This window comes from Sinocyclocheilus rhinocerous, unplaced genomic scaffold (assembly GCF_001515625.1).
Source record: "Sinocyclocheilus rhinocerous isolate Xijiao unplaced genomic scaffold, SAMN03320098_v1.1 scaffold148, whole genome shotgun sequence".
Lineage (NCBI taxonomy): Eukaryota > Metazoa > Chordata > Actinopteri > Cypriniformes > Cyprinidae > Sinocyclocheilus > Sinocyclocheilus rhinocerous.
Genome location: NW_015653472.1, coordinates 1,094,933 through 1,167,021, shown reverse-complemented (window position 1 = coordinate 1,167,021; position 72,089 = coordinate 1,094,933). Strand labels below are relative to the sequence as shown.

The 72,089-nt window shown below is 37.1% G+C and overlaps 3 protein-coding genes across 7 annotated transcripts in view; 1 reads left to right on the top strand and 2 right to left on the bottom strand.

The window, feature by feature from the left end:
• Window positions 1–20,900: 20,900 nt before the first annotated feature.
• Window positions 20,901–22,554, top strand: LOC107716082 (RING finger protein 223-like). Of its 2 annotated transcripts, none has more exons than XM_016522404.1 (2): window positions 20,901–20,936; window positions 21,299–22,554. In XM_016522404.1, exon 2 carries the CDS (start codon window positions 21,343–21,345, stop codon window positions 21,985–21,987), a length of 645 nt encoding a protein of 214 aa, XP_016377890.1. In that variant the 5' UTR covers window positions 20,901–20,936; window positions 21,299–21,342; the 3' UTR covers window positions 21,988–22,554. The 2 variants fall into 2 exon arrangements, with proteins under 2 accessions (XP_016377890.1, XP_016377889.1); XM_016522403.1 differs by having other exon boundaries at window positions 20,914–20,945.
• A 1,756-nt stretch (window positions 22,555–24,310) lies between these two features.
• LOC107716115 (tyrosine-protein phosphatase non-receptor type 11-like) lies at window positions 24,311–51,443 on the bottom strand. Of its 4 annotated transcripts, none has more exons than XM_016522446.1 (16): window positions 51,212–51,443; window positions 39,591–39,713; window positions 32,961–33,155; window positions 31,799–31,991; window positions 31,598–31,714; window positions 30,655–30,768; window positions 30,187–30,283; window positions 29,973–30,052; window positions 29,663–29,818; window positions 29,120–29,251; window positions 28,749–28,903; window positions 28,511–28,578; window positions 28,273–28,424; window positions 27,557–27,657; window positions 27,067–27,186; window positions 24,311–25,807 (listed from the first exon to the last, which is right to left on the bottom strand). In XM_016522446.1, exons 1-15 carry the CDS (start codon window positions 51,223–51,225, stop codon window positions 27,105–27,107), a joined length of 1,779 nt encoding a protein of 592 aa, XP_016377932.1. In that variant the 5' UTR covers window positions 51,226–51,443; the 3' UTR covers window positions 24,311–25,807; window positions 27,067–27,104. The 4 variants fall into 4 exon arrangements, with proteins under 4 accessions (XP_016377932.1, XP_016377931.1, XP_016377930.1 ...); XM_016522445.1 differs by lacking the exon at window positions 51,212–51,443 and adding an exon at window positions 50,408–50,570; XM_016522444.1 differs by lacking the exon at window positions 51,212–51,443 and adding an exon at window positions 44,471–44,727.
• Window positions 51,444–54,629: 3,186 nt separating this feature from the next.
• Window positions 54,630–72,089, bottom strand: part of LOC107716114 (agrin-like) — a 296,454-nt gene continuing 278,994 nt past the window's right edge. Inside the window, 8 exon segments of the mRNA XM_016522443.1 lie at window positions 54,630–57,110; window positions 58,962–59,065; window positions 60,610–60,834; window positions 65,861–65,948; window positions 66,422–66,605; window positions 67,100–67,216; window positions 71,643–71,754; window positions 71,930–72,089. The exon segment at window positions 71,930–72,089 is cut by the window's right edge and continues 5 nt beyond it. Of these exon segments, the coding sequence (XP_016377929.1) occupies window positions 56,953–57,110; window positions 58,962–59,065; window positions 60,610–60,834; window positions 65,861–65,948; window positions 66,422–66,605; window positions 67,100–67,216; window positions 71,643–71,754; window positions 71,930–72,089 (1,148 nt within the window). The 3' untranslated portion in view covers window positions 54,630–56,952.

The window sequence follows — 72,089 nt, the reverse complement described above, 5'->3', positions numbered from 1 at the left end:
GTAAAGTTCTTTTTGACATGTTTACAGTCATTTTAGGGGTTTAAGTGCAAACTATCATGATGGCAAGATGTAAAATTTTATATAACTTCACACAGAAAAGTAAATAATTTTTTCACAGTTAAATCACGGTAGCATGCATACTGTTAATGTCTTGTGTGGCTATATTTTCGAAACAGTGAGTATTTTAATGTTAACAGATAGGACCTGTTTAAAGCATCTCACTGAAATTTCTGCAAAATACCAGTCTTTACATGACCTTCGAATTTTCCTCAACATTATATAAATTCCTTTGTGCAAAGGAACCTGAGGTTACCGTTATGCTTTGGGGTACATTAACCTATGGTGCTCATGCTGTGATGTGAGTTCGAGTCTGGCTTGTGTCATTTGTCTATCCTGCCTATCCTTCTCATTGCACTTCATGACTTTTTTTTAAATAAATAATAAAAGGCAAAAATAAAACAAGGTGGCATGAATAATACTGATGAAAAAGCGCAGTGCTGTACAGTGATTGTGTATTTTACCAGTCCATATCGATCAACACCTGTTGTATGTTTTCATCTCTTTGTGTCTTTCTCTCTATTTGCTTTGCTTTTGTTTTTTGGTCAGGCCGACTCCTGTGTAATTATAGAGTTGTGTGTGTTGTCTTAGCAGGATATGAGAGCTTAGCCCAGATGGGTCAATGCAAAGACTTGTTCACTAAATCTATTCTTTTCTTACATTTGAAACACAGTACATAATGGAAACCTGCTATGAAAATAAAACCTACCAAAATGTCACAAATCGTTGTCTACAATTTGAGTGTAACTTCCCTTCCTGCATCTTGAAAAGCATCTTCACCTGTGGAAATTCGCAGGGGATAGAGGTTTGAGGGGAGACATAAACGAATAAGCAACCACAGTCTTGCTCTGACTTGCCACGCATTACCTTCATTGGGTAATTGGCCTCCGGGGGATTGGTGGTGTAGTGCGTGTGTGTCACTGAGTCTGTCTGCGTGTCCCCAAGTAGAAGTTGCCATAGGTGAAGGAAAAAGAGTCAGACCTACCAATTAAGGGTGCACCGTTTCACCACAACACGCTAGTTAACGCACCAAACTGGTTGCTGGTTGACCACTCATTCCCAAAATGACAAATGGACTACAAATATTTCAGGAAAAAAAAGAGCATGAAATTTTATCATTAATGTCAGCATTAGTTTATTCAACCAGTACAACTCTCACACACAAACAGCCTTTATGTTGGAGCATGTACATCGTTATGATGCACTGACACAAGAAGACTGCAGTCAAAGTGTTTGAGGCAAAAGCAAAGTTCTGAAGGAAGTTTGTTTGGAAAACGAGGCTGGCTGTTGTCCCACAGGTCTCTTCTTCCATTGTTTCGGCTAAAAGCCGCGTCTGCTCAGCTTATATGCACACACTGCATTGTCAGGCTGTGTGTGCTTTTCAGGAGACGATGCTACAAACAGCCATTACAACAACTCCTACTATTACACACCTGCTGGCACAATCATTTTAAGACAGTGTTTGCTTATTACATTATTACAGAACTTAGTGGACAACATTAGAGCCCATTCTACTCATTGATCCTGCATGTGTGTCATTTATAAGGGGATAAATCGAACTTCAGGGTTCATGCTAAGTTAATGTCAATGTCACAAACATCCATTCTCCTTTACGCTTTATTTCAACTTGAAAAGAGCTTGTGAAATCTGTGCAGGCACAGATGGAAGAGCAACAGAAGGGCTGATAATGATGCAAGACCTGTTTGTGAGACCATCTTTCCCACAGGGAGCTGTGATCATGGGAAGACAGACTCATCCACAGGCCCCTCTGGACCTGTTACCATGGAGGACGCTGGATGTACAGGCCACAGTTATGTTTTATCAATCCTATCCAGATCAAAAGAGGCTCACAGACATATCAAAGTTGTGGAATAAAATGGCAATGAAAAGTTGATTTAGAAGGATATCAAGTACAAGAAATTGTGGAAACATAAGAGGACATCATTAATCCACAGTAAGGCAGGTGTCTGAGACAGTTTCCAAATGAACGTGATGAATATCTTGTTCTCAAAACCCCTTAGATATTTTCAGGAGTATGTGAAATGCCTTTATCATTTTTCTGACTGGCACTTTGTGAACAGAATCCATATGACATCACAAAAGGTGATCTTTTTAATCAGGGTCTGATCTCAGAGCGTGGAAGGAAATCCCAAGAGGTGATGCTGCTTTCCCCTGGCTGATATCAATATTCAAAGCAGCAGTGAGAGACAACTCCTGACACATGGATTCTCATTATAGACAGATGGTGAATCAAATTTTCCCACAATTTTCTGATGTCATTTAGATCAGCCTCCTAATCTGTTGTATAAGTGACCTTTATAATGAATCTCGGCATGAATTCATCAATTAGTCATTTATGAATCAAATAACATGGCAGGGTAGTGTCTTTGACTCATGTGTATGTGATGAATGTAACATACAAAATCAATCCAAGGCAAACTTGATTTACATATAACAACTGTATAGCTGAAGCATGCCTCAAAAAGAATACCGGATGAGTCATTTTCATGTGTAGGAAATTTATACAGCTCAACCAGCCCTTTATCGCCCGTGATTAAGACAGTTCAAAGAGCAGGGTACCGATGGGCCCAATTAAAAGTGATTTATAGAAAGAAACTTTGAAAATTTAGAGGAAATGGGTGAGCTACCAATTAGCATGGATGTCTCTGAACTTGAGCAGTCCACACAGAAATAGCTTTAGCAAATGAAAGATGAACGCTGCTGCAGTGCTTGTTTTACTAATTAACTGAAAACGAGATGGAATAAGTGCAATGTACTTTTGTCCAGCAGTAAGTTGTAATTTATGAATTTCTCTCTCCCCTCTCTCTATATATATTTGGGCTGTTGATTTAACGAGTTAAATCTAATAAATTAGTTAAAAAAAAAATTAGTTAAGAAAAATAACACGTTAAAATTTCAACGCAATTAACGCACCTGCCCCACACTGCCCCACGTATGTCATCTTGCATTTGATAAGGTGTGTTCGGCTTGAAGCAGCGCTGTGCAGATCTATCAGTGTTTGATGTCAAAGTACCACAAGATCGATTTGAAAGCAGGCAGAGCCATCTGCTCATTTCTTCATACACTGATCGGTCTGCGCAGCGCCATTTCAAGCCAAACACACCTATAGGCTACAGTTTATTGGTGACGAACAGGATGCAGGGCAACAACTCATATTTACATCCTAAGATATATGCTATATCACACGAGCAACGAGTGCAGTATCACAAGTGCTATTTTTGTCCTGAATAGCACAAGTGCAAATGTGCAAATTCATGAAGAAATTACTTAATTCCTGAATGAATCAGCTGTTTGAACGAATCAAATCAATTTTCTGCCACCAACTGGCAGTTTCAGTTTCTTATTTAGAGATTTCATTAAAAAATAATTTCATAGATTTACATATTAATAAAAAAATCTGAAAAAAAAAAATGTCATATTAATAAATTAAATGGATAGTTCACTCAAAAAAAATCAAAATGAAAAAAGAAAATGAAAAAAAGAAAAAAATTCTAAAGCTACTTTTTGTAATATCCATTTCATGCTTTTCTCATGTAACAATAATGGCTTTAAATGATCTTTTGTGGGTCATTTCTCGGCCAAATTTGATGTGCGATTAATATGCGATTAATTATATTAATTAATCACGGCATTGTGTAATTAATTTGAATAAAAAATTTTAATCGACTGACAGCGGTATTGAGGGTGGAAGAGAGCACTGGTTATTCACTCCCCCCACCGGACCTGAGACTCGAACCTGCAACCTTGGGGTTACAAGTCAGACTCTCAAACCATTAGGCCATGACTGCCCTTTTTTTAAAAATATATACACACACACACACACTTACACTGAACAAAATTATAAACGCAACACTTTTGTTTTTGCCCCCATTTTTCATGAGCTGAACTCAAAGATCTAAGACTTTTTCTATGTACACAAAAGGTCTATTTCTCTCAAATATTGTTCACAAATCTGTCTAAATCTGTGTTAGTGAGCACTTCTCCTTTGCCGAGATAATCCATCCACCTCACAGGTGTGGCATATCAAGATGCTGATTAGACAGCATGATTATTGCACAGGTGTGCCTTAGGCTCACATTTTAGAGTGGCCTTTTATTGTGGGCAGCTTAAGGCACACCTGTGCAATAATCATTCTGTCTAATCAGCATCTTGATATGCCACACCCGTGAGGTGTATGGATTTTCTCGGCAAAGGAGAAGTGCTCACTATCACTTAGTTAGACAGATTTGTGAACAATATTTGAGAGAAATAGGCCTTTTGTGTACATAGAAAAAGTCTTAGATCTTTGAGTTCAGCTCATGAAAAATGGGGGCAAAAACAAAAGTGTTGCGTTTATAATTTTGTTCAGTGTATATATAAAACATAAATATTACAAATACACAGAAAACAGAAAACAACAAGCAAAGATTCTGAGTGCTTCTCATGCTGTTCTTGAGTATATTTTCCAAACGGCAGACTTTATCTATGTTAGCCTGCTTCAACATCATGCAAATCATTTTTTGTAAATGGTGAGGAATCAAAGTCCAATGCTCAAAGCACTATCTGACACTATTCTCCAAATACTGTCTCTACGGGAGAGCTACACTGCAGCGCATTTGTCGATGTTAATAACACAGCACTATCAGAGGGCTGGGTAGTTTTATTGCTGCACAAATACAGCCCAGCAGGTCAGTCTGTCAATAAAGAGTCTGCTTATGCAACAAAAAGCAAAAGAGAGAGAAATTCAAGCTTCTTCCGAACCTTTAAAGCTTAGACATTTAAAAAAACTAATTCTCTTGATTTATAAATATCTGGAGTTTTTTTGTGATTTATAAATAAACAATCTAATCTCCAAATAATGCAGTATGATCGAAACAATCCACAATGAAGTTATTGGTTAATCAGTGTTTCATTGGAATGTTTTGCATACAATTTTATGGCTGAATGTAATGGAACCAAACCACAAGGGTTGAGACTGTGTTCTTAATGACATGGTAATATTACACTAATATATAACTAATATATAACACTATAACATATATGACACTAATCAAATGTAATCTTCATTCTTCACTAACAACACAGCAAATTCCTGTTGAACAACCCTGCCATGACCAACTATTCAAGGTAAGCCTACGTGCTGTTGACATAGCTTTTAAGCTCTCCATATGAACAAGCAGCTGTATGTGGATGTCTCACACCCCACAATGTGCAGAACCAGCAACATCCCTACGAGAGAAAAAGTTTGCTGGCAATGATTCCCCCATACTACCAAAGAAGTGATCAGATCAAAGAAGTGCTACTATCACATTTTATCAAGTTTCATTTGCTGAATGTAACACTTATGGCATGGCTCTGGTATGCTGGGATTGCACGGACTGTGGCATTACAGAAAATAAACATACAAGGGCATCTGCAATAAAAGAGAGAGATGGCTAGATGTCTGTGCAATGAAATAAATATTTTGTATGAACAATAAGGGAAAGCATCCTAAATGCAGAGAGATATGATGTAGACAAGAGACTGAAAGGCCATTCTGGACCAGTTTCATCAACACATGTGAGCGAAAACAACATGACCTGTTCAGATGCAAAGCACAAGCAGGTGCAAGTTCTCAAGGTGTAAGGATATTGAAACAGTATCGTAAAATTCCAGTTTACGGCTATGAAGAACTACATGAATTTCCGTAAAGCAGTAGAATGAATTTTTACATATACATATATACAATATTTTTGCTGTTCCACTAGCTTTTATTAATTCTATTTTATAAAAACTAATAAATATTACAATGCAAATCCAAATGTAAAACCTTTAAAATGACATACCATTTTTCTCCATTAAATTTCCATCCTACTTCAGGATCAAATGTTTTTAATATTTTTCAAACATATACATAAATAATGAGATAATATTAGAGATCATAATTTTATGCATTTAATCATTTAAGATTCACACTCATTTACATATAGTTTATAAAAAGGTTGCTAATACGTTAATAGTCCTCATTAAACAAAAATGCAAAACAAAAAGCAGCACAATAAAGAAGATGACCATGGACAGCAATATTGACAGCCAAAGGAGGAAGCAATAACAAATTAAGCACCTTGAGAACTTCCTTAATCTTAACCCCAGGTGACCTACCTCAGAAGCAGTCCTCTGACACAAGGCCTTTCAAGCTCGGATCGTTAGCCTCATGATATTTGACCACAACGTACTACTAAAATACATACATCAAAATTCAGAAACCAATATGGTGACTGCTCTGAACTTCCTGAACCTCTTAGCAACCGTTTTCCAGTCAGCTAACCTATCTACTATTTGTACAAGAGGGTGTACTGCATGTGCGCCGCGGACTCAAGCGGGGGGGAAATCATGTTGGGCGTCTAGGATGGCTGGTTTGAAGAATGCACTAGTGTTATCACCGGAGGTTATGCAAGAATAGTTTGGTGGAAACCTTTGCCTGGTACAGTGTGAGGAAGACGGGTATCAAATACTCAGATGAAAGAGGCAGAGCAGATTTAGAGCCTTTTTGTTTCCGTGTGTTCAAAGGAAGCAGCTGCTGACTGCACAGGGCTTAGGTCCTATTCATCTGTAGGGTGAGACAGACGCAGTATCCTGAGGCACAAAAACACACACACACACACCACACACAAATACACACTTCAAAGTCTATAGAGACATACACTGCTGCGGTGTGGTAGACTCCGCTCCATAACTCTGTCATTAGCTTAACACACAAGGCTCAGAGAAGCCCTGAGCTCGCCCAAAGTCTGTATCAAATCAGCATTTATCAGGCTGAGTATCCTTATGAATCTGAAGTAAAACCTATTTTGATTTAAATATCTCACTATAAATCAATTTTTCATCACTGGAAATAGACATTGATCCCAATATATGTCTTTAAAAAAGGAAGAAACGTCGAGAAATCAATGACAAAGTAAACACTGGGGTCATATGTCAACAGGTGACATGCAAGACTCCCGCCCAGAGGCAGCCGCCCATCCCCCAACTGCATTTCCCATTCGCTTGTTAAAATTCAAATATGCCCTCGGACGTGTATGTGTGTGTGTCTTCCTGATGCATAAGCCCCCACAAAGCTTCAGTTACCATTTGCATCACAAGCAAATCACTACTGTGTGGTCATTTAGTATAGAGAGAAATGCCCTTATTTCACCAATAATCTGCATAAAACCATTAGTGTAGTCAAAGTTAAACACATGCTGTGGGCTAAAAGAATGGAGAATAAGATTAAATGTCTAGTTATTTATTTTTTTCTTTCTAAGTATGTGACTTTCAGTACCTCCCAAAAATGCACATCAGTACTCAAGGTTAGACAGGAAATGAGGTCAGAAAGTGAAAGGCTTAGGCAAACTTTACGAGTAGTAGAGCTTGCACTTTTATTTTCCTATTCAAAAACATTTGCATGGGTTGTCTAAGCGCATGGTGTATGGTCTAAGCGCTCTGTGCCTGGCTGGTGCTTTTCTGACACCCTGTGTGTAACCAAACCAACATGCAAAGCTCGCTCCAACAGAACAGAGCACTATAGCTCCATGTACAGGAGTGTACTTGCACTAATAACCAAGGTCATAATATTTGTACCACCTGCTCATGACCGTTTGGCTATCCTGCCATTACTACAACCCTGACTATTAGATGGTAGAGCAGTTTGCAATACAGTACCATAATGATTTATCATAGGAGAGAAAATAAAAATAAAATGGAAAATAATATTACTATGAGTAGTAATATTAATACTATGAATTAAAAATAATTAAATATATTTGTATTATTATTATAATTAGTAAATTATATAAATAACATACTGTAAGAGGGTCCATGATAAAAAAGAAAAAAATAGTTTTAAACATGAGACTTTTTAGACATGATTTTTTAGAATATGTATTTTTTGTATTCATATTAGTTTCATGTTTTTGAAAAATGTGTATGCCATTTTCAAGAAACGTTGAATGATTCATCAACCATAAAGTAAAAAAGTAATAGCATATGTCCTTAGACCTTGAATAAATATGAATGTTTATATATATATATATATGTATATATATAGTTTACTTATTAGTTGTCTTTTCACACAGTAAATATAACTATGTTTCTAGGTTCAAAATGACTTTTCATTCAGAAATTTAAAACACCATGGAAGAGGGGTATTCTGACTGCATGCATGAATTACCTTTGTGTATTTTTTGGCATTATTTTTACCTGCTGAACAGACCTACAACCTAATTGAGAAACACTGGTATTGAGTTATATGTTCAATATAGAGTTATATATTCATTCTACTCACACTGCCAATATGTACAGGGTCTGTGAGGCAGACAACAATAGAAATTAAAGGCAAAGCCGACCACAGATTGCTCTGCGCTTCTGCTTGTTTCCCCGAATGGCTCCTAATCTACAGACTCATTTAGAGCGTGATTATTAGTGGACCGATTTAACGAGGCCCATCTGCATCAGTACAACGGGACAGATGGTCCATAGGAGCACATCTCAATTATAGTGTACACTAAGGTAAAGAAAACACCTACCACAAAATCCATATGACATTGAACAGGTGTTTGTGCAGTCGAGGGAACTTTCTGCCTTATGTGAACGGCAATAAGCTTCAGTCCCACGTTACTTCAGGGATAAAATGCATCCCCCACAAATTCGCATTTTTTTTTTAACATTCAACAAAATGACATAAGTGGCACTCAGCACAGTACGTGGAAACAATAGAGTGACTTATCAGGGGAGACCAGCAGAAGATAAAATACTAGGCACCTGTCCTAGGAGTCAATCCCATAAGGGCTTTGAGACAGTGAGAGTCATTGCATCAGTCGGTTCTGCGCTATGGAAACCAGGCCTCTCTGGCTCGCTCTATTGAGCAAAGCACACACACAAACACAAGTGTTCGCACGGAACCACAGACTACTATACAACACCATTAAACCATGTTAAACTGGAATTATTAGAGGGGAGCTGACATGACATCTCAGCAGTGACAGCACTAACCTGCAGTGTGAGATGTTAAGCTTTGTTTAAAACTATTTTATAATTACTAGGCATAAACTAATAATCTCATATTAAGAGACTACATACATTTCTTATGAAACTTTTTGGTTACACTGCAGGACTACATAAGATAACTTCAAAAACAGCTTAAACGTTATTAGAAAGGTGACACAAATTCAAACATAGTTTAATAACTAAATCACAGAATCAACAGCTATTATCCCAGAAGCAAATGTTCATTCAAATGTTTCGGAGGCATTTGGATTTTAATGCAATTTACAACAAAATTCTATCTTTGGTCATCAATTTGGCGGATTAGACATTTTTTGTATAAAGCCTATGGCAGAAATCACTCATTCACATGTCTACATTTGGCCAGTTTAATAGGCTATAAGTCGCATCTTCTGCAGATAATTTGCTCTACACTATAAATACTGCCATTCATCCACCCTCATGTGGCCTGAAACTCATGACTTTTATTCAGTGGAACAAAATGTCAAAAAGGCTCATTTCCATACAATAAAAATGCAGGGTGATCTGTCAAGTTTATTAATATCCCTGATAGATAGGACATGTAGATTTGAACATACAATCATAAATAAATAGTTCATGATCATATACCTATTATATATATACACACACATTTTTGTTCTTTAGCTTTTCAATGCTATGCACCTAATAGAATCATAGCCTATTGCTGAATTATATAAATTCTCTGCCTCAGATCGTAACAGTGGTAATGGTAGACTTATATAGAGGTTATATTAACTACAGTATCTGTCACAACAGAGTGTTTTACATCACCCTAACTCACAAGCAGATCACATTTGAAAACAATCCTGGAACTTTATGGCCAGTCGAACTACGTGGGTGACAATACCAATTTATCTCTGGTCTCATTCATCAAGTGCTGCTGCAGGGTTCGTGTTTGTTCGTTTATTTTACTCTAATGCTAAATAAGATTTGTGTATACATATCAACACTTTGAATGCTGTGACTCACAAAACCGAGGGCTGGTACAGGCATCAGATGACATCTTGGTTTACTGTACCAGAGTGTCTATGACTTTTTCAGATGGGGGTGAATCAGCGAGAACGACACGACAACGCCATCAGCCTGTTCCAGCTCCTCGTGCCCTTGTCATTACTCAGCAACAGCGCCTCCTTCCGGAATATATTGACATAACAGCTAATAGAGCCACGTACTGTAAGCACTTCAGTTGCATTGACTTTTAGTATCTGCATGTCACTGAGTAAACTCCGTATTCCACATAACAAATATATATTTTGAATTAAAAGTATTCAGATTTACTGCTTTCTTATTAATAGACGCTGAAATTGTACATACATAGGCTACCCACATTCTTGCTTGAAAACACTAAAGTGGGGTTTACTTTTTATGTAGGCTATTTATATTTATGAATGTAAAATTGCCAAGTATGTTTATGCAGGAAAAAAAGAGGAAACCTATGGAATCTATTATTAATTGATTTCGTTGACTTTGTTAAGAAAAAAAAAGAAAAAAAAAATGAGGGTGTGAACACACTTAGGGTTCATATACCAAAACCTTACTCCTAAATGTAAGATGCAATAAGACGCAAAAGTGGGACAATGTTTTTAATCGTCTTTGCTGCAGTTGAAATGCTACAAATTTTAGAGCAGTGTTCTTGTATGTAAAATGATAAAAGCATAAACTCTATTAACTAACTAAAACTAATAAATTATTATTATTATTATTTTAAAACATTACATACACTGTGTAAGGTGGTCTATAGCCTTAATCAGTTTGATCAAGTTCTATCAGGTCACATGTAAAACAAGACATGTTTTTGCGATAAGTAAACTTTATAAAGTAATAAATAATGACGCGACTTATGTTTTGTCGACGTCCCATCCTATACTGATCCTAGAACTAGAAAAGCGCTGTAGACTTCTGTTGCTATGGTTATCTGCTCGGCTGAAACCTACTGTACTTCTGTTCGTGAGTGTCTGTAGCACATTCCTATTGTTAATATGATTGTGCTTACAGAAATGTTGTTTAAAAACGGTGTTGAAGCATATACTTTTATATATACTTTTACCCTTTGATATATTTGATGTTCTGATATTTAAATGGAAATCAATCATGAAACGAATGTGTCACACTTCACCTGATGTGCCATATGTTAAAGCGTGTAAATCTTTATATTAATAATTTGAAAGATAAAGTAATCAGAGAAATACTCTTTCAGGACAAGTGGGCGAACGTGAGAGCTGAATTGTAATGCAACCTCTCAAATAACAATATGACCGCTGGATAGGGCCCTATAGAAACGAAATATTAGTTTCCAGTAGACTGCTTCACTACAATAACCCGAGTGCTACAGCCAAATCAAAGTTATTAATATATTTCAATGGCACAGTGCTGTATTAGTACTTGACTTCATAAAAGGTCTATGACCGACAGAGGGCGCTCTGAGTGTTAGTGTTTCTACAGGTGAGAAGGCCATCTGTCTGCTGACCTGTGGACGATGATTAATTTTTGTACTATTTGTTTATCCTTTACATGTTTGGCCTCTTGTCATATACTAATTTGAGTAAATATAAAATATTTACATGGCAGGTGAGTGTATGATAGCGATGCTAAACTAATTTGCAGAGCCCTGGATTGCTTTTTTCAGAGATGATTGAAGGTCACCTGCACTCAAACCGGTTCATCTGGTTTTCATAAGCCTGGCTTGACTGTAGCACTAGCCATTGAGAGATCTTGTGAAAACTGAACACGAAAGAAAAAAAAAAAAGCATGTAAATAATGTTCTAATACTGGTGGTAGAGCCACTGCTTAAACGATAGATATTTCCATCTCACCATGATGAGTTATGAAGCATTTTGAGCCAAAATGATTTGGTCTAGGAACAATCACTCATTGGTCTCAAGTAGTTTTCCTAAATCTTAATCCTTCCTGGCAACCAAAACCTCCCTCTCCTGCCATACAGAGCCAAAAGAAGACCTCACTGTTCAAATAACAGCGGACACAAACATTTTCACTCTATTAGGCCTAAAAGTTTCTTAGAGAGAGCAGTTCTCAACTAACAAAAAAAAAAAAGGTATTCTAAGAATGATACGCTAATGTTCCCATTAAGTTATGAAAACGATATTTCTGAATGTGCTCTGAAAGTTCACAACATCCAGTTTTTAACATGTGTTTGAAAACATTAAGGGAATGTTCTATTTTATCATTTCATTATCAAACATGATGGAAACGTTACTTCTGAATGTTCTCTGAAACAAATAGTGAGTAACGTTTAAAAAACATTAGGCAAACACCCAACTAAAACATTTCAGTAAAAAAAAAGACCAAATAACATTGAATGAAAGTTCTATAATGTTGCTGGAAGAATGTTTTGTTCATAACTTTGACAGAACCTTGCCAGAAGTTCTGTGAATGTTCCCTGTTAGCTGGATTGTGAGCACTGCTTAGCTGCACTAGAGGTACATTTATGAAATTTAACATGAATTAAAGATTGCGAAAGATGTGTGCACAGCCCATCCCCAAAGTCTTGATTATTAACCAGAATGTTTTATTAATTTTTATTTTTATTAAGTGACTTTCTGACTCAACCAGGGTTATGAGCAAAAATTACACAAAAAGTGACATTCTGTAAATTCATCATGTATTTCAAATGTGCAACTGAATTAAAATGTACTGTGAAGGTTGAGAGTATAGGGAGCCTAAAACATACAAAACTATATATACATATATACACAATTATACCTGTGTGATTCAATAGGTAAAGAGGCATCAATTGGAGGGTTTAAACCCAAAACTGTTTGGTTACTATAGGTCAGATATTTCAGGTTAAACCACCCCTTAACAAGCCATACCTGTATTTGTGGTGTCTGTCCCTGTGCAGGTATAACTACCAGACCAGTTTGTGGGGAATTTTTCAAAAACTGTCAAAACTGTACCTGTATGTGATAATGCTGGAATTCATGTGCAACTGAACATGCAAAAAAATAATGATTTTACAATTTGAATTCTGCTACACTCAGAAAGTGCTTTAGCATGTTTTGAACATCATGTTTACGTTAGAGCCATGGTAATAGTGAACCAGAAATGCATATATGACCATTTTTGTTTATATAGTTTGCTTAAATACTGTAATTTTAACTGTGACAGACCAAAGTGAAGTCAAATAGTACTTTACCAATAATAAGAAAAAAAGAGTCGCTGTCATGAATCCTTATCCAAAATAAACAAACAACAAATAAATAGATAAATAGATTAAAAGATAAAAAGATTGTGATTGTTACAGTTAGAACTATAATACATAATAAATAATTATTCTAGGTTTTAATATTTATAAACAGTGTTGGGCAAGTTACTTCCAAAATGTAATACATTATATATTACTAGTTACTGTCTTTTGAAAGTAATTAGTTACATTACAATATTACTGTCTCTGAATTGTAATGCGTTACACTACTTTTGAGTTACTTTCTGGTGCTGTTTTGCGGTGTTGGTAAATTCACCACTTAATTTTGAGTTAAAATATGTTGCTGTAACTTGCGTTACTGAGATTGTAACGAGTAATAATATTACCCAAATTTGATTAGTAATGCGTTATATTACTGCGTTACAGCAAAAAGTAATATACTACTGTAATATTATTACTTTTGTAATGCGTTACTCCCAACACTGTTTATAAATAATGAATACTCCTTCTTTGTTGTTTTAGATTTGTGCCAGAAATGGATACCTTCTACTTACTCCTTTGAAAGCAACATCCTGGCGGCAGGGTGTTGCTTGAATTTGACTTTTCGGCTTTTACCTCAGAACAGTATACAGAAAAGTTACAGAACAGTAACTTTGGGTGTAAAGCTGGATAATGCTGAAAACGCTCCAGGTGCACATGTGGAAATGGAGTGTCATAACAGAGTGGTGCAGGTATGACCTAAGAAGCCGGAAGACTAATTTGCTGCTGGTTCCTTCGAGATTTTCCTATGGGGTTTTATAATGGGGTTTATTTATGAGTAAAATAAAGTCTGTGGTAAACATAACTTGACAATACTTTGACGTTTTGTTCTACAACATAAACTGCACACACTCACACCCCAAATTGACTTTTCTAGTTACTTAGTATAAACATACGTTTTCAAAAATAAACATAAAATTCATATTTTCGGTATAGCTGTGTGCAGTTTGCATTGTAGAACAAAAGGTCAAAATCTCGAAGGAACCGGAGGCGAATTTGTCTTCCGGGTTCTGATGTCATACCTGCACCACTCTATACACACCAAAACAACCACTTTGATGTTTGTAGACCAAGAATATTTTATTTTAAAATAAAAATTACATTAATTAGTGAACAACATACTTATAGACTAGAAGTAAAAAGAAGTTTATGGCTTAATTTGCCATGAGATACACTAGACTTAGGCCAAAGTGCATATGACAAAACGTGATGATTTCCAGCTTGCGTATTATAAAACAAAAAACTTTGACCCTGAACTATTTTTTATGAAAGTGTTTTGATAACATCCAATTAAACATTTCATTTTTGTTTTTTCCAGTGAAGTGCAATTCAATCCAAATCATCAATAAAATCAAATGAGCTCTAAAAGGGTCACAGCAGTCCTTGTCCTCACACATCTCTAGTTAATAGATATTACACTGCTGGTCCTCTGCTGTCAGAATATCAAGGGCATCTTAACGGAAATCTAGATTGGTGTCCATAACTAACCTAGTGAAAAATAAATATACTAAAATGTATATACATTAATTTCATGCTAAGTACACTCCAAATACATTTACATATTTATGTACTTAATACAAATAATTGTACTTTTAGTATACTAAACTGGTGTACTTAAAGTCTGCTAAACTGGAACAACTAATTTTGTAATTAATGCACTTTAATTGTGTGGAAGTGGTCCAACTAAAGATATACTGAAGTATATTTGATTGTGCTAAAGTGGAACTATTGCAAGTATACTTCAGGTACATCTTGCATTTAAAGATCGATATTATTCAAAGATCATACAATCCTCATCAAAAGTAACATTAGAACATGTTTTAGGCTTAATATTAAGAAATGTGCAGTACTCCAAATAAGGTTTAATTATAATTTTTTATATCAGTAAGTCTATATATATGTTAGTAAATATGTTGATAGATTTGCACTATACTTAGTATGAAATTAATGTATTTTAAATATATTACTTTTTTACTAGGGTATGTGGAGTTTATGTGGTATTGTAGGGCAGGGGGACAGCCGTTAGTTTTATTACTCCAGTAAAGACTCGGGTCAGAATCTGTTTCAGTAAACATCATGCACACACACACACACACACACACACTCCCCCTCGACTCTGAAGCTGTTGAGCCACATGCTGTTTTTGGTTGGACGCATAGTCACATGCATGACAAAGCAACAAGTACCTCAACCTTCTGCAGCAGTAATGTATTCTTTTGTGTGGTTGACAAAGGTGAACATGTGGTCCATAAATAATTTTCTCCATATTATCAGATTGGCCTACTATATTATCATGTGGATCAGTGGATCACAAGACATGCCAAACATGCACCTCTGACTCACTGAAGCACATTTGGAGAACAGAGGGCTTAACTTTGGACCCCAGGGGAAATATTTAACAAGTGTAATTCATTTTGGTAATTAATTGTGAAATGAATTACTACGAGGAAAGGATCATTTATCCTCATTAGAGTAAGAAGGGGTTTTCCCAAAGTTTTTCTACTCATAAAAGAAAAAGTGCACTAAATGTTAACAACCATCATTACCTATTTAGCTGTAGATTGCTATATTTAGACTATTTTTAGATTCACATCTAGGTAACTACATCTTATCTCATCATTCAGTATCATGATAGTAAATCAGGGGCAAATAAATTCAGAAATGATAAAAAAAAAAAAAAAGAAATAGCATTCATATTTTAACACACAATCCACATAAATCCACAATAATCCACAAACTGAATTTAAAACACGTTTAGAGGGATGGTTTCAGTTGACTAAAGATTTAAATAGCAGCATGTTACTGCAAACTATTCTGAGAAAGAATATTACTTTCTTGCATTATAAGGTGTTCATGTTACTCACCACTGATTTAAAGTCAGCTCTAGAGTCAGAACTGCCTTTATTTAGCCTCATCAGTGTTTCACAGGTAATTGGGCAAGCATTGTTGTGTGATCATGTGAGACCATCAGAGAAGTATCGGTCATGCATTCTCCACATTCCTGTGGAATGAGATGCAGAGGAATGACAAGAGTCCGAAAGTGGAGCACTTGATATTGACTATTGGGGATTAGGTTATATTAGATGAACAGATTACCATCCGTTTGACTCACTCTAAGTACTTTGTTGTCGTTGTCTGTTTACTTCCTACAGGTTGACTCACAAATAAAGGGTATTCATGTATTGAATATTCTTTTAGAGATGATCTCTATGTGATTGGCTTTGATTATTGTCATCTCATTTTTTAAATTATTGTCAACTGTCTGGCTTCCGTATTGTGTAAACTAAATTTATTGAATTCCTGACTAAACATGATCTTAACCAGTTCTTTTTGCCATGAACAGATACTGTGTTGTGCTTAAGCTGCTCTATAACCAGTACAAGAAAGTCAGCAGTTGCAGGTATCCCTGACAATTCGCATAACATCTTATAATGTCATAAAATCAGATGTAAGCAAACAGCTCAGTTTAATGATGCGTTATCAATTTTTCCATCTTATCCTTATAACAATGTAACCAAAACTAGAGTGGCAAATCACAGTAAAAGTAAATGGTAGCCTACCTCATGATTTTATTGTTGCCATTGTTTGTTTGTCTAATGCTAACCAGTAACAAACTTTTTTTAAAGACGTTTAAAGACTCAAATAAAGAAGCCCTAGCTTAATTCATGCATATAATATCTTACAGATCAGTTATACATATAATAATAATGACAATAACCCTCATTCAAAAATGAGATGCTAATTAGATATACACAGAAAACCATTCAAGTGTTAGCCTTCTCTAAGGCTATAATGTTTGCTTTGGCACTGTTTTTGTAGCTTTATCATGTGCACAAGACTGTACCGACATTTAAAAGATATTGACATCTTCAGACAACTTTCTGAAGGCATGTGTACTGACTATGGTAGTTTCAAGTGTGAAGATAAAATGTTAGTGAAATGCCCAATTGTAAGTAAGTGTTGGTATTTTCTGAAATTCCAGGAAGTAATAATACTACACTCTAAAAAATGCTGGGTTAAATATAATCCAGCGTTGGGTTAAAAAGGGACAAACCCAGATATTGGGTTGTTTTGACCCAGCGGTTGGGTTGTTTTGAACCCAACCGCTAGGTCAAAACAACCCAATAGCTGGGTTTGTCCCTTTTTAACCCAGCGCTGGGTTATATTTAACCCAGAATTTTTTAGAGTGTAACCAATCAGATTATATAAAAGTATGCAACATGCTGGGAAACGATTGGGGAAGATTGAACAACAGAGAAAGAAAAAAAGAGGATGGGCAAATGAAGAGAATGGAAATGTTATACTATGAATATGCTTTCCTTCATCCCAACCCTCCGCCTCCCCCGTCTCTGGCACTCCCTCAAGGCCATGTTATTGTTCCTGCCTATCAGTGTCATTTCCATAGCGAGTGCTGAAAGAGAGTGGATAAATTGAGGCAGGTGAGAGTGGACACGAAGAGTGGACACGAGACACTGAGAAGGAGCGCGACAGGCACCGGCAGCCCACCTGCATTCAGCTCCACTTTTAACAGACTCCTAAGAGGAGGACATTACATTATCAAAAGGATTGCTGACAGCTCCAGAGCTGATAATGCATTTGTGTCCTTAGGGAGGCAAAGTGATGAGAAGATAAAAGAGGAATCATTGGAACAAGGATAACACTAGAGCTCAAGTTATCAGAACAGGTAAGAACATGTACAATATTGTCTGCCACATGTGGCGGTACTTCGGCTGATATACAGAAGGGCAGCCGTTTGGAAATAGAACTGAAGTGAAGAAAAACTGGATGGGTTACTCAATGCCCCAAGGGACGTTAACTTTAACTGCCTATATTGTGTGATTCTAATCTTGTTTGAGAAGACTGGAGAATAACATAGAGTAAGATATACAATATTGGAGAGTAAAGTGAAGTTACTGCAAGTCAAAGTGGAGCACACAAAGTGTTCTCAGAGGTCTGATAAAACTTTTAGAGTTTACATTCCACATATGCATAACAATACAATACTAATAAAAAAAATCTGATCATAAAACCAGACTAAAAAAAGAAAGAAAAAAAAATAGGTTGAGAAAATAAAACACTAAAAAATAAAAATAAATAAGAAAAATAAAATTGCTTTAAATACTACAAGGGAATTTAAGAATCTCAACATTATAATGTACATTATGGAAAATGGATATTTATTTTGATTTTTGCTCAAAACAGTGTAATTCTTATTAAATTATTAGCGTTTTTAAAGTGCATGAACAATTACATATCCAATATAGACTAATAAAGATCAATTTTAAAAATTACATATTAAAATTAGACTAATAACTAATAAGGTAGCAATAAATTGTACTTAGTTTAAGGATTTTAAGACAAAGTACAATGCGCATACCAATGGATAAAATATGCATTTAGAATTTGAAATTCTCAGGGTATTTTCATTGTTGATGTCAAAACAGTCATGCACACAAATTGCCCAAACTAAATAAACTGACAGAATGCTGGTGAAGCCATTTATATGCAAATGAAATTAGGGAGACCAAAATCTAGGGGTCAACAGGGCTTCACCTAAACCGTTTATGACCTTTCCCAGATAAAAGCACATAATCTGTGCATTAGCTAACTGCAGTTTTGTCCTTGGGCTTCAACCTAGACATTATATCAAAGTAGTGGAGCTACTTTCAAACCCTTCCCTAATGGTTCTTGTTATCAAACGGGATCTGTAGATTTGAGAGCGTCATGTGAAAGTTCAAGCATCGGGGCCCGTTGCACACAGGGAAGGAGAATCAGGTCAAGAACATTGTCAACCCTTAGTGTGTTTGCCTGGGGAACAACAGAGGCGATTGAGTCAATGAATAACAAAGAACTCGTGCACTAATGGTGGTCAAACAGTTTTACGTTGAGGTGTAGGTCATGAAAGGAGATAGACAGAAATGACTCGGACCGCAGGTGTTCTTGAGGCCATGGTTTTTAGTCTGGGGGTTTTACACAGTGCTGAGAGACTGGCTGCCTGGGCACCGGCCTGTTCTCCAGGAATGCCAAAGCCAGACCAATATAATGGAGAACAAACAGGAGCATTGTGCAGTGCAAGGATGGAGAAAGAAACACACACATGCACACACATACACATAGGTCTGCCCTGCAGGACTTGTGAACAGGCCATCTGCTCTCAACCAAACCCCCACCTGAACCTGTGCAGGTACAAAACCACTTAAAAGAAGGGCTAGATTAGATGCACATATTATTTAGCTCAGGATGGGCTGTGCAAAATACTTCACTGTATTATACAATGTAGTGAGCTTTAGAGTCACCTTGTTGATAAAATTCTTCTCAGCTCCAAATGCCAGGACCAGTGGAGCGATGACTTTTAGAGAGCCTTATTGTGCTGAAAGGGTTTCTGAAGGACAGTAGTGCTGACGTTGGCAGAACAAGGACAACAAAGCAGTCTGTGTATTACCAACATTGTAAGCACGGGTGTTTCATGCGGTCTTGTCCTTTACTAAACTTCTGTACATCCTTAAAAATAGATCATAATTAGAACCAAAACCTTTTTACAACTTAATGCCACAGAACCTTATAAACTTTTTATTCTCTAGTTATTCTGAAAACCAAGAACTTTTGGACACTATAAATGAGCGAAGACATGGGGCCTCATTTATAAAATACTGCGTAGAAAGAATCCTAAATTTGATTTTACGATCATTTCTCAAAGTGCGTACGTGTGATTCATAGAACGAACGTACGCACAGAAAACGTGTCTAATGTCTAATGTCTAAATGTCTAATTAATGTCCTTGACTTATAAAAGAGCACCTGACAATGTCCAAATCTTTTACAAGCGGCAAGAAGGACTTATATTTTCAAAAACCTGTAGCACTCGGGCAAACAAAAGTGCGTACGTCTGCTCAGACCCTGACGTGGCGCTAAGCTCTTTTCTACGTCAAAGACCGTTTTTATAAATATGAACGTTGCCGTGGATTTTTGCGTGCGCACACTCTACGATCAAATCTGTGCGTACGCACGTTTTATAAATGAGGCCCATGGTTCTTAATAAGAAGTTCTTAAAACCATCATTTTTCTTTGTGAAGCACATTTTATTAACCTAAAGAAACTCTTTCCACAATAACCTTGTTCAACAACAAAGGTTCTTCATAGTACCATTGATGCACGTAAAGAACCTTTATTTTTAGTGTATACAGAGAAAAATGGTTCTTTGCTGAACCTAAAGTTAAGCAAAGAACCACTGAAAAACCTTTTTAAGAACTTTTTATTGTATACATCTTTAGAAAACACCATGTACCGGTGCATCAACCCAGAAACCAATATATTTATCTGAAAAACTATCAAGAACTGTAATCTCCAAAGCAGTAAAAAAAAAAATTAAATGCTTCAAAGAACCATTGAAAAAAAAAAAACTTTAATAGTGTATGGTCTAAAGCAGGGGTGTCAAACTCAATTCCTGGAGGGCCGGAGCCCTGCAGAGTTTAGATTCAACCCTAATTAAACACACCTGATCCAACTAATCAAGTCCTTCAGCCTTATTTGAAGGCTGACATATGACACGGCATATGTGTTGCAGCAGGTTTGGAACAAAACTCTGCAGGGCTCCGGCCCTCCAGGAACTGAGTTTGACACCCCTGGTCTAAAGCAAGGTAACGCAGGTGGGCAAATGGTTTGAAACAAAACAATGCAATACAATTTGTAACAGTGAATGCACAGAAACAAGTTCTTTGTAGAACTGATGACCAACTCAAAGTAACAGTTAATTTGTTTAAAGGGCATCATACAAAGGCATGATGATGACTTTGAATCTATCTTCTTGCTTGGGTTTCTTGTTCAGTGTACCATTTCTGTTTGCACTGTAATGTCCATATAAATGTGTATTTATTCTCAGTGCTGTCCACATGCATCATAAATCACCTGGCGGTAAATGTAAGCTGTGCCCTAGTTTTGGTTTAGAGCCTATGGAATGAACCTAGAGGTGATTTTGAGAGGTTTGTCTCGCTTGTTCCAGTGAATCCTCACGAGTAAGAGAGTGGAAGACCATATTCCAGTGAGATGGAGCCGAACCCTGCGGTGTGGCACACCCAGGTGGTCCCGCTGGAAACAGACCTGGAGAGGGTGAGCTCTCATCCTGAGTGCTCCATCTGCTTCAACACCTACGACAACGTCTTCAAAACGCCAAAACAGTTGGACTGCACTCACACCTTCTGCCTCGAGTGCCTTTCCCGCATTATGACCACCTCCATGGACCCCCAAAACTCTAAAATCTCCTGCCCCTTCTGCCGCCAGCCCACTACCATCCCAAAAAAGGGGCCTCCGGCTTTGACCACCAGCCAGGAGGTGCTGTGTAGTCTGCCCGTCCACCAGCAGCAAGAGGAGCAGGTGTGGCTGGACGGGGAGAGGCTGTGCTACCAGCGGCCAATAGACATTCCAGGTGTGCCAGCGTTCTGCATCTGTGTCGATATTGGGGCCAGTGGACAAAGCACTGTATCTTCTTCCCAAACTCGACCGCGACTTGGGCTTCTGGAACGACTGATGGATTGGAAGCGTTTGCTGCTATTTATATTCCTCATGGTGCTGCTGTTGGGGATTGTTCTGTGGCCCCTGCAGTGCATCGTCACGACGGGCTCAATGCGTTGTGCGTCCCAGAACTTGCAGATGTCTACTACCACACCTTCTACTACCACAGTCAACGTATAAGTAAGATAGACATGTCTCGATTGTTACTGGACTTGCTAAATCAAGATGACCGGTGTGAGTTTACAGTACATCCATACCTCCTTGCAAAGCCTGCTGGGTGCTCAAGGAGTTAAGGCAAGCAGCAGGACTGTGGTAAAGACTGAAGAGCTGTATCGGAATCATTATGTCACCTTACAGCACGTGGACAAGTGTGACAAAACTGATTGATGGCTAAATGTCTGCTTGCATTGATCAAAACAACATTTTTGCAAAAACAATACAAAGTATTGTCACAATTTTGGTGCAGTTTTTCGGGCAAAAAAGGTCCATTGTCAGTAGTGTAATGATGTGAAATGCAAGTCACAGCAGCTTTCTGTTGGTCAACATGGCAAATCTGCATTACCAACATGAACATGAGTGAAATCTGTTTTGAGAACTTTTTCCAGATGATTGCACAGATTTCTATTGAAATGACTGGACTTGAGAACAGTACATTTGGCTGCTGCTTAATCCAAAGAAAGCAGAATGTTTTTTACTTGTACATTCATGTATATATTTTTTATTTGATTGTATTACAGCCCATGAAGTGTATTTTGTTTACAAAAAATAAAGAACTGTTGCTGTAAACCACACAAGGAAGTTCAAGGAATGGTGTCATGGAATGTTTTTCAGTTTTAATAGGTACAATAATGATAAACAGATTCACATGGCCCTAATTTATCACTTCCTGCTCTGGGACGGTTAAACAAACACGCCTCAAAGAATAACCGTCTGAAACATAAGCCCTGCGGTGACTGGTCCTGTGAACACGCTCACACCCACGTAAACTGATCCACTGTGTGTGTTTTGTATATGGATGATTTACCAGTTTCCTACTTCCAGGTGTTTTTTTATTAAAATAAACTAATGTTAAGATGTTCATTATTAAACCATGAAGAGAGAAGGAAACTATGAAGCGGGAAGGAAATAAAATATGGGTCAACAACTGTTTGTTTGGAGCAAGGTGAAATGAGTCAAAGACAATTAGTTGAAAGTTCCCAGTGTATGCTTTATTATGCAATAACTAGTCCTGTATTGTCATTTGAAATGCAAGTCTTTACATCAGTTGTATCTTTCAGGGCAGAAGGCATTTTAGGCTGAACCAGTGCAAGAGGGAACACAGTCTTTATCACACAAGGACAATCAGCACGACATGATTCAGATCAAACCTACTGGTCACCAACAGAGATAAAAAAACCCACCAACATAGTATTCAAGTAAATTTAAAGAGAAGTCTTTGAAATTGTGATAATGCAAGCAGAAAGCTTTGTAACTGTTGATGTTTTGTATAATAGTAATAATAATAATAATGTTAACATCATCCTAAAATAATATGCAAAACGGTTGTGAATATTTCCATCACTGTATTAACAAACAAATAAAATGTACAATTTACAACAAATCAACTGACCAAAAAAAAAGAAAAAAAGAAAAGAAAAAGAATTATGTGTAACGCAGAACACCACACTGATGGCATATGAACAAAAAAATAGTCCGAACAAAAGGACATTCTGACAGCCATAGACACTACCTTGCAGCAGTTCAAACTGAATTTCAAGTCTTAATATGTCATTACATTTTTGACCCTTTACCCATTTTCACAGAGTTTAAAATAAAACAAATTTAAACAGCAGACAAACAGCTTCCAAGCTTTCAGATGCCAGTAGTACATTGCTGTCACACGATCAGGTACATAAATCACAAATTCATTCAATCAGTCAGTCATTCCATGGATAATGATTATCATATGCAGTGGCATTGCTTTTACTTTCTGGACCGTCTAACAAACTGGTACTTTAGTATAAAACCCAAACATTTCATCCATTTAAGTGCAAAAGAAGCAGACCCAGGCCTCCCTCTGAACATGTCCGGTAGCCCTTCAGATCATGACATCACAGTCTTTCACAGTCACATGCTGATTAATCACATACATTATGTCCTGCTTTATCTAAGCCAAGATGTATACTATTCAAAAGTTTTTTGTCTGTAAGATTTTTTACTGTTTTTGACAGAAGTCTCTAATAATTTATTCCTGTGCAGGCAAAGCAGCCATTACTCCAGTTTTCAGTATTACATGATTTTTGTTTTATTATCATCAAATGTTAAAAAAGGTTGTGCTGCTTAATTTTTTTGTGGAAAACATGATACTTTTTTTTTTTCAGGATTCTTTGATGGATACAAAAAAAAAAAGAAGCATTTATTTAAAATAGAACATTTTTTAAATATTATAAAAGTCTTTATTTTCACTTTTGATAAATTAATGGATCCTTGCTAAATAAAAGTATTAGTTTCTTAAAAAAAAAAAAAAAATCTTACTGACCCCCAACCCTTACTGACCTGGTAACGTATATATAACATCTTATGACATCACTGCTGACCTCACCTAATAATAGCTACGTGTGGATTACGGCCATGTTTTAAATGACTTTTTTCGCCCTACACAAATCTATTTCTTTAATCTTAGCTGCAGGCCATCTGGCCTGCCTCCTTTTTAGTTAAAGTCTCCACCGAAATGCATCCTGACGTACCCCCTCCCTTGTAGAGGTTTAGTAACACCACGTTTTTCATTTTACGTTTTTTTTTTTTCATTTGAAGGCCTCCTCAGTGCAATCATCACAACCCGCTCTTTACATAAAGAGCTTTATCGGGCCATTTATAACACCGCAATACACACATACCCTGTTTATATGTGATAAAAGAGCTTAATGTGTCTCTTAGGAGGAAAATGTGGAATAATATAGTCAAAAATACGAGAAATGCATTATATAAAAAAATGCCAGGCCTAGATTTCATAATCACATTCACAAATATCACAAGAAAAGATACAATTGCTCTAAAGGAATCATAGTTGCAAACAAAATGACTATTAACAAACAAACAAAACCCTACCTAATAAAGGCTCACCTGATGTTTTCAGAACAAGAAAGCCGACGCATAGAGGGAGGAGCACGTTGATGAAGAGGCAGCCTGATTGGTTGATAAGCCTTTGATTGACAGTAGCACTTGACTCCCTCCAACTGTTCATTAGCCTGGAGGTAAAGCTCAATAAAAAAGCATCAAAGCAGAAGCTTTTATGAATATGATGTACAGGCTGCTAATTGGCACATACTGTATAGATTCTACCACACTGTACCAAATCAGCCCATTTAAAACACCTACTTACATAAGGTATCCAAATCATTGGTCGAACTTTATTTTGACCAATCACCTCTCATATGCTCTGAATGTAAAGAAAAGGGGGGATTCTTGACGCTGGGCGTTGTACTTCTCTTCTTCTTATATCACCGTGCCACGAGCATCACTCAGCGGAGCGCAAATAACCGCTGCATCTGAGATATATATCAAAGGTCTTTGGTTACAGTAGATGACATCCAGTAGACAAAGCAAGGTCTGGAAACAGCCGTAGACAGCATGGAAATAGCGTAGCTTCATCCAAAGTTACGTCACTGAGTGTAAATATTAATATTTCATGTATATTTCACACATATACAAACCATCATGTAGCTTAGTGCAGTGTAGAGAGGCTTGTTAGACTAGAAGTGGGGAGAGAAAGCACCAAGTCACGCGTCCTTAGCGGGAACAATTTCAGCTGCTGCTTAGGCACTTGGTTTTGGAGTGTGAGTTTCTTAGACGTAGTCAGTCAGGAAATGAAGAGAGGAGCTGTTGGAGATTTCGGTGGAATCTCTAGCCGAGCAGCTGGGCGGCTTCGCCTCAGTGTAGGTGCTGCTGGTGCCCCCCTCCCCCCAGTGCTGTAATCCAGTGTCACTCCATGATCAGGTGCTTCTACACAGCACCTCTGGAACTGCAAAGCAAAGGAAGAGAACATTTAGGGATGCATTCTTTAAACAATTGTGCCACTTTCACACATACTTCTTGGTTCTTTTGCAAATGGTCAAATCTGATGCATTAGTTCAGGCAGTGGAGTCATTATCTGGAGTATCTACTGTACACTGGTTGCTATAGTAATGATGTAGGCGTCAGCAAGATGCCAAATGACTTTCTTTTACAAAGGCTGAGTATCAAGCTGTCAGTATAGAAAGAGGAGGAAAAATTGACATTTTATGGACACATCCCTTTGAGCCTTCCGACAAATTCTGCAAGACAAAATTGAATATTTTAACTATGGTCCGAAAAATAAAAAAAAGGTTTAATTGAAATCCAAACCACATACTCTATGGATATGATTTGGAAATGTTTTTGCTATTCAGTCTACCAATAACTAACTAGATTTCAGTCAGATATGCCTACACAGATAACTTTAATATAATACATAATTCCCAATCCTATGAATTATGAGACTTTAAAGACCAAAGTAAAAATCTATGAAATTAAAACTTATAATAGTCATCATCAGTCATTAAAAAGTAATGGCTGCATTTATTTGATCAAAAATACAGCAAAAACAGTAATAATGTGAAAAATGACAATTTAAAAGAACTGATTTTTATTTAAATTAAATGTATATTTTAAAATGTCACATATTCCTGTGATGGCAATGCAAAATTTTCAGCAGCCATTACTCCAATCTTCAGTGTCACACGATGCTTCAGAAATCGTTCTAACATGCGGATTTAGTGCTCAAGAAACATTTATTATTATTAGGATTTGTTTGATGAATAGAAAGTTCAAAAGAACAGAAAATCTATGAATTTTTTTTAAACAAACAAAAAAAGAAAAACAAGAAATGATTATTATTTATAATAAAATGCATTGCTTTACTATTATTTTGCTATATTTTACAGATTGTATTTTATGCATTTATTCGTTTATAAAGTAAGTATTTAGAAAGCATACTAACCTTTGAAAACATCAGTAGTTGTGTGTATTCTTTGAAGTATGGTGTTATTTTCAAGGCCATTTGGCATACAGTGCTGTTCTGTAAGATTATACTTTTTCTGATGGTGGGCTGCAACAAAGACACAACTCTCACCCCCATCTGTTCCTTACCGTCTTTCTCTCTACTTCAACAGCCTTGATGCAAGTGTGTGTGTGTGTGTGTGTGCATGTTAGCATGGCTGCAGCAATGTGAAGCACTGTGAGAGCGAGGGTGGAAAAACATACTCGCAGAGTTCCTGAGACGGCATCCCACATACAGTATCTTATCTCCTGGTATTGCTGCTGGTGGAGCCCTTTGGATCTTTGATGTTCAAATTCTCATAAACACCAGAGTCATCGTTCATTCTGTGGAAGAGTTGAAAAGATGCGTGTTACTGAAATAAAGAGGACTGAAATTACACCTATTCGATTATAGGGGTCAAAACGGATGTTCCAAAATCGAAACTGACACTGTTACAAACACATTTTATGACTTGATGTACTGTATGTAGTTGCATATTGTGTTTATTGTTCTAGAACAACTGACTCAGAGCAGCGTCAGAACCCTTTTGATGGAAAATGATTCACTTAGCAATAAATACATTTAGAATTGAGGAAGTGTAGGAGATAGTACAGTTTACCAAAAGAAACTCATTAACTGTTTTCCCGTAACAACACTGTGTGGGCCATTTTTCAAAGTGTGTGTTTGCGTGCACAACAGGAAATCAGCACTTACACAGATGAAGAGCAAGACGAGCTCATGTTTGGCTTGGCTCTGGCATTTGACATCTGTGGGTACTTGATGTTAGAGTACTCTCTCTCCTTTGTTTTATTCCTCTGCAAAAGAAAAAAAAAAACAAGGAATCTCAAACTTATGCATTTTAATTTATATAAATAAGGGATGTCAAATATTTAAATTCCTTTGTACTTAAGTTAATCAATTCAGTTAACCATTTCAATCAATTCAATTAAGTCTTTTAAAAAAATTAATCGGATTGGATTTGGATTGTTTTTTTTTTTTACTGTATTTTTCGCCAAATAAATGCAGCTTGGTGGGCATAAGAGACATGTTAATGTTAAATGGTAGTGTATATGCATACTGTATCCTACAAACGGCACTAAAAAAATTAATCGGATTGGATTTGGATTGTTTTTTTTTTTTACTGTATTTTTCGCCAAATAAATGCAGCTTGGTGGGCATAAGAGACATTCAAAAACACTGAAAAACCTTACTGACCCCAAAATGTTAAATGGTAGTGTATATGCATACTGTATCCTACAAACGGCACTGGAGAAAGCTAAATTTATGCAGAAGTTCTCTTCACTTTTCTCAGTTGCACAAAAAAGTTTTAATATCAAACTCATCAAGTAATTATTTTTGATCAACTTTGACAGTCCTATCAGTGAATATGTCTTATTATTATTATCAGGTGAAATGAAGTATGTAAATACCTGCTCCTCTTCCAGTCTCTTCTGAGCGGTGTCAATGTATTGCTGAACAGCCATGTAGATGAACTTGTACTGGGCCTCGGTCTGAACCATACCGGATCGTTGCTGGCGCACTCTCTGAATGGTCTTTGGGATGTCGATGTCACAATCCAACCCTTAGAGATTCAGTTCAGTTGTGTTATTTTTTATCATCAAGAGGCATAAAATTCAATACAGAGATAATTTTGTATAAAACAGTTACCTTGTCTGTTTATGATATCAATAAGGATGTCAATTACAATAATTGTGCCTGTTCTTCCAATCCCTGCACTAGAATGACAAATAGAAGTTTAGATTATAGAGCACACGATGAGGGAAAATGTTGTATTTTTAAACAACTGTGTTGACACCTGATATAATCAACTCAGTTCAGCAATTCTTTTTTGTTATGGCACTCTCAAAACTACATTAGTCAAAGGGATAAGTGAGGTGTGCTATACCTGCAGTGAACCACTATTGGTCCACTCTCTGGAATGGCACTCTGGGTTCTGTTGACTTGCTCCAGGAAGCTCAAGACTCCTCCAGGTTCATTGGGAACACCGTGATCTGGCCAGCTCAGGTACTGATAGTGCCAGATACACCTGGGAGGCTCTCTCTTTATTACAGATGAAAAAAAAAAAAACATCAGATTATTAAACAAAATTAAGAAAAAAGACTGCATCTAAACTGGACTTGTACAAAAATTTTACATAACACGTCACTAAAGTAATGTGTAGAAGGTTCTCTCCAAGCTGCTACTGTAAACAAAAAGGTCAAAGGTCATGCCTGCCCTCCAGTACCATCATCTCAACTGTCATCAGAGTGCTCTTACCCTGTCTAGACGTGTGACTTCAAGCTCTCGCCGTATGTAGTCCTGAGCTGTGTGTTCCTCAATATTCTTCACACACACCTTCCCAAACTCCTTTGTTGAATTTAAGTCCGGCCAGTACCGCACACACTTATTCTATAGATAGAATTTCAGTTTTCAGTTACAAAAAATTATTTGTGTTGTACATTTAGTTAAATAGTGATGTTTTGAATTTAAAACGGAGCACTAAACTTCTCAAAATAAGCATTAAGAATGTTTTCAAATTTTGAATTACATTTATTTTTTACCTGTTTTTTTTTTTTTTATATTTAATAAAAATAAAATGTTAAATGAACTAATAAAATGTTAAATGAAACGTTAAATTAAGACAATACAATTATTTTTATTTATTTATTTATATTTTTTACATTTTGCAATTATATGTGCTGTGCATTTTTTGATCATTTCAGAGAAAATTGTGAGATCTTGTGAATTTAATTTCATAACCAACAAATCTACAAAAAACAAAAAAACAACAACATTGTTTCATCCAGGGCTGGACCTCACCCGTCCTCTCTCCATCTCCTTAGTTGTCATGACAATAACATGAGTGTTTTCCTGGTACACCATTTTCCAGAAGTCTACGACAGTGTTCTGAAGGCAACCCTGAGTGGCGATAAACACTTTACCTTCACCCATATGACGACCTTCTTCATTCATGCTCTAAATGAAAAAACAATCAATAAGGACTATACAGAACATACAGATTATAAAGAACATACAGTGTGTACAATTATTGATCACAGTTCCAGTAACCCAGCAAAAGCTTGACATTTAGATTGACATGTAAGCGTTATGAGTGAAGCGGGGGGATTACTCCGATATAGTTAGCGTTGATGTAATCGGAGCCTGGCACGTCAGGATCCGCCTCCTCGATCTGCACTCGAGTGGTGTCAACTGCAACAGAGAAAATGATGATCAAAGCAGGAACAAGAGCCCTGGAGATACCTGTTGCTCTATCATTAAATAATGAAACAGATCTGTCCATTATGAAACCTGAAAAATAATGTACATAAAAGAGAGTAACTCACATGGTAGTATGTTCTTATATCTGTTCTTGTTTTTATTTTCTGGTTTCTGCCCCTCTTTCCTGGGGTAAAGGAGTTTACATTCTTGCTGCTGTAAAACCTACAGAACCACGGGACAAGATAAAGAAAGTAAGGATGAAATGTGGTTCCACGTACCAAGTAATGAACCCTTGAAAAGTATTCATTCTAACTTTGCTGTGTAATGAGATGTTATGTTAAAGTCAGCACCCCCTGCAGGAATGTCCCATTTATCTAGACAGTTACCGCCCAACAGGAACTGCAGCTTGAGAGGTCAGCAAGCAGATAGTCTTTCTATAAACAACTCTCATATCAAACACTCCTCTGAGGTTTAATGCGTGTACTACAACGGAAAGTAAGCTGTCTATTCTTTCAAACAAAACCTGGACTGAATCATCACATCCCATGATGAACAGAAAATATGAGTAGAAGAATGAATATGGACAGAAATACCTCAAATTCTTCCCAGAAGCCTTGCTTGGGTTTCTCCGAGTTGTCAGCTACTTTATTTAATTCTCGTACCCTGTTTTCAATGTTTGCTGCATTTATCCTTGTGGCATTGAATGGCTGGTACATAGAGAAAGAAAGATAAAAAACAACAACAAGAAAATGTAAAAAGGACCTTAAATGTAATTATGAGGGTTAAAAGAGTGGCATTTAATTAAAAGGATTAAAGCACAAACACACTTCAAGCTAAACATTTAAAACAAAATATTTATACAGAAATGTTAGTTAGGTCATGTTAGGTTTCAAAAAACGATCCAATATGCTCAAAAAATTAGTATTACTTTTTTTAAATGTTTTGAAAGAAGTCTCTTATGCTCACCAAGGCTGGATTTGTTTGATATTATATTGTGAAATATTACAATTTAAAATAACTGTTTTATATTGTAATGTATTTTCAGCAGTCATTACTTGAGTCATTTTTTAATAGAAAGTTACATTAATTAAATAACTGAAATTGAATTATTTTGTAACATTATAACATAACATGTTTTTACTGTCAATATTTGTGATCAATTTAATCAATCCTTGCTGAGTAAAAGTATGAATTTTTTTGTCCAAAAATAAAAATAAAAATCTTACTGACCCCAAGCTTTTGAACGCTAGTGTATATTATTTTGCATACATATACTTCGTAGTAGACATCCTTAACTCCTTTCTGCTGTCTGTTGTCGGTGTTTCTTTGTCTGAATATGGTGCTTATCACATGCTGTGTGGTATCGGCGTTTGGTATCGGGTCATTTTAACGAGTACGAGTACAGGAGACCAGTATCGGGCCCGATACTGATACCAGTATCGGTGCATCCCTATTATTTTGCATAATTGTTTTTTGCATTCATAATTCACTGTTTGTGTGGAAAAAATATATTGCTTTCAGGCTTAATTTACTCACCTGTTTAAGGTGTACAACAATTCCACTCTTCTCAACCATGGGGTTTTTCTTATAATGCTCCACTAAATCTGCCAAAGTGTCAAACCTCTCCCCTCCTCCTACATCATATTTTCCATCCTGGTAGAAGAGATCAGAATATCTCTTTAAAAAGGCTGAGCTTTCTGTTCTTGAGAAAATGCTGAAGTTTTATTCCATATTTACCTGATAACGGATCATGACATGGGTAACTTTAGTCTTGCGGTCTAAATTTTCATGCTTTTCTTCATTAGTGAGGACGGAAAGCACAAAGTCTCCCGGTTTACTTTGGCTCTCTCTCACCAGGAAGCTGCCGGATTTGCCCTTCTCCGTAAGGAGCTTTTCAGCATCTCTCCCTGAGAGATGCCCATGATACCACCTGAGAACAGGTAAAACACAACAATGAGGCACAGAAATACAAATAGTGTTTTTCTTAAATGCACCGAAATTTTTTTTTTCCTGTGGTGGTGAATCTGAATTTTCAGCAGCCATTACTCCAGTTTCCAGTGACACACGATCTTTCAGAAATCATGAATGAATTCCTTCTGGAATAAATGATCTGTGTTTTGAAATCTATTAAATAGTAAGAATTCAAATAGTAAAAAATCAGCAAAAACACAACAATCATAATCTCTGCATCTAAACACACATGTTCCATGCAATGTTTCATATGCAAACCTTCTCATCGTAATGTAAGTGATTAATAATGGCTGCCCCACCCCCCACAAAAACTTGAAATTTTTTACTTGAAATGCACATTTCCAACTTTCACTATAGAAACTATAGTGTAAACTATAGTTTGTGGTCAGAAAATGAACAAATGTAAAGACGGTGTGAGCTGTCATGATATGAGGATATGTGTGGGAGGCACTCGCTCACAAACTGGAAAAACCACAAAAACAAACCATATATTACCTTTGAATGTAAATATGATGTTTTTCATCGATAATGCTTTATGTATAGAAATATTTCACTTTGATTTCACAACCTAGAGGATGTTGCAGCCCTATAAACACCAAACCCAAATATGTTTAGGCGAAGGAAGTTACAAAGTACACTAGACTCCAAAATGAGACTGGACCGCTAACACATAAACATCAAACACAAACAGAATCAGTGAAGGACCTGCTCCACAGTGCTAAAACAAACTGGTAGTCATGAAATCAAGATAAGCACAGTAAACTGCTGACAAACAAACCACAGCCTGACGTGCCATCAGTCTGCTACTCTTCCTTTCCAACGATCAGCCCTCTCTGGGGTTTGAACACTAGGGGGCAGGATTTCTTCTGCCCAAACTGATGCCACTGTCAAGCTCTAAGTGCTCTGGGTGGATCTGGAGGTGCCGTACCTCTCAGACGTCGGGTCTTTGCAGTTGAGGGGGTATTTCAGCTCGATAACATCTCCATTGCGTTCCCGCAGGAGGTCGTGCTGCTCGGTGTAGTACTGGACCAATTCAGCCAGCGTGGCGAACTTCTCCCCTCCGTACAGGTCATAATAGTCCCCCGAGTTCTGGATTTTAATATGGGTGACCTCATCGTTCCTCCTGCCCAGAACAAACAGATGGGACACAACAGGGAAAATGGAAGGGAGGGAGGACATGAGGGATGACAGACAGGATGGAAAAGATGGAAAAGACATAACAGTTAGGAGGTTGGCATTAAAAACTGACACGTTAAATGCTGATGTAAATATTTTACAATGGTACAGTTATTTAGCAGACATAAATGAGGTTTTATCAAAATAGCAAGAGTGACTAATAATAGCCTTTGAAGCATCAATTACAACAGGCTGACAATTATAAACAAATTCAAATCTGTGTGTAAATCTGCACTGTAGGCCATGATTTACCAGCAAAAGCTTTTATAAATTTAGATAGCCATCATAAAATTACATTTTAGCTGTAAAATATGCAGCTATCATTGCAAATTAATTAAATTGTTTTATTTTCTTATTTAAAAACAACAACAATGTGAAATGATAAAAAAAAAGGTTAAAACAATTAATCTCATGATCTTTTGCAGTGAACATCATATTCAGTTCCTTTTAAATTAAAAATACAGTAGTAATGCGAGTTAAAAGGAACATAGCTGTTTGGATGGATCTTTGCAAACACTGATAATAATAAATAAATAATAATAATAATAATAGGTTTACACATTAGTTAAGTAACAGAACTTCAGAAAAAAAGAAAATAATGCTCAATTTATATTTGAGAAAAATGCTAAGACACTGTGCTTGAAGACATTCTTATCTACTTAGACATATGTGTATGACCTTAGAGATTTGGAAAAAAAGGGGGTTGAAAACCGAGGGACAAAGTGTTTTGGAGCGACCAAAATCACAAATAGAATACACTTAATGGAAAATTACTCTCAGTAGACTTCAGGTATACTGTCATCAAAACCGTCAAAAACTGCTCTGCAGCTTTAAATGGCAGCGTATGGAAAAAGCAGAAAGGAACACCTGCATAGATATAATCAGCTGTGCTCAGGCACAAAACCACAACTTAACGCTTCGTGAGCAGATCATGCCTACAGCAATGCAGCTCAAACACACACACACAAAAACTACAGAAAAACTAAAGCAAGTGAAAAACAGCAACCGATCTAATATGAGACCATGATTCCTCTCCCATTTCATTTCTCTAGCTTTCTCTAGGCATTCATTGCTCTATCCATCACTGGCCTGGCTCGTGAAATTGCACTCTCCACTGTGTAATTGCATTATGGAGGTAACAGAGGAGGCAGAGCAGCACGGTGTCTCAGCAGTGTGGGGCTAATGGCTGCTTGCTGACTGCAGCAGATGAGAAGCTCTGTGCTCTGGGTCCGCTTGGGCTACTAATGCACACACACACACACACACACACACACACTAAACTTCATCTAAATGAAGTCATACTGTACACTTTTATTGTTTTTCATAATAATAATAATGATGATAAATCTGTGAATAACATTATAAGAAAACAAATATTTAAAAAAATGTAAATAAAATAAAATTATATATAATTTTTTTTAATTAAAACTGGAAAAATATATCTAAGTGAAGTCTATAAATTATGTTATTTTATAACAGTGAATAAAATAAAAACAAAATGACATTATATTATATTACATAAAATAAAATAATTTTATGAATCATTTTTACAATTGAGATGTCTCTGGATATCCCCAAAAGCTAACTTGTGGAGACATTTGTGGAGACAACTGCACTCCACTTCCCCTAAAATATTCGCAAACATAAAAACCTTATCTTACTCTCATGCTCATGTACTTTCTGAATTTGATAAATATCAAATATGCAAACACAATGGAAACACATTGAACTTTCTCTTTTGGTATCGCATATAACAGGTGCACTAAATACAAAATATTGAATGTAACTGCCAACTTGCCGTTCTTCTGGTATTTTTATTGGTTTTTATTTTTATTTAATTATTTTATAATAGACTTATAGCACCCTGTCAGATTCCTTCAACCCAAATGTAAATGTTCAGAATGTGTGAATGTGATTCAATCATTTGCATGAGGCTGAACCATGTTCAGAGTCAGAGTAGAATGACTGAGCTCTGGCTACAGTCAGATTCAAGGATGCCTGCTGACTACTTTTATCTTCGAGCATGAGTTCATCATTGATTTTCCTGCTAAAGCCAGCCTCTGCAGAAACCAAGAGAGAAACACAATACTGCAACTGAGCTCCTCTCCATGTCCACGCTTAAAGGTGCAGTCTGTCACTGTAAAATCACTGTTGCTGGAGCAACAAATGCTTATGAATGAAGAGCATCAACGTGTCTGTGGTCATTCTTCTTTGTTAGAGAAACTCTGGGATGAATTTGGCAGTGGTGTTCAGCTATTTTTCTACCAAATTACACGTCTTTCCTTAACACAATCAAGTGTTGCACTTAGGGCCCAAAAATAACACTCGCCAATTGCCAAATGAATGTAAAATTGACTTGGGTGAGTAAATGAAATGAGTGAGTTACTCACCAGTAACTTTACTAGGAACTGCAACATAATACACGGTTTAAATCTAATTTTAAGTATGATAATCAGAATCTTGCTGATGTAAGTAACACAAGGCAAATTGACTATAAAGGAAAACATCTGTTGAGTCTTATAACAACTTTTACCTGGAAAATTTACCACTAGAAGGTCATCTAGGGTGCCTGATATTTTTTCTCCAGAACTCCATGTGGCGGCACATATGCAGACAATTTTTCACATTAGGCTCCCAAAACAAAAAATATGATGAACGAAATCATGTGATTCTTCAAATGTCCATATTTTTGTGATGGAGAGATGGAGAATATCTCATCCTTATAGTCTATCCTATATATATATATATATATCATATTGAGCACATGTCCTATTGATTGGACCTAATGGGTTAAACAATTCTGTTTACAAAAGTGTTGTACAACTCATCAGACTGTCAAACATACATTTGCCACCAGGGAGTTGTGAAATAGATGTTTGGCTGCAAAACAATCTTCTACAAGGTTGCCTCAGGTTACACAATACAATGCTATACAATTCCATAGACTTTCACTTCACATTCTCTTCACACTGAGTCTGGATTGATCGTCACTAGAATAAAAGTCACAGTGAAAGACCGTATGATTAGACCGTATTTATCATTTAAAGCAGCTAAGTTATATATTTATGCAATGGTCTTCTCACATGTCTTATTGTGTGATTGTTTGGAGTCAGGTCTCTCAATTGACTATCAAACCTGTTAGATCCCTATATAAACAAACCTTAAAAATTTTAGACAAGAAATCAATCAGATGGCATCATTGCAACATTTTACAAAAATACAGTTTGCTTAGTTTTGACAATTTTATGAATCTGTCTCTTAATATCTTATTAAATGGTTTTTAAATGTGTCAATAAGCTTGCTCCAGATATCATATGGCAATTAATAGTAAAACAGACCTCCGTGAAGGCACCTCATAAAGAGAAATAATCACCAAAACTATGCCAAACAAACTGCGCCGATTTGGAGCGATTTGGGCAACATGGGGTGGAAAGTGATGTCACACGGTCAAAAAATATCTCAAACACCAAACCAGCACAAACGTTCATTTTTGCGGCACACATCAGCACAAACGAATGGCATAGTTTTGGTGATTATTTCTTTTTATGGGGTGCTAACTTCACGGTGGTGTAAATCAGTGTAATAGAGGCATCACTACAAGAGGTGCAACTACACAGAACTGCATAGTGCCTAAGAGAAAAACTAAATTTGCTCAATCCACATTTTCAGTTAAAGGGACACTGCTTTGGAACAGTTTGCCAGTTGAACTGAAAATGCAAACGGAATTGAGCATCTTTCTGAGAAATATAAAAAAAATGGTTCAAACAAAACCAGGTTTGTGAACATTGATGGTTGTACACAGTCTTAGACTGTTGTTACGTTTATTGTACTTGTTATTTTGCATTCTTTATGTAATATTTAATTGAATTTTAAAAGCCTAACCTGGGACTGGGGCTGCAAACTAGCCATTGGCTAGAAGCCTGTATGTAGAGCATCTGTAATGTTATTCTGCATTGTCCCTGTTAAATAAACAACCAAATAAATAAAAAAGTTTAACCCAAAGTAGTGCATCAAACTATGCTAACTATTGTGAATGTGAAAACAGTTTCAGAGGGTCACTTCCTTTAGCCTGCTCCTGACAGCCATAACAGCCGGACAGGAAACATCGCCTAACACATTTCACCTGGCCCTGACACATCATACGTTACACTGCAGCGCAGTGACTCGGCTCCCAGCATTCTGTCTGCTACTTAACAGTTAACAATAGAGCAGACGCTGAGCAATAGTTTCCACCCAGGAAAAATGGTGAGAGACAGATAAGAGAAACAGAAGCATGGAGGAGGGGAAGATAATGCGATGGAATCCCTAGGTGTCCATTTGCCAATATGACTCCTCCCTTTATCCCAATAATGCATTTTAAGGGAAGACTTTTCCTCATAACTTTGTAATTATGGTCTTATATACATTATCTACATTAGGCCTGAGAGGCAGAATGGCAGTGAGGCGACTTGTTTTGCTTTCAGCTGATATCTGCATAACTCTTGTGCTGCTGATGCATTAGGTCAATTTTATGCTTCTTTATCTACAAATTTGCTCACTACATTCCAAACACACTTGCTATGAAATATTATTTGATTATTATTGTTATTGTTATTTATTTATTTATTTGTTTTACTGAGTCTACTTACTGTAAGCCATGATATTTGTCACAGATATCAGCTGCTAGTTATTATTGCGAAATAAATCTTTAAAGGGTAATCAGGACCCTGACATGAATATTAATTTTAGTAAAAAAAATCATGTTAGAATACAGAGAATGATAAAACCTCAAATGACGAATCAGTCGTTTGGACAATGGTCAAAACTCTGTATATTGGTATGGTAAAACCACCAGTTTTTTATAAAGCGAACAGTAAAATAAAAGTAAAAATTGTGTTTTTTTTGGTGTTTTGCAATTCCAATACACAGAGTTTATCATTCAAATAAATAAATAAACACATACATAAATAATGGTCAAGCAAATGACTCTTTTGGACTTTTTGGGGAATTTGAGATGGAATGACCCCTACATAAATAGGAATGTGGGTCAAAAACAAGATTAAATATTATGCAAAAATCTTAAAAATCAAGTATAATTTCTGCATTAATTCTGCAAGTGGAATTACAAATATAATACAATTCTGTTTGAACAAAAAGTTGTGGGCAATTCCAGAATTTAACAGTTCTGGGAAAAAAAAATCCAAGATGGTGGATGATTTCATTTAACATTGTTAAATATAAATAAAAGTTCAAAGTCTGCTGATGTAAAACTCTAATAAAACCAAACGAGAGTTGTGGAGCGTTATTTGTGTGCCGCACAGAGTTGCAACCTATACAGTGCGTTCCAAATTGTTCACTTATGAGGTTTCATGATAGTTAAGAAGGCAGCTCCTTGTGTAGGCAGTAGGGAGCTCACTAGGATTTGGAACAGAGGTGTGTCTGTATTTTCCAGTAATTTGGTGCTGAAAAGCACAAAGCATGTGTCCAACAATACACTACTCAACAGCCTTCCCTATTAACTTGTGTATATACCATGCATCTGATAATCAGAACGAGCTGACCTCATCGCTTCACAGCTTGCCAGATAAATCAGTCTACAGGCAGCTGGGCTCCGGCCCGGAGCCCTTGAAGGCTTGTGGTGGAGCTGAGCCACGTGGCCTGAGTTCTGGAGAACATTAGATACAGTGAGAGTCTTACCACCATAACCACAAACAGCAGGTCTGGGGCTCCACAGCCTCCACATCTTAAAGCTATTATGAAAGTCTGTTTTTTTCTCTCTTTCCCCCTGTCCATCGACTCTCCAATCACTCATCGGACAAGCAGCTGCAGTGGCTCACAGACCTGCCCACAAGCTGACACTGTAATCCTTAAGCACCAGCCCAGGGGCAATTTAAAAGCCCTGAGGTTCTGGAAAATGTGAGGGAAAGTATTATTTATTATTGTCATCCATGTTCGAACTTCTAATACTAATGGCAACTAATAAAAAAACTGCTGTAATACTCAATGTGCTTTGACTCAATGCAATGCATTATGCGATAAAGCCAATGTTTTTACTATTTAGTAAAGATTCCCTATTGTGTTTGTATTTTATGAAGTAATCTCTTGAGTTTTCACTGCATGAAACAAATGTGGACTTGACATAGAAATCTATGACACAAACAAGCATTTTAATGCTTTACCAGGCATGGAAACAGCCAGCTAGACTAACAAGTACACTTCTAAGAAATCAATAACGCACAGATAAACATTTAACAGGAGAGAAGCAATTCATGCTAAACTTTACAATCCACAACAGGTCAAAACAACATAATGACCGACATAAGAGTCCTGTGGAATTAAATAGCAGAAGTGCAGCGGGGCAGATGTGGAGGAGTGCACACGACAGGACAGTAAATATGCCGACCTGACAGAGAGAGTGAAATCTCCTGGGTTGCTCTTGCTTGGTCTCGCTAGAAAGCTGCCATGGACTCCCCGTGTCAGGAGCAGGTGTTCTGCCTCGATCCCAGAGATGTTGGGATGAAACCACCTGAAATGAAAGCAAAATGACATGCTCAGCAAAGACATCAAGCTCTGATCATCAATAGCTAAGAAAGCATCTCATGATCAAAACTCATAAAAATATGCTAACACTTGTAAACATACAATGGTAGGCTAAAGTCTGACAAAGTCACTTATACAACATTCTCTTCTGCATTTCTAACTTTTATGCTTAATTTTTATACACTATTGTTGAAAAGTTTGGGGTCAGGAACATTTTTTTTCGACTTTTTTTCAGCAAGGACGCATAAAATAAATCAAAAGTGATAGTAAAGACATTTCTAATGTTATATAAATATATCTAAAATATATATGCATTTCTGCATCCCGTGGCTCTCCAAACTCTTTGGCTCCTCCCCTTTGACCCACCCATTCTAGTGATGTCATCAAGCAAGCTTATCCATAGGTATATTTGTGTACAATTTCAAGGCAAATGCCATTTCTAATCAGTTACGATTGCTGTGTTTGAAAAGTTATTTCCTAATCCTTCGGGGTTGATTGGAGGGTGGAAGGGGACGAGAGGCCATGTGTAATCTGGCTAGTGTTGAGCCCCAGCTGTCTGGCTGCCTGCAGCCCGTCTGTTCATACACCGGCTCCCTCACGTGAGAAGGCTTTGTGAATGGCCATCCAGGGGTCAGGAGTAATTTTATCTGTGTGCTGTTTCTAAGCGTGGCTGCCTGCTAGGGGCCTCATGTCTTAATCTCACTTTAAGTGACCACATGTGGGTCACTTACTTTCATCTTGACAGAACTGGGTGAATCCTGATCACACTGTATGATTGCTATTATATACATTACAGTACAAATGTTTGTGTCAGCAAGATTTCTTATAGTTTAAGTCTCTTCTGTTCGCAAAACTGCATTTATTTGATAAAAAATACAGTAAAAACAGTAATACTGTGAATAAAGCACAATTGAAAAAAAGTTCTTTTTATAATTCAGTCTTGTATTATTAAATTCTCAAGTGTTGAATTTGATAATACAAATTTTGAAGGTAATTCTGTTATGCATGAATTAAATGAATATTCAAGATTCAATACAAGTGAAGCAGAATCTGGCTCTCATTATTACAGAAAATAATTCTCAAAAACTCAGGTATATGTAGATAACATTCCCTTGGTGACAATGAAATCAGCAGAAAGGTACAACAAAAAGATACAATAGTACATTATAGAAAACAAATGCTTAAGCTTGCAAAGAAAAAAAACGTAAAATTTTTTTTGAGCACTTGAGATGGAACGGCCCATATATTAGATATGAATTTGGGACAAATACAAAACAATAGCATTGTGTGATGCACAGAGTTGAAGACTATGCATGTATAAACAAACATGTGCACGACAAAGAAATGTAAGATTTAGAGTCCTAGTGCATTACTGTGAACAACTCGAAATGTTCTTCAGAATGCCTCAAATGTTGTCTAAAGATTAACTTGTCTTAATGAACAGATGTGCGTATTACGTCTTACCCTGATATTGTGATTTTAAACTATCACTATTCTCCCTCCATCTTTCCACGCAAAGCAAGTGAGCATCACTCACTTCCTCCAGTTCTTCACTGCGGAGGGAGTGTTGTAGCACCCTTGACGTTGTATCATATCGTGGAGGCTACCTGTGAGCATTGGTAATCACGGTTTCACTGATCAGAGGGGATGCTGAGTGTTCTGAATCTCTTTCCTCCTCATCATGACTCACTGCTTCTTTGATTCTATGTTTGTCAAAAGGTCCATATTTTCCCCTCCTGTCACATCATCATATACATAGTCCTTAACTTCCCTATCTTTTGTAAAGTTTGCCACTAAAGCAAAAATATTAAAATGTATGTGGATTAATAATTAATTGACATTTCTGTCAGCACTTTTCCTCCTGACAGTGACTTTCAGAAAAGCAAGTCCAAGCAACTACGTCCTAGAAACAAATTTGTACGCAAATGTATGCACAGGTTTGTAATTGTAACAAAAAAGAATGTAAATGTGTTTAACTGGATACTCGCCAAGACGGGCATTTTGACAAAATTTTGTATGTATTTGAACGTTTTAGCGCAGTTAGCCACTCATTTTGGTATTTGTGGCTCACAAGCTGTTTGAGACTGAGCACGCCTTGTGCGCTCCACTAATATACATCAGTGGTGGTGCGCGCACTTTTGGTATAAGCGTGAAACCTGCGGGAATGACTAAAATAATGCGCAATACAAGCACTATTTAACCGGAGTGAATGAGACGTGTGTGAGAGAGAAGGGGTCGTCGGAGAGATGAGAGTGAGAATGCGCGGCTGATGTTATTGCCTGTGCCACTGGTAACAAAACGGATCGGCTCGAAATCGGAAAGAAGTGAGACTGACCGACCGATCACCGATCCAGGCCAATCACGAGGAAAATCGGCCGATTCCGATCCCTGGCCGATCGATTGGTGCATCTCTAGTAAAAACGCTTACCATAAGTGAGCTACCATACCATATTTAGTGAAAAAAATATTGTATATTAATATTTAACACAATTTAATAAAAAATACACATAATTATACTGTAAAACACTGCAAAATTCTTGGGTTTTGGAAGTAAAACATCCAAATTACCTTATAAATTATGGTAAAATATGTATAAAATTCAACAAGACAAGATATGAATGTTTACATTAAAATATTGCTAAAGTTATGATTTTGTAATGTAATTTTGTAATATTAAGTATTTTGTGTTTGTGTGTATAACAATGTGCACTGTCTATACATGTTTATTAGTTTTTGGAAATTACACGGTTTTAATTGTTTAATAACAGTATATTAACATATAAGATAAAAATGAAATAAATGATAATACCTTATGAAATTTATTGCCACCCTGTATGAGTTTATTTTTTACAGGGAACTTCTGATAACTTCAGCTGACTTTTTTATTTTATTTATTTTTTAACAGTGTACAGGGCATACACAAAAGAGATACTTTAATATATCTATAAAATGCCCAGTATCATAAACATGCCCTATACGTCATGAAGAACTGAAATAAAGATATAGCACTAAATGTGGTCTGTGCCATGTAGATAAACACGTCATCATACATTAGCTGATAATACATGCGCTCAATATCGGTTTTGCAACATTAAAGCAAAAGACCAGAATATTCTGTTTTAGAATATTTAACTGAGCCTAGGGGAGGACGATATGGCAAAAATATATCACTTTTTTTTCCCAGGAAAATCACAATTCATAATTTTATCACGATTCTTTGTCATATCAAAATATAAAATAAAAAAGATCAAAAAAAGTGGGTGAAGATAAAAATCTTTGTCATTATTTTATCTTTGTTATTAAAAAAATACGAACAAAGATACACATTACAAATACACATAATATACGAATAAAACAAACAGCGCTTTATTTTTCAGGTAGAGTAGGTGTATTTAGCTGTAGCATTCAAGAAATTGAATGAACAAATATAAAAATAGAACACTATATACCAGGGGTGGCGAACGTCGGTCCTGGAGAGCCGCAGCCCTGCAGAGTTTTGCTTCAACCCTAATCAAACACACCTGAACAAGCTAATCAAGGTCTGAACGGTTAATAGGAAGCTACAGGCGGCTGCGGCTCTCCAGGACCGGAGTTCGCCACCCCTGCTATATACACTTCACTGTATAAATTATCCTACATTGATTCTTACAGCAACTGTATTAAAATTGTTCAGTCAAGAGCAGTGAGTGATTTTTCTCTGTTTTGTTGTTTTATTAACATTAAAGCATGTCAGAAAGAAATGTTTGAAATGAAATGTTTGAATTAACCGGCAAGGCTTTAAAGCACATGCAAATAATGTACTTTTGTGATTGCGAAGTGCACTGTCCCGTGAGTGTAACTCTACCGCTGAGTTAACATTTGATGTGAATGTATGTCGTGTTGTACACTATATTGAGACGAAAGGGCCAGAACTGCAACTGATAGAATGTGCGCTCTAGCACGGTACTACGTTATTTCTTCAAAAGCAGATCGTGGAGACATTCAAATAATTCATTAGAATATGGAAAATGATGCAACCCACAAAAATATATTTTTGAAAAATATTTCTAGAACATCGAAGACTAAAAAAAGTCCAAAATTTGATTCAATTAGGTCTGCTCATTATGTGCGTGATTGGTAAACATCTTAGTAGATAATTGTGGGATTTGGGGTCATCAGAAAATAAATAAATGGAATCTTTATTTTGCATTGTGGAAAACAGCAGGTGACACTAATCCCAGCTAAGCTGTTATGTATTTTCATAAAACAATGATAGTGGGCTTAGTCTGACCCCTTAACCTTTCTTTTCAGTTCCCAAAACTGTTCACTCAGCCCTTCACAAAAAACATTCTCTGAAACTATAGGAACAGATAACAATAACTTCCCAATTTCACGATAACAAAAATAAAGATTGCACGTAGCAAAAAACACCAACAGGACAGGTTTCTCTTGTGATGGAGACCGTTTGGTCCTTTACTCGAACAGGAATGTACAGATGCAGACATTCAGGCAAGGATCTGCACGCAGGAACAAACAGCACCAGGTCACTTCTAAGCCTCACTGAGCTCCCAGCAGCTCTCCAGGAGCTTTCCTCCAGCACAACACACACAGCCACAACAAACCACAAACCATCCTGCGAAGTGCGCACACACTCCTGCACAAACAGCAGCACCGAAAGAAACGCGTAGCGCAATTGCATGTGAAAACGGCATAGTCCGGATACAAAATGATAACAGCAACTAATGCCTCATGTTCCTACCTCACCATTCTGTTCGGAGCCTGTCAGAGCCCCTGCTTTGCTTCAGAGTTTGGTAATCCACGCTCAGTACAGTTACACAAGGAGGGGGAGCAGGGACTTGTAGGAGTGCTGCTGGTTGGAAAGAGACGTGGGTGTGTTTAATCTGGGATTTGGATGCGTGTGAGCTGCCCTGATAGGAAAGCCAGCCAGTACAATCAGCTTTTGAGCAACTGTCCATCCCTCCTGCCTCCCCTTCCTCTCTTGCTCTCTCTCTCTCTCTCTCTCTCTCTGAACGTGACGCAGCGTTGCCATGCTGCCTGACACACTCTTACACCCCTTATCTTTATCTTTGCTACCATTAGGTTTAAATGGAGAGTGGCAGCTTTTGGAAAAAATAGCACTGCACATGCTGCACTCACCGATGAAGGCAAGAGAAAAGAAACGAAAACAAAACAAAACAGAAAAATGTAATGACATGGTACAGTACAGTACAAGATCATATTCAGAGCAGCTTGGGTATTTAAGCATACTGACAAACCATGGACATTTTGTATTTTTATTGTTTTATGGCATCAAATAACCATATTTGCATTGCAACAAATCAGTATTTTGGTCTCTTTTTTAGTAAAATTATCGAGCATGCTTCAAAACAAGGTACATGTAATTCTTGCATTAAGATAACACCAACTTTCAAAAGTTTGGGGTCAGTAAAAGTTTTGGTGCTTTTGAAAGAATATTCTTATGCTCACCAAGGCTGCATTTATTTGATAAAAAATACAGTTGAAAAATGATATTGTGAAACATTTGTTCAATTTAAAATTTATATTTTAATATATTTTAAGTTTTTGTTTTTCTTCTATTGCCAAAGCTGAATTTTCCTCCAGTCTGAAGAAATCACTTAAGAAATTTGGTGCTCAAGAAACATTTGTTATTATTAGCTGAAAATGGTTGTGCTGCTTAATGAAGTGTGGAAGATTTTGTAACATGATAAATGCGTTTTTTGACCAACTGAATGTGTCCTTTTTGATTAAAATACACTTAATTTAAGATACATACTCTGAAAACAAGCCTTAGTATCTTACACAATTTTGCTTCTCAAGTAAAGTTATCATGTTTTTTGGATGGTTCAATATTTTTTACTTGTAAACATAATGATTTTCAATCTTTCAATCTCTTTTATGAGATAAAGCTACTATAAACACAACAGTAACTAACTTTTAAGGGCATGTATACGTTTGAGGGATGATTTGCTCGTGCACTCGTGCACTTGCCAGCTTATGCAAACACTGTGCTCTGCTACTGTAGGTTGCATAAGTGAAAAATGCTTGCCAAGTAATGAAGTAATTCTGTAGCTAAATGACTGATTTTAAAAGAGATGGAGAATGCATGTGAATAAATTGTACTGGTCAGGCTTATGAAGCTTTTTTCTAATTACAGAAGAACTTTGGCACGAGTCACTATGGGACAGAGAGAATTAGGACAGACTGAGTGCCAGGAAAACACCAGGATTTCCCCAGAATGGAGCTGGACACAATATCATGAGTCCAAAATATTAAGAGTTTAAACCCTAAGCTTTAGTTAAAGCTGAAGTGTGTCATTTTATAATCGCAAAAAATAACATTGACAGGTTTCCCTGCCATCTGCCATTGGTTGGACAAACATACAGTTCAGACGCTCCAAATACACATCCCTGTTTGAGGCTTGAGCCAATGTTGCTATGCCAGGATGCTCAAAAAATAACACACCAATGTTTTCTGCCAAAGAGTCAGTTTTTACATTTTCAAGGAATCAACCTACAAATGCCTCACTTCTGTCCATCTCCACATCTTAAACTGGGGCACAAAGTATTTTAAGGTCAAAAGTGGCACACTTCAGCTTTAATTCTTATCAGTTCTCTTTAATGCTTCATCATGGAAGTAATATTGTCCTGTAACTTCCTTTTAAACCTTATACAATCTCATAAGGACACAATAAATGCAATCTGAGGCCATTAGTGTTATAATGGTCATATTAATGAATCCAAAGGAAGAGCTCTTCTGTTCTTTTAGCTTCCTCTTCGATAAAATAAATGCACGACTTTCTCCCCTGGTTTAATAATTAACAGCCATTGTCCAGCTTGCAGCCTGATAAAAATAATAATGAACTCTGGCAAAAAAACAAAAAAAACAAAATTCCAACAAGATGAACGAAAACAATAGACATTGAATGCAGTTTAAAAATAATGTAAAATTTTTAGTAATAGTAAAACCAACATGCAAATGAGATTCAAAATATCTGAAACATGAATGGCCACAGTCCTCTTTTGTCACATCCATATTGGCACATTTTGTTGAGTGACACCAGAGACTCTCTTTCTTATGATAACTTGGGGCACAAACGGGTTGTACAGTGAGGGCCAGAAAGAGAGAGAGCGAGTGATATCAGGCAGAAAGTGCTGCAGCAGTGTTCTGACAGGGGAAACACACAGGCCCACGCGCACACATTGAGCTGCCTCTTCCCTCTTGCATAATGTCTCAAGTTCAACACAGTTGGCTATTTAAAGCGGCAGGCTCGGTGACAAAAAGCGATATACATAGTACCCCCAACTCAGCTTCAAAGACCCCCTTGCATCTATATTGGGGGCAGACGGGCCCCTGTGACTGGATTTTGGTACCGTTACTGATATTTATAGAAAAGCTGATTATGCTGCCACATGTCAGTCTAGCGGTGACATGGTGAGTCAGTTCAAACACACACGGTCCTGGAGTTTGTCTCATTTGACTTCATCTGTTCATTAGCTTAAATTTATTTTATGATTTTAAATAATTATGGATGTTTTTAAAATACAAATAATTTGTAACATTATAAATGTCTTTACTGTCACTTTTGATCAATTTAACGCATCCCTGCTGAATACATTTGTGTTAAATTCTTACAACTGATAATTGATAATTGAGTTTGAAAGTGATTTCTGAAGGATCATGTGACACTGAATAATGGAGTTACAGCTGCTGAAAATTCAGCTTTGTCATCAAAGGAATAAATTCCATTTTAAAATATCTGAAAAATAGGAAACAGTTGTTTTAAACTGTAATAATATTTCATAATATTACTGTTTTTACTGTAGTTTTGATCAAATAAATGTAGAAATGTAAAGCATAAGAGAAAATATTAAACACACACACACACATAGTGTCAGATATGGGTATATAGGTGCCGCCCAGTTATAGCTATGAGACATTACGGCAGTGAATCTGAGTTAATTGAGTGTGAGTTCATTGATTAACAAAAGTCCCCAAGCACGTATATGTAAGGTCAAATCAATTCACATACATAACTATGGTACATACGCGGTAGCAGTCTCTCTCTCCCCTTACTGAGGGAGAAATATGTTGCCATTTTTGAACTTGCCCTGGGTTAGACCAAGGACACATGAAACAAAATCTAATGTCAACGATCATATTTAAATTCTTGACAGCTGATAACAACCCTTCCAATAGAAATAGCCTCCTGGAATTGGATTAAGACCTGGCTTTACGCCCTAAAATTGGAATCTAGGAGAAAAACAAATAAGCGATGATTTATGATATGAACAATGAAATGAACAACATCCATATACTTTAATACATTGTCTCCATAATCTTTATCATGAATATGGAGAAATTAATCTATATAATTAATTTGATCTGATGTGAAATAATTCCTTGATTAATAAATAATGTGGGTTAAGGGCCATGCTGAATAGCTGTAAGTCTACTGGACTGATTTTAAGGGTTCATTTATAAAATGCTAAATGATAATCATCAAGCAACCCATGATATGTAACACTTTTGATTTCAATTTTAACATAAATGTCAATATAACAAGGAAAATGTAAACTATGATGATCCTGGTGCTTTAAGATTAGAAATGGATGACTGAAAAGAAAAAAGAAAAAACGGTGTTCTCAGCAAACCTTTGGTAATGACTAGCAGAATTCCTGGAAATTTTGGACAGGCTATCTCATTTCACCACACTGAAGGCAGTTTTCCTGTCTGTGAATTTTTAGCACTACACTATCAGTCCTGTCCTTTCTAGTTTTAGACACACAAGTCAAACTCTCAGACATACTCACCCCAAATACAGACATACTGTTTTGTTTTGTTTTTTGAAAGAAATTAATACTTTTATTTAGCAAGGATGCATACAATTGATACAGTTTCTATTTCAAATAAATGCTGTTCAAATAAACTTTTATTCATCACAGAATGATGGAAAAAATGTATCACAGTTTCAACAAATATATTAAGCAAAAAAAAAATTCAGTTTGGTCATCACAGGAATAAATTACATTTTAAAATATATTAAAATAGAAAACTGTTACTTTAAAGTGTAATACTATTTCACAATATTACTGATTTTTACTGTATCTTTGCCTCGGGTGAGCATAAGAGACTTCTTTCAAAAACATTAAAAACATCTTACTGACACCAAACTTTTGAACATTAGTGTGGATGTAAATGGAGGGAAAAATTAGTTAACTTAAGTATTTTATAGCACTGTTTGCAAATTTGCTTATTAATTTATCTGTCTTTTAATGCTTTTTAAGTACAGCACTTTGGTCAACTCATGGTTGTTATTAAATGTGCTTTAGAAAGAAAGAAAGAAAGAAAGAAAGAAAGAAAGAAGTTTGGAAATTGACAACATGTGACTATTTTCGTGCAACCAAAATATTCATGACCCCATATATTCATGACCCCACAAAAATAACCACGCAATGAGCCATCTCTTCCTTTTTACTCTTTCCTGTACACGCTTACACACATGCACACAAAAGATGCTTTATGATCTAGAGAGGAAGAAATAACAATAATTTAAAAAAAAATGCAGCAGGTGTGCTTAGTGACCAAGAAAAGGTCTTCCACATTACATGAAGATAATAAAAAATAAATCTCTTTTGGCCTTCCCAGAACTAGGAGCAGTTTAAATGTTCTTTAAGGCAATGTGTTAAATATGCATGAACACTGAGCTAAGTAACTTTGTTAGCCTCCTCTATGCAAAACCTCTGTGAACAATAAAACATTTGTAAGCGTAATATATGTAAATCCTCTATTGAAATAGCCCAGGTAACTGCAAATCTGCAAAATGCACAGTTCAGGTCCCTGTCACTTTAGCACATTAGACAGATTCATCCTCTGTCATGTACTGTTAAGTGAGATCACTTTTCATACCAGTTAAAGGGTCATCATTTACTCACCCTCATGCTCTTCTAAAACTGTACGACCTTCTTTTTTCAGTGGAACACAAAAGGAGACGATCGTCTCAGACAACATTCCCTTTCATTGTATGGAAAAAGATGCAATGAAAGTGAGGTTTCTAACATCTCTTTCTGTGCTTCGCTGAAGAAATAAAGTCACACAAGTTTACATGTTTGGGTGAACTATTCCTTTAATGAGATGAGAAGGACAACAGTAATCATAATCTAATGATGCTAATAATAGTCAATGGTAATTGTTGGCAGCAGAACTACTTATATAACAGATGATGTAAAAGCGGAGTAAGGCCAAAGGCTCACAGACTATTACTCTGACAAATGAAAGCTGCCGGTGAAGCCATAACCAGCACTGAATCCTAGAACATGTTGTGCTAACGGTTAGTGCATGGATAGTGCAAGCATAAAGCAACACTGAGTGTTGTTGGCATACTGTATGTTGTTTACCCAAGGCCACCTGTGCAAACTCTCACAATAACTGGTGTGTGTTTCAGCTCTTTGTGTGCCCAATTAACCCAATGAATCTCTAGATCTCTGTTTATGCAGATATGACACTCAGAATATACAAATCATATGTCCAACTTTAGGAAACAAAACAGCGTCACACCACACTTATCCTTGGGTTAATGTCTTTTAGACGCCGACTAAAGGCCTGTTTTAACCCTGGCTAAATTTAAAACCCATGCTCCAGAGATGTTTAGCAACATACAACTAGTTATAAAATGCCTCTTACCTTACTAAATATTCATGCGCTTTGTACAGTAGTAGTCGAAACTTTCTCGCGCTGTGTTTACAAACTTTTCTGTACAAACAGTTGTTAAAACAGGTCGCGTGCTGCATTTGTCCAATCAATTTTACTGACCTCATACATATGCAAACAAGCACGGAGTTTCAAACATACAGTGTAAAATCTACCCAGAAATAATGACTAGTCAAGGATAAATTGTGAACATTGTGAAACATAAACACAAGATAACCAAAGGACGGCAAAAATTTTAAGTAATGAATTATTTGCAGCTACATTTACAAATAGGCTATATTCTATACAGATATATTCTATACAGATATATACAGTCTGTCATCCATCTTTAATATTTGAAATTATTGTTTTAGCACACGACGTAGCCTACAGTAAATACAGTAGGAGGTCATTGCCATAAGTCTCCTAATAAACCGCCTCAATAAACCAATGAAGCACAGTTTAAATACTGCATTAGAGAGAGAAACTGTTACAGTGACTTTGCGCTGATTATTCACATTCAACATCCGGTAGGCGAGAGCGATGCATACAATCTACATAGCCTATGCTACTGAAATAAACGAAAAAAAAAAGACTATAACTATTCCTAAATAGTCTATTGTATAAAATCGTTGAGCGAAGCGAACACATTCGCAGTATAATGGGCCGGTGAGGATCAGGAGCCTGGAGTAAAGACTCCGACTTGAGCTTGAGCTGCGTGTCGTGCTCGATTCATTCATACAGTAACAGTAACCATCATCACCCGCTCTTGCTGTTTTAATGTAGCCTTCATCTTACCTTCGAGACGTCATGGCCGTCCTAGGGTGCTGTCAGATGTCAAAAGTGTGTGTGAGCGGACTGAGGGGGAAGGTGTGATAAACTGATCCTGCCTTCGCCGAGTCTCTGCAGCAGAGCCGAGCGCGAGCGAGGGGCGTCACACAGCGCCCGACTCTCACTCACTCTCTCCGCCTCTCACTGACAGCGAGGACACAACACTCACAACAGACTGGAAAAACTTTATCCGGCCGGTTCAAAACTAGTCAGTTATTATAAAGCTCGTGCCATTTCCCGACACCATGTGACAGGATTAGTTAGAGAATAAAACCAGCCACCAGTTGACACAATGATTCATTTGACTGTATCTACTCAGTAGCTATATGGAGACCGGGGATGGATTGGGCTAGCTGTGACACCGTTAGTTTAACCGATTATAACCGAGCTACAGGGGTGAAATCCTACATTCATACATACCGGTACATACGACTATGCAAATCTATCTATCTATCTATCTATCTATCTATCTATCTATCTATCTATCATCTAGGCATAATAACAGTTTTGTTGCTTTAAATAAAACATTGATAAATGGCACACTTAAACATTAACAAAATGTACTTTAAAATTCTAATTTAGCAGATAAAATTACAGTCCTGGAAAAAGAATAAAATACTGATGACTTATCTTTTTTATCATTTGTAGGTCACTTGACAAAACTTATACACAAAACAACAACACTAAAATATTCTAAAATATACAACACTAAATGTATTATATTATGGAAGCCCATTTCTGCCACATAAGAAGAAAATCATGCTTTGGTAAATCATAATTACGAATTATAATATAAAAAGTCAAGTCAATGTTATTTTCATGTCAGAATTATGATTTTTCATCTCACAGTTTAAACCTTTTACTGTAAGTCGTATGACTTAGTATTTCATACTTTTGACTTTTTACTCTTATATGACTCAGTAGCCTATATCATAATTATGACTGTGTCAAGAGTTATTATCATTAACTAAAACACACACAAAAAAAATAATTAGGCCTATATATAGAGCAAACATTAACTTTAAAATATAAAATAAACATTAACTAAAATAATATAAAAACTTGATTTCAGATAGCCAGGGCAACACTTCTTATTTTCATTTAGATTAAGTTGAAGTATTAAAAACTAAATAAATGAAAACTAAGAATTTCTAAGAATGTGTAAGATTTTATTTGATTACATATGAAATATTATGATGTGATCTTGTGTAAGAGGTTTTTTAGCACCTATTGGCACCTGAAGTCTTATTTTAGCAGTTCCTTCCATGTAATTGTCACCTTTAGTTCATTTCCAGGCATGTTTATTATTACTCTGTTATTTGTAATGCTGCTATTTTTGTTAGGGGATAGAAGATACACAACAGGAATGTTGACTCTGCTTTCATTTCATCAGTTTCCATTTGGGCCTGACCCCATTTGCATTGGGGTGATTTGATGGTGGCAGCTGTAGACACTGCAGCAATGCCATGGCTGCCATGACGTCACTGGCCCTAAGAAACATTAATCTGCTGGGGGACGTGGTTATGCAATTTTCTGAAATGCAGGGCGTTATCGATGGATTTCTCTCTCTAGACAGTGAGTCTGACCAGGTGTTCTCTGTGCAGTGTATAGAGCCAATGCAAACAACATGTCTGTAATTTTATACTAGAGGACAGTGTGTAACTGTTTTCCTACATTTCACCCATATAACGGCCTACTGGTAAACTTCAATAACACTAAAATATTCACAATGTATTATATATTATGGATGCACATTTCTTGCCACATAAGACAGAAATTATGCTTTGGTAAATCACAATTATGAGCTATGACAAAAATTCAAATTCATTATAAATATGTTATGTCATAATTATGATTTTTCATCTCATAATTTCAACGTTTTAAGTCATATGATCCATTATGTTATATTTATGTCATATTTGTTTATATATAATTCATATATTATTGGACTATATATTTAATGAATCAATTTCTCAGCTGATTCATTCAAAAAGACTGAATCATTCAGGAATGAAACAAGTGACGGTGTTCATGAGGGAGTCATTGACTCATTCACTTGATGATTCATTCAAAACCGGGATGCATTTAGTAACAAAATAAGACACAGTGGTTGATTATGATGCGGTTGACTTTGTTTGGAACTATTTTAATTTTTGTGTGAAGGAAATCACTCACTATAGGAAGAGCCAGTGCTGCTGACAAGCTCTGTTCCAAGACGCCCCTTGACCTTATAGCCCGAGGACTCTTCAGTCCAAACTAAAACCCCATGAGGAGGAACAATAGGAGCCACAGATCCCCTGATGAAGCCAGACAGCTGAAGCCTTGTTACATGCAGTAAAAGCCTCTTTATTGCACTGCTGTGTGAGCATGTGTACTGAAACTCTCTGCTCGTCTAGCATGGATAATTTCATATGCTTAGCACTATACAGTGAAATCCAATGGATTTTCCCACTAACCATTGTACCCCGAGTGCCAGAGATCTTTGACAAGATCTGTTTCTCTAACATCTCCAGGCAACCCTGAGCTTGTCATGTCTGATGACATTTTATATCCCCTTAGGAGAATAACTGTTACATAACTGAATAATACACTATCTAACTGTTAGTGACTACCGTAAGCACACCTTATACTATGCTTATTTAGTGTTATTTCAGGGCTTCAATGTTATAGTAAGGTTAGCAAAATAAAGTCTAATAAACTATTAAAATGAGAAACACTACAGAAACATTCCATATATCGTTGACATAAAAGGCTGTGCATTCAGTCAAATTAATTTATCACTTAGTAATATGGCTAATTCTAATATTGGCCCAATGCATTTTCCATGTTATTTATGCATGTTAAGCTGGCCAGTTTTGCTATTCAGCCTTTATCAGGGTAATGATTTTGAAAACTAAAACCCCATGAGGAGGAACAATAGGAGCCACAGATCCCCTGATGAAGCCAGACAGCTGAAGCCTTGTTACATGCAGTAAAAGCCTCTTTATTGCACTGCTGTGTGAGCATGTGTACTGAAACTCTCTGCTCGTCTAGCATGGATAATTTCATATGCTTAGCACTATACAGTGAAATTTTATATATAAAATTTATTCAGGATTTATTCAGGAAGGGTGCAACTTTTATTCAGGAAGGATGCATTAATGGTTAAAAAGTGGCTAAAAATAGACAGTAAAGACATTGTCATCACAGGAACAAGTTTCAATTGAAAATATATTAAAATAGAGAGCAGTTAACAAACAAAAAAATCTTACCAATCCCAAACTTTTGATCTGTAATATAATATAATATATAATATAACACTAGGGAGACTCTGGATTAGATCATTTAGGAACTGGAAGGATTTATTCACAGACATTATCAGGAGTAAATGTTACAGAAAGTCAGGTCAGTTTGTTTCACATTTTATTTTATGGTGGTTGGAACACAAGACACAAGTAATAAAGTTAGTAATGGTAACGTCATGCCTCTCATTCTGTGCACAGCCCATCCGATCTAGTTCAATCAATCAATCAATCAAAACAGTAGTTTACAAATGCCAGACTGAGAATCTTTTTTAAGACATAAATAAGATATTGAAAATAGTATTTGTACAGTAAACAGTATTTTTGTAGAGTCCAGGGCCACTATTAGTGAGGCCTTCTGGAAATTCTCATAAGCATTATTAATATAATTATTAACATTTATGAATTAATTTACATGATGGGAATGAGGCGTATATACTGGCTAAAGTGAGAGCACAGAACAATATGGAAATGAACTTTTGTCACCCATGAACGGTGAATGATTTTAAGGCATTTCTCAGTTTCCATTCACAGAGCAGATTTCCTCACCATGAGCCTCATCCCTTGAGAGCAAAGCTACTGGAGGAGGATGTCAAAAAATAACTCAGATTAATATAAAAGCGATCAAAAATCCAGTCCGCTGGAAAAGTGAAGGTGAGGGCGCTATATTAAAAGGGGTGGATGGTCCATACAGCTCGTGCAGTAACAAAAGGCTCCGGTCTCAGTCGGGAACACTAGACATCCCATGATGGCCGATCAAACCCTAGACACATAAATGATCGATTTTCCCCCGATCCGACTCAGGATATGCCGTGTGTAGACAAGTCAGACTCGCTTCCAGTGTATAATACTAAAACAAAATCTCAGTAACAAATTTACACTTGAAAAATCACAGGGCTGTACATGATGACAATTATGGGCTTGCATGTTCCAGGGTTTGTTAAATTTAAAAAAAATAAAATTACAAAAAATAATCATAAAAAAAAAAAAAAGATATGGTGATACTTCACCCTGAACAGGCATATTTGTAGTGGAATATTGCAAAGCATCTGGTATCAAACTCCTATTTCTCACACTGAAACAGCACCACAGCATTGCATTTGTCTTGGAACAGGTTACAAAAACCATTTTGATTTGACAAACCCATGCATTACTATTTTCACTGGTTACCGTTGAACATGAACAGCTGTTATGGGGGCCACGGTCATAGAATGCAAGGGGTCTACATACATCATCCCTTTTTTATAGCAAGTGCTGGCAGCTTTTTAAAGCGACATTTTCAATTGATATTCGATAAAAAAAAAGAAAAAAGCAGTGAATACATTATTTGTGTTCGATGACGGAACATGCCAAGGATGTCAATGCTGTTTTTGTCCACCTGATGTTTTGAGTCTCTCATCTCTTCTCTTTCTGTGTTACAGTGCCTCCCAATGTTGAGTTTTTGCAACAACCATTTTTTCCCCAACACACACACAACACACAAGAAGTCCAGATTGACAAATAGCAGATATAATATATATATATAACATTTCAATATCTACCAACTTGAATGTTCAAATGTCGAGATTGCAATGTAGTCAGCTACATTTCTGCCCTGAATGGAATGATGAAGATCAAGAAAACCAAGGCAAAATCAACTCAACACTTAAAAAGATGCATGCAACACATGGTCATATAGTATATTTATATATATATATATGTAATTGCTCTTTAGATATGCACAACACAGGAGACGAATGATTGCAACAAAAAATAGCATCTTCAAAATTCACAGTCTCGTGTATTTCATTACTATTTATTACATCTCACAGGTCAATGATCTTTGCATGGGGAAAAAAAACTGGTGAATTTTGAGGAATGCTAAATGTTACGTCAGCTACTATTATTTCAGGATTCATAAGCTCCAAGTTTTGAGCTTTCGCCCTTGTTAGTGGTATCATAAATGAGGAATATCGTACATAGTCTTGCTCAGTGTATTTAACAGTTGCTGTCGTGTCGATAAAGCGGAAAGTCATTTTTTTTAGACCTTTTTAAATGTAGTAATGGACCACAGCAATAGCTCAGAGGAATGTATGGTGACTGCTGGACAGCAAGCTATGGCACCGAGAGAAGGCAATCCAGACGGCACAAACAGCCCCAACCTCATCTGCCACTGTTCAAGTAATGAGCGAGTACATGTTCAGTTGTTTGTCATAGGAACAGGACAGATGTAATACGACTTTTTGCTTGTCTTGTGACACCATGTTCGCTGACTGGTGACATGATTATGGTTGGACGCAATGACGGGAAAAAAAACAAAAAAACAAAAAACAAAATTATAATTAAAACAATGTATTTTTTTCCAATATAAAAGGCAAAGAAAAGTATACAAAAATATAAAAATAATTACAGCAGTAGACATGGTGATGAGAGGAACGTGGTGCCAGACTATTTGGCAGAACAGTGTAATATTTTGGGACTGTTTAAGGCGTCCTCAACCAGATGTAGTTGCACCCCGTCGACTATCATGTCTTTCACACAGCCGACAAAGCCTGTGCTGTAAGCCTTGGGCAACCGGCGAGCTACGGACAGCTCCTCCAGACCACCTGAAGACGAGAGGAATGGACATGATCAGATCAAGTGTACATGATATACTGCACAGCACTTTATATTCACACAATAAACCTGAATAAACCATTCAATTAGTAGTGGACATCACGAAATTGGTATAAACAGCCATCTAATCACTTAAAACACTCAAGAGGTTGTAAGAAATGCATGCCATCACATTGGATATAAGACGATGATACTCTTTTTACTTTTTCAGAAATACATCTCTTCTATGATGAGCATGTTTTTTTTTCATTTCTGAATTATTTAATATTGATATTTTTGGGAGGCATAAAGTAAAAAATGTCAGGGTGATACACCTATCCTGATATCAAAATGGAGCAAAAAGCCTCATTAAAAGAATGAAATTTTAGCAAGAAAAGCTTTAGCAAGTTATATACACACACACACACACACACACACACACATACACACACACACACACACCACATACATATACTGTATATATACACACACACACACATTTTTTTTCTTGTGAATTAATAATTCATGATATTTATAAGTAATGCTTTTAATCTCGATTTTTAAGGATGGGTATACACAACTGCTTTCATCTTTTACTTGTTGGTTACTCCCTATGCAGTTCTAAGAGTCATCAAATGTATATTTTTCTTTAAAATTCTATAAACAGTTTTCAAAACCCCATGAAACCAACATGAACACAAAGTAAACAAAGAACTTTAAAAAAAATGTCTTTTCAACAAGATATTACATATTTTTACAATGACAACAATTTTTTCTTTTTTACCATGGACACTTGTACTGTACAGTATAGGTCACTGACCTATAGTATGACCTGTAGCTTGCCTGCATGACGGGTAATAACTTAGTGTAACCTGAGATATTACCCGCCATGCAGGCAAGCTACAGCACTATATATTATTAAAGGCTGATGAACAGTCTGTGGCTTACCCTGAGTAGAAGACTGTTAAAAACTTAATCACGCCTGAGACACTGAAGGTGTAAGGTGGGGGTGTCAGAATGTAGAAAGATATAGACACAACACTCAGGAACAGGTGAGAAGATCAAACAGTGTTTTTGGGAGGCCAGGCTCTGGGGACGTTCCCTGACAGCTTTCTGAGTAAGAGTTACGCTCGCCTCCCTCGGGGACCTGACACTGTTGAAAATCCAGCTCCGTCTCCTGCTCTTGAGCACGGACGAAAAATGTCTCCCCCTGTTGCAGTTCGCTCACGTTTCACCCAGTTCTCTCTCTTCCTTTCGCCTCCCTGCGTGTTTCCCCTTTAATCGGATTGTATGCTTGCAACGGTAGAATTGACAGGGCTAATTTCAAGTGAATTACATCTGAATAAGTAAATAAATAATGACATTTGAAAGAAGGGATTTTCAGAGGGAGCTCTTGATGTTCGGGCTGTCTGAGGATAATGTATTCTAGCCACCGGGCATCCACAGCACCTGCTCTACTGGCTGGCCTGTGCCGAAACACTTTTCGCAACATTATAAGAGGATTTTGCACCCTTAAAATTGAATAAATCATCCTTTTTAATCTTTATAGGTTTGTCAAAAGAGAAAGAGAAGGCAAACACTGAGACATTAGAGTTTTTAAAACACCCTATAGTAAAGACTCATCCTGGAATTATTAATTAAACATAATTAGGTAATATTGAGTCTTAACATAGACGTTTTTGAGTGATGCTAAGGGGTAACAAGAGATGTAGCTCTTCAAAAGCACTCACTGTGGGGGAAGATCCAATTAGACATTACAAGCTAAGTGTTGGGACTGTTGATATTCGGTGTGTCGGAGCAGGTTTACGTATACGGTTTGTAAATGAGCTACGATTGAGCAAAGCGGCGTAAGAGGGACTTACCCAACCAGAGAGCGCCGTCTGTGTCCAGCTGTGTGGCAGCCAAGGGTGATGACCCCGTGACAGCTGCCTCATTACCAACCTGCAGCGAGCCATCTCTGAGCGCTCTGTGGAGAATAGAGAAGTACAGGAAGATGGTGAGTCACAGCTCAGCATTAACATTGAAAATGTGATTTTCCCTCACATTTCCTGAGGACTGGCCTTCTGGCAAACTTGCAGTTAATATGTACTAAATTAGTGGCAAATGAAATTGTAGTCGTAAGGGAAAACAAAAGAAGATTGCAGCTTTTCACTTGTAGTCATAAACCTGCAGCAAGCTTTGGACAACATGCCACTATTGGGAAATGTCTATAGCAAATTTTTTGGTAAATATAATTGTCTGTCATTACTGGCAAACACCTCTATGGCACACCTGAGGCAAATATAAATGACTGCCACTGCTGGCAAACATTTCTATGGCAAAACTGTGATAAATATAAATGTCCGTCATTCTATGGCAAATTGTGTCATATATAAAACAGGGTTCAATAATAAGGACGGTCAGCTGTACCAAGGTCAGTGTGAGGGAATTTTGGGAAAGTTGACAAAACTTCATTATTTCCTTTTTTTATTATTATGTACTGTATATGCATTTCTATGCCTTGTATAAACGTACCAGCTAAGTAAAATTGTTTATAAATAAGGCTTTGTTGAAATGAAAGAATAATAGACATGGTACTGTAGTGTCAGTAAGAATTGATTGAAAAATTATAAAACAATCAGTATGTTTTGCTGTGTATTATTTCGCAGCATTTTCCAAGCATTTCTGAAATTATGGCAGGTTTCTAATTTCCATTTTTTTTAACCAAAGAAAACTAAATATTTGAATTAAAAATAAATTTATACACTACTATTTTAAAGTTAGGGCGTCAGTAAGATTTTTTTTTTTAAGAAATGAATACTGTTATTCAGCAGATGCATTAAATTGTTCAAAAGTGACAGAAAAGACATTTGTAATATTACTGATTTCTATTTCAAATAAATGGTCTTCTTTGAACATTCTGTTCATGAAGGAATCCTGAAAAATCTATGATAGTGTCTACAAAAATATTAAACAGCAAATGTTTTTAACATTGATAATAATAAGAAATGTTTCTTGAGCACCAAATCAGCATAATAGAATGATTTCTGAAGGATCATGTGACACTGAAGACTGGAGTAATGATGCTGAAAATGCAGCTTTGCCATCAGAGAAATAAATTCATTTTAAAATAGATTAAAACAGAAAAGAGTTATTTAAAATTTTAATAATATTTCACAATTTTACTGTTTTTACTGTATTTTTGATCAAATAAATGAAGCCTTGGCGAGCATAAGAGATGAAAAAACATTAAAAACACTTACCAACCCCAAACTTTTGAATGGTACTGTATATTCTTAAAAATAATTTTATAATAAATATTAAATAATAAATAAAAAGTATACATTTTACATTGGAACATTCAGAATTCTAAACAAATTTTTATAATTTAAAATGAATAATTGTTATTGGGGGCCAGTAAAGTTGTTGGCTGGGCAAGTAGACAAATTTCTAACTGTTGAGCCCTGTAAATGTCTAAAACTACTCTATGTCAAACCTGAGGCAATGATGGAAAAACTCTTGGGGTTTTACCTGCTGGCCTTGATTCGTATCCAGTGGTTGGTGTTGACCCGTACAGAGGAGCGCAGCACAACAGGCTTGGAGCCGAGGTCATAGGTCATCTGCACACGGCCGTCCACAATGGCGAGGGCGATGTAGTCGGAGCGGTCCACTCCCTTCCCGCTCCACAAAATCAGACCGTGAGTAGCCTCAGTCCTGATGCTCAGTTCAAATTTATTCACCAGCAGGGCCTTCTCACTAGATCAAAGAGAGACAGGAAATGCTGTCACAAATCCATTGCCGTTTCAGAGACGCCGTGTAAACCACAGGACGTGCATGAAACCCTTACTTACCTGCTATTTTATCAACAACAGTGATGGAATTTTGAGTGAAAACGTAACTTTGATACAGTCAAAAACCCAGAAAGGGTTTGATAAACTAATGAGCAGACTGAACAGTTGTGGGTCTGTATGAAACTAGGTAAACTAGGCCACGCTGATGGGGGAAGGGCCTTTTGAACACGTGTATGTGTGAGAGGGCTGGTGACACACTTTAGGTTATCTCCAAGTTAACACTTCCTAATTTGCCTTCAAGCTCTAGATTTTCTCTTCCTGCGCAGGGAGCGCTAAAGAAGGAAGCCCATATCAGCTGCCGTCTGATGTGTGTTTTGATCTGGTTCCCTGGATGCAGCACTCCCTTGTAAGGCATAGAGGAGGTGACATCTGCCCGTCCTCGGGGAGGACGGTGTCATTGTTCAGGTCAACGGGGAGCCGATTTAATCCAACACACCTCGCGTTCTGCCCCATTGCAAGTACCCACAGATACGCCACAGAAAAAAAGCAGCTATTTTTACAACAATTCCTTTGTTCTCAGTGGTGTACCTGCAGTTGTGGCATCAAGACAGCCATTATTTGAGAAAGCGAGATCGCATTTGTGATACAGAATAGCAAGTGTGTGGGGGCTTGTTTGCTAAATCAGGTAACATGTAAACAGGAGAAAGACAAGTGACAACACGAATAAAGACACAGACAAGACAAAGACAAAACGGAGAGGAACAAGACAACGGACACGATACACAGAAGAAAAGAAAGCAGATGGCGACTGCGCTCGCATCTTCACGCCACATTGCAGCAAATAGAAACACTTTCTCCATGGGTGTGCAAACTGTGATATCACTGATGGTGTTTATTTGTGAGTTTGTTGGGTGAATAAATAAACCGCAGGTGCATTTTTTTATTCGAGAATTTAACCTAGGAGGAGTCCAGTCGAAAATACGTGTTGTCTTGAGGAACGAATAATCTGAAGGCAGGCGTAAGATCAGACGCTCTGCCCGACTGACAAGTCACATTTCAAATCATAATATTAGCAGCTCTACTTACGACTTGAGAATTGGAAATAACATATCTTCATTTGTTTGATTAAATTTTCATTACGCTAATGCTGTTGATGAGCCTGTGACGGCGTAAAGCTGAATAATTATTTGCTGTAATTGAATTCTTTCCCGGTGAGACACATGTAATGTGCTGACTGGACTCTTTCCACAGGCCTTCCCTTCGCACGGCCCCAGGCCAGAGCTTCGGCATCAGGGCAGCTAACTGTGATTATACACCACTCTGCTGAGCTCATTATTGCTCATGTCCCATTAGGATCTCAAGCATCTAGAACATTCTAAAGGGAATGTTCTAGATGCTTGAGATCCTAATGGGACATGAGCAACAAAACTGCTTTGAGTATTTTGCTTTTAAAAAATCTTGGAAGCAGCAGCTTGTGTAGTAGGGTGGTGCATCATTTTTTCATAATTGAAGCGATCAGACTTAAAGAGTGGTTTATGCCGTCCACCTATAGGGGGCAGTGGCTCACATGGGAATAGTCATTACATGTCTCTAACATTTTAGCAGGTCCACAAAGAATCTGCAGTCACAGAACTCAAGCTAGATGCTTTTTTTTTTTTTTGCATTAGTACCTTTGTTCTGCTTAATACGTGTCACCATATGTACTCCACATATTCTATCTAGGCTTGTGTAGTAGACAAATAAACATGTTTGAGACATCATATGAATGATTTCAGAGTGCAAGCTGCGACGTGCTACCTGACAAAAGCCCTGGCCTTTAGCCTCTGCAGGGTGGCTGAGTGTGGGAGGACGGCATGCCATTGGAAACAGTTCAGGCAGAGGGGACTCACCTCTGGTCAGATGGGTTCTCCAGTGACTCAGGGCTTAGAGGAGCAAGGGAAGAAATGATAGGCATGCAATAAGTGCAAAAGGGCGGAGGGGAAGAACAGGGATCACATAACATACAGATAAGAAGACCTGTGCCAAGGAGCTGGAGTGACTTCACTCAATTATTCTAGTCTTTCAGCTGTAATGCCAGCATAAACAGAGAAATAACATGGGAAGACTGTATCGGTGGTACTAGTGGCACTGCCATGCTGTTTTATTGTTCTGCGCTGTCACATGGTTGAATTACTGCAATTTATCAACGATTCCATCATTCTCAACCAGTCAAGAGAGCAAGAACGCAAGAGAAAGAGCAACTAAGTGAGTATATGTTTGAAAGACTGGTCGTTTTCGATCAAATTCCAAAACCTAGTGAGCTGCCTGTGGAGCCAGCATTTTAAGGCATCATAGGTCCACTAAACTTAATTACTCGGCTTGCTACCCTTGTGAAAATTAACCATGGTTTTATGTTATGCTAGTAGTGTGCTGTTAGCTTAGCAACATGCTAACATCAAACTCTACTGAAATCAATTGTGAGTCAAGTTTCTGTTTATGTGGCATGCTTTTCTGCTTATGTAAAGCATTTCAAACTAGTCACTTAAGGGTTCAATGAGAGTTATTATGCTTCCTAAGAAGGCAGCAAGATAGCTCACTAGGTTTTGGATAAGCTAAATACAAGATAATTATTTTTGTCAAAAGGCCAATTATATAAAAAAACACATTTAGGAACAGGACACTTAAATGGTAAAAATGGGTAAATTGATCAAGGCTGCTGAGCTAAAGAGAGAGAATAAAGACAGATGAAGAGCACAGTAAATACTAACAGAAATATGACTCTACTCCCACAGATGCGGCGCCACTATGCCGGCGTCCTCTGAGGAATTCATTGACTTTAAGGGCTCTGTTCAAAACCAGATCAAGCTAAATTGATGACACTCATTTTGAAGGGCTGGTCAGCTTTCTTGGTTGAGATTAATTTTAATCTGACACTTCATTTGTACAGGAAGGGACATGCATTAAACCCCAAGAATAGTGAAAGTCAATGAAGAGGGCCTTGTCCCTAACCGTTATTGATGCCAGCGGTGGCTCGCTTTCTCTACTGGACGGAGCCTCTTTAATTACGTCCGGTTTTGAGAGACAAATCCTTGATTAAAGTGCCACTTTTGCTTTCATCCTTGGGCACAATTATTAGAAATCACTGGGAGCGATTTGACAAACAAAATGACGTGGCTTAAAAGCCTGGCAGGAACTTTTCATGAGCATAATACATAACATAATTCCATTTAATCAAGCTGCCAGCTTTTTAAGGGCTCAGTGCAGCCACTTAGACACTTAATTACAGTCAGAAGGAAACAAATAATTTAAAATAAGAATCACTAAAAGGAACACTATAACAGATTGAACATTTCCCTAATGGGGTGGCAAAATGCCATTTAAACCCAGCTGTAAATACCAACTAAATATTGATACATATCGTGCTTCAAAAAGTTAAATAATACTTGCAGTTAAAAGGGGCTTCATTGTTTTTTAACATAAGAATAAACACAGACGTATTTCCAAAGTCGGTTCAGGTATTTCCATGCATGGAAATCTATCAGAGTATCACAATGCTCATCATCATTCATGCCAAACATGCATTTCTGAAACTGGTTTCTGATGAAAATGCAGCTTTCCTGGAAAAATATATATTTATGTATAATAGATGAGCCCTGTATTTTTCTTTTTGAATGTGATGTAAATGGCAACACAAGGAAAAAAAAGAAAGCCTTATGTTGGGTTAAGTCAATGGTTTGTCTTTGAAAAGGTTAGTTTCACTTAATCAAATCCACCCCAGAATGTCTCCGGGTTACTTACTCTGGGATCTCATTGGTCACTTGGCTTGAGAGCAGAAGGAAGACAACAGAGTACACTCACATGAGACAGACAGACAAGAGCAAAGACAACAAAAGCTGTGTACAGAGACAGACAGGTTGACACAAACACACAATACACATAAAACAGAGAAGAGTGACGCTGTGCGTCCTACATTAAGATCCACCATGTTTCAGAGTGCTAGTTTGTCAAATAAGTAGTATGAGGTGCATTTCTCAGTTGTATGGTCAGTGAAAAGCAGCAATGATACTAACATTTTTCTAATGTCAAATCTGATGTCAATCAGTTCATCTAGTTATAAAACGATTCCCTGACTTACATGTAGGACTGGAAGGACCAATTCATTTTATATGGATTTAGAGCTAATGTAGTCAAATATTTAGCTAAGTTCTGCTGTTCATCATATTTTTGAATCAGGATGTTTAAATTACAGTATTTTAATTAAAATTTAAATAAGGTTATCCTAACTGAGATCCTTTGTGCCAGAAAAACTGTCATATCTGGCCTTTATAAATAGATTCACTGTAGTTAACAACTTTTAGTAATCTTCAGTGTAGATATCTACACTTTCAATAGGGTATTTTCACTGTAATTTAACTAATTTAAAATATGAGTAGCTTTGAAAGCTAAATTTTTAAAGTAGCTTCCCCAACACTGGTGGAGACATTGCAATATAATATATAACACTTGTGACGGGTTTAAAAATGCAGTCCTTTCTACTAGAAACCGAGAAAACACTTGACGTAATTGGTTCTTGCTGGACCGCTGACACATCAGACCATCCAAAGGAAGAGAAATCATCTGATAAGTGAAGAAGGAAGCAATTATCAAGACATGACCATCCATGGTACTTTAGGATATGTGTGGTAGTGGAGACGTGTGGTTTTGAGATCCCACTGATGGTGGAGGAAGGTTCATTACAGCGCATAAGTGTGGTACGTCGTAGTGGAGTCATGAGACTCCTTCGGGTGCTACGCTAATTAGAACCAGGCAGGGTTCATGGAAAACCAAAGAGACAGGCCAGTGGAAGTGGTAATTGATGAGATCAAACCATTAGCTAAAACGAGGAAGCACGTTGGACCTTAAATGGGGCCGGAGTAATCTAGCTTGTCATCACCCCTCATTGACTGCTAATATAGAGATGGGATGGGATGCTCAGGGCGGATCGTGATCATTGGGGAGGCCATTGACATTACCTCTTGGTGACTCCGTTGTGATATTCGATGAATGTATGACCATCAAATGCAATGGCCTCGGTGTCCCCAGCAGATTTCTCGAATATTGCTGGAAGGGAGGAAAGAAGACGGAGTGAAATTACACTAATCGATATGAGACACAGCACAGTTTAATTAAAACAAAGAAGGAAAGCGTGATATATTTCAGGCTTCATGCTTTTGTGGGTTAATTAAGGTTAAAGATACAACAGTAGGACCCAGCAAGGTTAATGAGGTGAGCAAAAGTTCTTGGGTTTCTTGCAACTGTTCCAATGTGTGTTTGTGATAAGCATACAAATCGAACAAGGACGATGGCTGGTATTATTTGTGAAAGTTTGGAGGTGTGGATTTAGCTAAATCTACATATGGAGCATATGAGTGGCTAAAACTGCCATGAGCATTTTCTTTAAAGTAAGTTGCGTGTTGATGTATTCAAAAGACGTATGCAAATCTTGCCTTAAAGGAGTGTGAGGGAGTTGGAGGAGAGGCTGTACTGGGTAATACGATTTTGCATTAAAAATAGTGATGAAATAAGGCACTTACCATCCTGGCAGTGCTGTCCAGCGAATCCATGGAGGCAGACGCACTCGTAGCTGTCCAACAGGGGGTTGCAGCGGCCTCCGTTCTCACAAACATCTTTGGAGCAGGGGTGGTAGGGATACATGGACACATCACTGGAGTGAAGTGCGTTATCAGCTTTCAGGATTGGAATTCCCATCAGAGTAATCTATGAAGATAGATGTTTAAAACCAAAATTATTTTCAAAAACAGTTGAAACTATTTTCTGATGTCAAAACAATTTCCTTTTTTAATGCATGTTCCTGGTCTTACTGAGGAGGATTCATTAGTATGTGTAATTTTAAAGTAGAAAACATTAAAAAAGTGTGTTCTCTTTGTAATTTTGTGTCCAAATATACTAAGTTGTGCTTCTTCTGAAACAACTTTGCTTTTCTGATGTCATTAAGGCCGTACAGGCCATTGGACAATGTTAACCAATAGCCAAACAGCTATTTAGGGGGTGTTTTAGCAAATCACATTTAGATCTGGCTTCATTCTTGTAAGTAACATCAATTTTTTACTATCCATTTAATTCCCAGTGGGCAAATTCAGATTTATTCTCACTGAATATCCTGTTTCACTCTAAACATACATCAACTGATGGAAGTAAAATGGGATGCAAATGGGAATTCATGACTTTAATGCATCTGTAATAGCTCTCACCTTCTGAATGGCCCCTTTGAAGCCATCTTTAATTGCAGCAGCTCTGGCTACTTTGCGGAAATCTGGGGCTCCGCCCACAAAGAGCGACTCCTTCAGATTAAGATCTGTGTGCTGATTCTGGAGAGTACCAAAATGAGTGTGAGAAACCACATGAACTGTTCCTCGTCCTCTATTCACTCTTCAAACTTAATAAAAGTCACATCCTTTAATGCAAATAAAATGGCTATACATTTTTATGGGTCATCTAGTAGAGCAACTGCAGTAAAATCAGTAGAAGAGTGGATGTTTACTGTACATCAGCAGGCTTATTGATTCAACTTTTACACCTAATCCTTATCCACATCAGTGTAAGTGTTGTATTACAAAACCATAATTGATTTAAGCTCAGTTCCCTGAATGGTAAATTACTCTGAATCTAACAAATTAGACAGGAGGAAAAGAGGTAGAAAAAAAGTGAGAGAGAAAATTGAAGCGATTGAAATGAGGACGATTGATATGGATGGTTTTTTAATGAAAGAGAGTAATGGATGCCTGATTGCTCCTCGGACCTTTAAAATCTTGAGTTGTAAACTCTAATTGGTGTATAGCTTACAATGCAGATGACCATGAAATGAGCGTTTCTCCAACCTGTGTGAAAATCGCTTTAGTTACAGTGGGATTTTTCTGCATGAGGCTCTACTTGAAAAGAATTAAAAATCTTTATTTTATGTAGGCCAATAATTGCCTTGGGGGAAAGGCAAGTTAATTGCCAGGGAAAAAAAGATGGGACATCAACAGCAATGCCAATTTCTGACGTGTGGTCCAGCTCTCATTCCAGAGATATAAAAAGAAGAATAGCTAAGTACGGATACAGGCGAAGGCTTGAAAAGCTCTGGCTACGGACCTGGAGGCCAGTCCAAGCATGCGGTTGGGCCAAGACAGAATAGCCAGGAATGTTTTCACCCAGCTGCTGTTTCATGTGGTCAGAGACGTGTGCAATGAGAAGTCTTGACACAAAGCTGCAATGCACCGACAGCCACAGGCTGGGAGAGACATTTTCACTCTCCCGTTCCCTGCCATCACGAGCTGAGACTGAGATTGAGCAGTATATATAATAAAATATTCAAATAGTAATAGAATAGAGTTATTTTAAATTATAATAATATTTTACAACATTACTGTTTTTACTGCATTTTTTGATCAAATAAATGCATTGGTGAAAACATAAGAGACTTATCCCAAAAGTTTAAAAAGTTTTGGGTTCAAAAGTTACACATCTGAACATCTGAAATCCCTCGGATTCTAAAAAGAAACTCTACCACTAGACTATCATGTCTCGCACTTATTTATAGAATGCCTTTCTCTTTGGCCATGTCTTATGTTGTCTAGGGCAGGAAGTGAGCCAAGACTGTCATTGGTACCACCTCAAACAAACAAACAACAACAAAAAAAAGTAAGACACCCTTGAAGGGTCCAAAAACAAATGTGGCAAAAGAACAACTCCTAGCTCTGTACCACGCGCTCTTCCTCTCACATCTCTTTCTTCTCGTGATAACACTCCCTTTCTCTCCCACGCCAGCAGCATTGCTTTCGCAGTCTACATCCACAGTGAGGCGGAAGAATAGCTAAGTACGGATACAGGCGAAGGCTTGAAAAGCTCTGGCTACGGACCTGGAGGCCAGTCCAAGCATGCGGTTGGGCCAAGACAGAATAGCCAGGAATGTTTTCACCCAGCTGCTGTTTCATGTGGTCAGAGACGTGTGCAATGAGAAGTCTTGACACAAAGCTGCAATGCACCGACAGCCACAGGCTGGGAGAGATATTTTCACTCTCTCGTTCTCTGCCAACACGAGCTGAGACTGAGATTGAGCAGGTGAAGTGAATAGCTAACTGTCAGTGTTATTTAGATAGTTTCCCCAAGGGTCCTAGAAGCATCATGCCCACTCAAACTGGCACGTTGCCCCCTCCGATTTCAAAGCCAAGAATTTGTATGCAATTTCCAAGAAAAATGAATATCTTCATTTTGTAGGCAACAAAAAATAAAAAATAAAATAAATAAAAATCATTGGTAGAAATGCGGACAGTTCAACTGAGCTGCACCTTGTGCAGATCATTTGCTTTAAACTGAAAATTATATTATTTTTAAAATGTCAAAGTTGATCACAATGTAAATCATCACTAGCTGTCGGGTTCAGAATGCAATAAATAAATAAATAAAAACCCAATAGTATTATACATTAATAAAAAATATTAAAATGTTAGTGACAGTAAAGACATTTATAATGTTACATGGCCCTCCCACGCGAGACTAATGAAGACATTTCATTGTTGTTGGAAGGGTGATGAAACAATGGTGGTCAAATGATAACTCTCTCCTTCGTCGCCCCCATACCAGCTGGTCTGAGGTGAAAGCCAAATCTCTCTCTGCCTCGCTCCTTTCAGCATATGGAATGGTTTGAAGAGAAGAAAAAAAAAACCCTCCCCTTCGTTTCGTTTGATTCTCTACCAGATCTTGACTAATGAACAATGAGGCTGAAATGGACAGTTGCTTTTGGTGGGAATGAGGATGTTGATTCGAGAAAGCAATTTCAGACTTCAGTCATTACCTTGCGTGATTTCTTATATCCAGACAGCACACAAAAAGAGCACAGGGGAAGGAAGAAAAAAAATGTTACCAGTGTAGAAAACACAGAGGATGTCAGTACACACAGAACAGAACCCATGCAGTAAACTGTAAGCCTAAGGAATAAAATATTCACAGGCGTAGCTCAAGCAAGACACTTAGCATGCAGGTCGCAAGCAAATAAATATATGTGTGTACAGTGCCTCAGAAACAAATGTTCAGAGTAAATCAGAAATGGCATTAAAGTTGCGCTATGTTTTACACTACTGCACCCGCATTATTTATATTTGCGTTATGATATGGCAGTGTAGTTAGAGTCTGTTCAGTGGAACAGCTGAGGCCATCAAAGCATTTCTCTCTGGGTTTCGCTGCAGACGGCCCCTTTGGAACAAGACCCTTCTGGTTTCTTCACATTTTCTCCTCTCTCATTCTCTCACGCTCTCGCTTTAATAAGATTTGCCTGCCTCTACTGCTGAAATGAAACACAATTATCATACGTAGGAAGGTTTAATGACAAAAAAAGGCACACTTAAGTGCCTACGCGTAAGACTACATCAAGCTAATCACAAATTACACTATTTAGAATAACTGGAGGATGAGAGAGTTTCGAGATTATTACACGGCCTCGATTTGTGTATGAGAGCAGTCCGATTGTTCTGCTTTCGTACTACGGGTTTGACACGAGCTCAGGCAGAGGCTGCTGGGATTGATCTGAGTGGGTGTGAATCCATAGCACAACAGACAGAGTCATTTCCACATGGCAATTAAAAGCAAATGGAGGGCACAGACAAAAGACCACAAGTACGAGGCATAAAAGTGGAAAGTTTCGAAAGCTTCCCACACATGCACCCCAGACCCTGCGTAAAAAGCAGCAAACTAAACTTTAAAGAATGCAAACAAAGCATGACTTTCTGGTCAATCATGGTAATATCATGGTTTCTTTGGTTTCTTTGAAATGTACCATAATGATACCATAGTATTATCTGAAATGTCAATATCATGGCATGTGAATATGGTAATCATTCAATACCATGTTGTATAGTGGGGTCTAAAAGTTTTTTTTTTTTTTTGAAAATGCTTGTATTTTACAATCTTAATTTAATATTTTTTTTTAATCACAGCTGACACTGGCAGCCAAACAATTTGAGTAAAAAGTTTAGTCAAAACGTCAAATTTTAGAAAAGTTTCGAAAGCTTCCCACACATGCACCCCAGACCCTGCGTAAAAAGCAGCAAACTAAACTTTAAAGAATGCAAACAAAGCATGACTTTCTGGTCAATCATGGTAATATCATGGTTTCTTTGGTTTCTTTGAAATGTACCATAATGATACCATAGTATTATCTGAAATGTCAATATCATGGCATGTGAATATGGTAATCATTCAATACCATGTTGTATAGTGGGGTCTAAAAGTTTTTTTTTTTTTTTGAAAATGCTTGTATTTTACAATCTTAATTTAATATATTTTTTTAATCACAGCTGACACTGGCAGCCAAACAATTTGAGTAAAAAGTTTAGTCAAAACGTCAAATTTTAGAATAACTCTCTCTTTTGCTTTAATGACAGCAGCACTGGAGCTGTATGAACTCCACAAGTTTGTGTAAAAACTGATGAGCAAGTTCTTCATGATGATTCAAAGAGAATCTTGAGCTTCAACGGAAGAACATCTGACTGTCTGGACAGAGTCACATTATCAGTGTCACATATTATTTGATTAGTGACATTAAAACAGTGCTCAATCTGAAATATTTCTTTATTTTCAGTCAAAATTTCCAAAATCCCCAAAAACTATTTGTGCTTTTGGACTCCACTGTATATCAAAGTACCACCGCAGTACTTTTGGGCAAGGGACGGAACAGCTAGTTTGACTTGTTCTTGTAAAGAAATGTGATGTTTGTGGCCTTTATAGGGCAGCATAAGCATAAGAGGGTTCTCATACCGGCGCCTCTCCTCTGACGGGGTCTTTGCCGTTAATGCTGATCTCTCCTTTTCTGCTGGCCCTCTCCAGATTCACTGTGTTCCATTCGTTCAGCTTGATTTTTTCTTTACTCCTGTTGCGCACACACGCAAAAAGATGGGAAAAATGTTTATTTGCCCCTCCTAATAGCAATATGAAAATAAACCCAAAAGCTACAGTTAGATAATTGAAAGAGTAACTGAACACAACACAGCGGAGTTATTTGAATTGAACTGCATTTGAATATAACTATAGAGAGTGCTGTTTACCTAATGACAGCTGGCCCTTTGCCTAGATCATATCGAAACTCTAGGATACCATCATTCAAGGAGAGAGAGATGAAATCTCCTTTGCCGTCTGTCTTTTGACCGTTGTAGAAGATCATGCCTTTGGAGTCATTGGCCAACAGAACCACAGTCATGCTGAACT

What these genes read in the sequence shown, in the direction of transcription:
- LOC107716115 (XM_016522444.1), bottom strand. Translation starts at nt 44,682, where the DNA reads ATGGACAGTTGCTCAAAAGCTGATTGTACTGGCTGGCTTTCCTATCAG. An exon ending in ATGTCATGATCCGTTATCAG is followed by an intron (nt 31,715 to 31,798) that starts GTAAATATGGAA and finishes CTCTTCTACCAG; the next exon opens with GATGGAAAATATGATGTAGG. An exon ending in ATATAAGAACATACTACCAT is followed by an intron (nt 30,053 to 30,186) that starts GTGAGTTACTCT and finishes TCTCTGTTGCAG; the next exon opens with TTGACACCACTCGAGTGCAG.
- LOC107716082 (XM_016522404.1), top strand. Translation starts at nt 21,343, where the DNA reads ATGGAGCCGAACCCTGCGGTGTGGCACACCCAGGTGGTCCCGCTGGAA.